The sequence below is a fragment of the Dermacentor variabilis genome, chromosome 2 (genome assembly GCF_050947875.1).
Source record: "Dermacentor variabilis isolate Ectoservices chromosome 2, ASM5094787v1, whole genome shotgun sequence".
In the NCBI taxonomy this organism is placed as follows: domain Eukaryota; kingdom Metazoa; phylum Arthropoda; class Arachnida; order Ixodida; family Ixodidae; genus Dermacentor; species Dermacentor variabilis.
This window is the reverse complement of record NC_134569.1, coordinates 124,404,218-124,476,306: the sequence shown is the minus strand read 5'-3', so window position 1 is coordinate 124,476,306 and position 72,089 is coordinate 124,404,218. Positions and strand designations below refer to the sequence as shown.

Sequence of the window (72,089 nt, the reverse complement as noted above, 5' to 3'; positions counted from 1 at the left end):
TTATTCCTCCGAAATTTGAGAATGACAAACCACAAGCAAATGTAATGATACAAAAGACCGATAGCGCATTCCTTTTATGTTAAATGTTTCATCGCTGTTGTTGCAGTGGCCACACAGTCGTCAAATAGTCGTCGTCTTAACGTCGTCGTGAAGGTTCGCGGTGGTTCCATCAACGTCACTGTAACGTCACCATCCGACTCTCGTCATGTCGTGAACGTCACGCCATCGCAATTAGACAACTGTTGTCATACCATGGTCATCATGTCGTCGTCGTCACGCTGCTTCTTTACCGCTGTCTTCACTGCAGTAACGTCATCTCACTGTTTTCATGCCGTCGTCGTTATACCACCTTCGTCGATCCATCGATGTAGTTCCTTCTTCATTATTCTATTGTAATTATGCTATCGCGAATAAATTATTATTTTTCCGCTCTTGTCAGGCCACCATCGTGACTACACCATCATCATGTGGTCATTACCATGAATTTCTTGCCGTACCGCCGTCGTCATGCCATCATGTTCGTGCCATCGTCGTCATGCCAGCTCTATCATCCGTCCGCCGTCATACGGTCGTCGTCATGCCATTGTTGTAACACAATCGTCGTCATCTCAGTGTCATCATGTCCTCCTTACGCTGTCGTTGCTAAACCATCAACATAAGATAAGAATAGTCATTGACTTGCGGTCATGTCATCGTCATCATGCCGTCCGCTTCCCTCCGTCGTAGCCATTACTTCACCATTCCGTCGTCATCACTGCGCCGGCGTCATAGAGTCGTCATCATGCCGCCATGCTCATGGGCTAACTTGGCAAGTGAGTACCATAGCAAAATGGGACTATACTGGAGTTTGTCGAATATATCGGAAACAACAGAAGTCTCAGCATGATCACTACACGTGTTAAATGAACGTAACTCCGGAAATACGGTGGTATAGTTACATTGGTTCTAATGCTAATCTCAACACCATCTATCGTCATCGTGAGATAAGTTCAACCCTAACTTTTTTATTGCGATAGCAATTATACGGACACTCCAGGCACATTTCTGTCATCGCCGTCGCCGTGATGTTCCGTATAATGTCCAAAGACGACAACATCGTCGCCGCGCTCCGTATGCTGTATATGCGACTGAAAGCTTGCTAGAGTGAGCCGGCGATGTGAACTCAATCTCGCACGCGCAAGAGAGGAAAGCGGGGAGGAAGCGCGACGTTTTTTTTTGGTGTGCAAGGCATCGGGAGGAGAGGAATTAGGGGGGGGGGGGCGTTGTACTCCAGCGGCTGCTGCGCATAGCACGGCCTGGCGGCCCCTATCTTGAATGCGATCCACGATGGGGACAGAGACTATGGGCGCGACGAGGGCGTATAGCTTCGTGTGCGCTGTGTTCTAAGCGCAAAGTTCGCGTTAAAGCGAGAGGCAGCATGAAGGTCAATTCGCTCGCTGCTGCTGCCGCGCTTCCTCACTCCAACGTTCTGACAAGGAGTTTCCGCAGTCATCGACTAAGATGTGATCCCGTTTGCTGGTGTGCGCTCGACATCATGCTTGTTAGTTTAGTCAGTAACCGAATGTTTACCAATTTATACGGCTTGTAAAACTAGTATCCATTCTTCGTATCACTGTCTACTAATTTGCTATAGCAATGGATGCTTCGCCTTTTGGGCGAAACTGCAACCTTTTTCTTACTGGTTTTGGTACCCTCCACGGTGAAGCAATGCGAAAGAAAACGTTGTGGAGTTCATTGTTCCAAATGCTCACAGCGGCCTATTAGGGACGCGGTGAGTATAGATGTCTGGATTAATTTTGACCTCGTGCGTTTCTTTAACGTGCCGCTAAACCTTACACAAGCAATTTTGCTTTTCACCCGTCGAAATGTAGCCGCTGCGGTCGGGAAACGAACCTGGAACTTAGAGTTCAGCAGCTCAGCAGGTTAAAAAAGCGGCAAGGCATCTAGAAGTTTTAATAATTATCGGGAATCTCTCATGTCTTGAGGATCGGCCTATGCCTGTAATCGACTTTCAGAGAACAGAGCGAACTGTAAAGGAATGACCGAAGACAACACAGGCTATACCATCGTTTCTCGTGTAACCATCATTTCGTCATCATTGACTCTATGTATGTTCGCTATTATAATAGTGCAAGTGTATTGTAAGTGTATTCTATATCATTATGATAATGTGAAGTGAAAAATCATTCTGGTGCACAGAATTGTCATGACTTAGCATTCGGTGCATCAAGTTCGTATGTGCCGAGTTTGGAGTAATGCTTATGTCGGTTGGGATTATGTCATATCTTACTCCGGTTTGACGGGGTTTAACAGCGAAGTTTGCTGCTCAGGAACAGTACCTTTATTCACTCACGAAGGAAAACAAAACTTTACTATGTAGCGTTTTTACAATAGAGTGGCGCCTTCTTGGAGCGTTTTGCATAGGGTGCGTTCTGTACGCTGTAAAATAGATGTTAATGTAAAGAAAATTTACATAAACGTTCTGTTACTGTTCTACGAAAGAAAGCTATTAAAAGTAAAAACAGAAATTTACTGTTATAATTAATCTCAGGAACGTATAAATCTAGTCAAAACTAAAATATAACCGTTCTGAATTATGCTAACTGCATGAAAAACTATAAAATTCTAGATTTTTTTTCATACACGCTGTTTTTTGTATATACAACGCAAAACTTGCTGTTTGCGATGCTGCTATTATGCCCCGTGCCATAACCAAATGGCTGCTCTTCGAGTGAATAATTGTCGGCGCTGCTCCGTTTCTTCTGTCGAAAACGGTAAGAGGTGAGTAGTTTTATCTTCAAGTACATTACACACAGAGCACGGCGTATTCTCTTACCCAATATTTTCCACGTGTTCATGACATTAAACAGGATTATAATGTAGACCGAAATTAACATTCAGGCGGGTAGTGCCAAAATTTAGCAACTACGTTTTGCGACATTTCAGCGTACGTTGCATTTTTGAGGCAACGTGGGGAATTTGGTAAATTTAGCTTGACGATTTTTTTATATTACACATAAGAGCTAGCCAGTAGGCTTTGTAAATGTATTATTGTGTATTTGTACTGTTCGGAATGTACTTTGTTTTTGCTGTGGCTGCTAGAAAGGAAAGAATAAAGCATGTTTGAGTTCTCAAGAAAGCTCACTCAGCCACATTAGCTCTTAGCTAAGATCATGTGATCAGTTTAGTGAAGGGACCAGAAAGTGGGACTTTCTTTCTGTTGTGCAATATTTTATTTCTCTTGGTGCTGGCATGTGAACCCACCGCATATGTAGGCCCATGGCATCAGGTATTGATTTTGTTTCTTCATTAGCTGCTGTTCGAGTGCTTTAGTGCGTTACCGTCGGGAAGTCATTTTGCCTGGCCACTGACTAAGGCCCAAACAATGAGACGTTCCTTTCCTTCGAGCGCTTCCTAACCTTACGTGAGGCCTCCTTAGAGCGAAGGACCGATGGAGGAAGCAAGCGTACTCTGAAAGCTCCCTTCACTCGTCCTCACGTAAGGAGCGGTTGCCGCATGCCTGGGTTCGAGATTATCTCTTAAAAGCTTTACGCGAACACCATTATTCAATAAAAAAAATGTTGTATCGTCGCGCAATCTTTAAATTTAAGAGCTAACATAGAGAAGCGTGGACGCTTTCTTCTAGTTTTGTTTACTAAACTTAAAGAAAGTAGCGCATTACAGTGCAAAACTTGATGTGCTCCAGCAACGCTGGCACGCCGGCGTCGTGCAACGCCTAGCAACGCCTAGCAACGCTTCCATGCCGCACGCGTGACTCAAACGAATACGCCTGGTAAGACGTACTGTGCTCGCGCTTCTCCGCAGGTGGGCGACAGCGCGCATGCGCAAGGAAACTTCACGTGGTTAAGCAGTGAGGTGAAGCGCTCGTTCAGGGCAAAGAGCGGCGTAAGGACGCATAAAGGTAGCTTTGGAGCTACCTTATGCTGAGGAAGCACCAAGGAAGCCTTCACCGAGGGCCCCTCAGTAAGGAAGCTTTCAGAGTGACATAAGGTAGCCTCACCGCAATGAAGGCTTCCTTACTGAGGTAAGGAAGATTTCATTGTTTGGCCCTAACTCATTCGGATCTGCAGACAGCTCAAACCTTCGTGCGCGCTGTGTTCTCGCCGCTCTAGCACTGAACCGATATCACGCACGAAGGCCACTTCGCTCGCTGCTGCTGCTGCGCTTGCTCACACCAGCATTTTGACAGTGAGTGTCCGCGCTCATGTGATGCGTTCACGCTTGCTCGTGTGCACTGGCACCATGCTTGTTAACTCAGTAAGTTAATTGTTTGCAAGTTTATACTGCTGATAAATCTACTATCCCTACTTCGTATAGCTGTCTGGTCAAGTGCTTTCGCCATAGATGATTCGCCTTTCGAAAGAACTGTTACTTTTTTGAGTTCTAAAAATGAAAAGGCGCATGGAGAATATAGCGCCATTCGACCAATTGATATCATTACATGAAAAAGAGGACTTTACTTGAGCGAAAGGTCGCAATGTTCAGGTTGCAAATAAAACGATTCACTGAATAACTTCACAAGTACTATATTTGAAGCATAAGTAAAAATTACGACACTGAGGCCGAAAGTGATCAAGTCATTGATTTACTTCTCCACCGATGGGCTTCAATTCCGAATTTTCAACTTGTGCCCTAAAGGGAATAGTAAGATTATTTTAGAGGAGTTCTAAAACAGGAAGCCATGACAGAATGCACATATTTCTTTTACTATTACAGTCTAACTGGCTGCGCGGTTTAAAAAAATTTTCAACCATAGTTGCACAGATGGTATGTTAATATTGGCATGAATAGGTGACACGCATCAAAAGAAAACCAAGAAAACAAGCAAGATTGTTGGAGTCTGGTAATTACGCTCGTACCTAAATCGGTGCAGCCCACCCTGGGATCTTTTTCTTGCTTTGTTTTCATTGACTGGTTCCATTAAAATGAAGCAATGGTAATTGTGATTATGTCTTCTTTTGTATGCCTAGCCGCACCTAAAAAGAAAACCACAGACGTCTCTGTTCCCCTGAGGTTCACACATCTTTTAGCTTAGTGCGTATTGGCAATAATGAAATGAAGCTTTTGATTGCAATGTTTTCTATAGGCTTCTAAATTTTCTAAGCAAGTAGCAACCACCAACATGGAGCTGCGTCTGTATGGTATGTGCATTCTGTGCATTTGTTTGTCTTGTAGGTGTTGTGTGCATGTGTGCTTTGTACCTGTTGTACACGAGTGGTGCACGTGTCTGTTGTACGCCTGTAGGCGGGGGGCATCTAAATTTTGCTCCATGGTGAGTGCTGTTGGTTTCAAAGTCTCTACTGTGCGACTGACTTGACACGTACTCATATTCTGCAGTTACCAGAAAAGAAATAGTCGTCCGGTTGGTATGAACATTATTTGGGAGTGGCCTCCTACAGGGTACTCATATACACACATACTGCAGGGCTTTGTTGACCCCTCTTCCCAAAAAAAAAACGCTTCGTGTTAAAGCGATTCACTGCGCTCTGTACAATCATGTTACTGCCATATATACAAGGTGTTTCAGCGAACACTTTCAAAATTTTTAAAGGTTGCCTGTGGCAGACAGCTCAGCTTTAGTTCATGAGACGGTCTACTGAAAGCAGCGGACAATATTTGCACAAAAAATGAAATGCAAACTCAACTAATTAACAAGAATTCACTAATTAACCTTTTAGCTAATTACCCTATACCTCTTATTGCAATTTACAAATTCTAGCAGTGGAATACGCAAGGCGAATCCACTTAAAACGAATTGAGGACGACACCAGTTTCTACATATAAATTCCCGAACTTTGCGGAGAAATGCATTGGCATTCCAGTTACTTCATGAATACTTTGTTTAGCGCAAAACGACAGACACAAGAAAGACGATCAGGACAAGGCGCTACTCACAACTGACATCATTTTATTGCGTCACTCCTTTATAGACCGCTCAAACAAGAGGAACATGCGCAGTAAGCACCATGCGGTGGAGCCACCAACATTCGATCCCAAGAGCGCACTCATGCGACAGAATCCAAAAAAAAACCAAATTCAGCACTGTACAAGGTTAAGGAAGGCACACTAATGCACTGTGACCCCAATGACTGAATGAAAAATGCTTCCGATAACTCTCGGGCGGTGGTGTCACGGCTCTTCTTCAAAATCGTGGTATCACGAAACATGGGTTTGCACTTGCATGTTTTACAATGCTGAGCCAAATGGGAACCTGTGCCTGTTGGTATGGATCGCTCATGTTCTCTATGGCGCTCGTTAACACAGCGGCCTGACTGCCCTACATACACTTCGCCACATGACAAGGGAATCTTATAAACCACACCGACGCTGCAATCTACAAACTTCACGTGGTTCTTTTCACAATCAGGTTTTTTACTGGTTTTCGAAATACGGCTGCACAACATTTACAGTTTCTGGGGAGCGGAAAACACTACCGGAATTTGGTATCTAGTGGCGAGATTCTTTAGATTGTGAGCCACTCTGTGGCAATACGGCACAACTTCAGGCCTCTTCTTTTGTGTGATGCAGTTACTTTTGTGCCGCTTCCCTTTCAGTTTTTGAAGCAAAACCTCCGAGACTGACGTCACCACCACACTTGGGTAACCAGCAGCCTGCAGCCTATTTAACTGTGCAATGAAACTCATGTTCGCAGAGTGATGACAAGATTTCTTTAAGGAAGATTCTAAACACATCAAAGCAATGGCGCGTTTCACAGTCCAACGCATGGTGCTCACTGCGCATGTTCCTCTGGTTTGAGCGGTCTATAAAGGAGTGACGCAATAAAATGACGTCAGTTGTGAGTAGCGCCTTGTCCTGGTCGTCTTTCTTCTGTCTGTAGTTTTGCGCTAAACGAATTGTTCATGGATTTGCACCAACTAGCCCGCCAACGCATTGTGCTGAACTATCCAGTTACTTGTATGCTTCAGTGCATGAAACTACGTTTTGTTAACAAATTATCTTAAATGTTAAATGTTTACTGAGCATTTACTGCATATACTACAGCTTACTCTATCACTACAAGTATTGTCCCATTTCAGGTATATATGTGGGCACTGCTGGCTTGTACAAACTTTGATTCCGCATGTACCGTTAAGAGTGTGTGCACGTGTCAACAACCCATCATATCGTAAATTAACACATCAGCAGGCTAATATAGGCACACATATTTTAACTAGTAAAAGAAGCAATAGCAAACGGTGAGCTGCCACACAATAAAGCATAACTTCATCAAGAGAAAATAATAAATACATGGCGTACTGCGACTATATGTGCAGTGGTTCAGCTCTCGAGCACACAGGAACTACAAACATGGGTGAGTGAACACATGGTATAGTTTGACAAAAAAAAAAGGCAAATGGTGAAAACTGATTAAGATCTACATCACAGCAAAAAAAAAAACTTGTATAGTGTAAACAAATTCGTAGCAAGTAGTGAGTTAAGAGAACAAAATATGATACCAACGAAAATGCCAGGACGTGGCACAACAGTATCTTACTCGAGGAGGATAACTCGACAGCAAAGACGCCCTAAATCAGATAATAAACACGAGTGGCGTAATATATTTGAGATAATTTGGCTAAATAACATGAAAATATGAAAATGATAAATGTTCCGAGGCTTTTACGTACAAAAAGAACGATATGATTATGACGCACACCGTAGCAGGGGTACTCTGGAATAAGTTTTTTACCACATGCGGTTCTTTAACGTGCACCAATACAAGGTTACGAGTTTTTTTTTTTTTTTTGCATTTCGCCCACACCCACATGTGGCCGCCGTGGCTGGGATTTGATGCCGCGCCCTCGGGCTTAGGAGCACGACACCAAAGCCACTGCGCCGCCGCGGAAGCTTATCGCAAAAAAAAGTTGTCAACTGAAAAATTCACAAACTAAGCGAAAAAGTTATTACAGGTTACACAGCTTGACATGGGGCTCAGTGCTTAGAAAATGAGACACGAGACGCCATGCAGCATATGTCTAAAATAATGGAGCCACTAATTTCCTTCTTGTAAAAAGCAATGCTTCACAAATGTTTGCACGTAGCCGTATATGCCTGAGCAAAAAGTATAAAATTCTGCTGGTACTAAGTCACTGACCTCACAGCTCTGTACTCAGTGACTGATCACGCACAAATATGTTGCTGCAACTATGCAACTTAAACTAAGGTAACGATTTATCTCTCGCCGCAGTACTTATAAGGAACACATGACAGTACGCATACAAATAGAAAAAACACACAAATGAGTCGCATTTGCTACATGACATCATTAGGACAGGTACATGGCCTTTTTGTCAATAAGGCTTCCTTTGAAAAGTTGCATGCTGAGAGGCAGGTTGAGAAATCTTGCTATCAACATCATATTTGCTACAGTGACTAACCAGTGCAGTTGGTGAACTACACAAGCCGCACCGTTTTCACAACCTGCACGGTGACCAATTTGAAAATTATGAGAGGCTCCTTGCGAACACAACTAGCTGGACTTTGCTGTCGGTTAGACATAACATCTAGCATAAGTGAATTAAGAAATATCATAATGCTAACATGGAATGTTTGTGAATTTGTATAGGTTCTAACGTGAAGAGAATCACTAGACTGCGAAAGAAGTTTTGGTCGTATAATGTGTGACAGACACTTTGGCTAAGGACACTGATAAGTGTGGGCAAAATGACAAATATCACAAATTGTCAACCGGGCATTGCTACTGTAAAATAAGTAAACGGACATGTCGCACTTTGACATGGCATATATTTCATCGGCTTGAAAACGGAGCAGTAGATCCTCACAAGCTCGCTGTGGAACCAAAATACGAGGTAAAAAATACCAACCAGCGAAGGACCCATGTATTACAATGATTGGAAGTTTAATGGCCCAATTTTTTTCGTCTTTCCTAATTACTTTTTTAATGAATACGCAGTGCCTCTAAATCCCAGAAAAAATACCGCCAAGCCTGAGAGCGCCCTAAATATTTTAATTTAATAGCTTTTCTACCGCTTGTCGCGGTTTCGTTTCTACTGCGTTGTGACATCGTGACATCCCATGTGGCCACAAAAAAGCAGGACATTGTGATATTTTGACACTCGCTTCGGCTCACTCTGCAATCCACTATGCTGTTAGACCGGTTCTCAGAACGGGTAACAGCATACGAGGTGGCCAAGCAAGCAAGAGCGACTGTCAAAACCTCACAATGTCCTGCTTTGACGTGACCCCCTACCGTGTCATGACGACAAACACAGTATACTCCCGAGAAGACAAAGAAATTGGCTAAAGAAAATCAATTATAACAAAGTAGCTAAAGCACACGGAGATTTGTCAAAATACTTTCTGGAATTTAGAGGTATACGTCCTTCACTTAGCGCAGAAGAAGGATAGCTGGCAATACTATGTCCATGTCAGTAACGCTTTAATGCCGACCCAGCAAAAAAAATTAAAAGAAACGCTTGACAAGCACTCAAGTAACGCCACCTGCTTGAGTTTACCGCAATGTATGCACATTATTTTTTTCTCTGCTAAGTCTTTAAACCTTTGTGAAGGAATGTTTTTCTTGTGTAAGATAGAAAAGTTAAATATAAAGCACTAAAGGCATTTTAGCTTTTGAGAATTTCTGTACAGACGTTATGAGCCTTTTTCAAGTCTTGCTGGGAGATGCTCAGGAGCACGTTGCAGCCATGATAATATATGTGCCACTACCCTAGCTGTTGTTCCATGCGGCAACCAACTCACTGTAGTCGATATTGAGTCGAGTGGAAAACAATGCAGTACTTCAGGTTGAAGTACCCGGAATTAAGAGGCATGTGAACACTGCCAATGAAAATAAATAAATAACGGGTCCAAACTCAATACACGGTTATGTTCCGGTTTTCATTGACTGGCAATTAGCTGCATCGCCCAAAATGTATTTTTCAGTATGTTTTTGAGTGGGCCTGTGAGCAGCGATTCATACACAAAAGATGGAATCGAGAGACCTGCACATGCCCCTACTACAAATGGTGCAATATCACCAGTCATGAACGCCGCACTGAATTGAACATAGTTGTATTTTGAAGATTTTGGTCTGTGGAATCCCATCCACGTTTACTGTGAGCAGGACGATAGGAGGAAGGTTTTCTACGTGCCTTAGCGCATGCGACCGGCCAGACACGAACCAAAGTAGATTAACTAGCCTGCTCATGGCAATACTCCAAAATATGACGCTGCAGGTTTTGGCGGAACCTCTAAGGAGGTCACCCATGTCGTTCGAATCGTACTGACGGCCCGAGAAGCCCTCTGGCTGTCTCAGTAATTTTGAGCGGCCTCCTATTAAAACAAGTGTCTTCTGCCCAGCGCCTTCAAGACTCTCTGCAACTTTGGCAAATCACTGCACCATGCTGCATACCGAGTGCGAGATGGCGTGGCGCTCGGCTCGAAAATTGGCGTGGCGCAATCTGTTATTGCATCGGCGCTGTCGCCGCTACTATCACTGACATTGCACTGTCCGCTCTCGGCACACTGCTCGCAGTAGCCGTTGTGTAATCTTTCCTCTGGGAAGTTGCCGTGGCTTCCGAAGATCAGCTTTGAGATTTTTATTAGTCATATCATAAGAATCGAACAAACACTGACACCTAGGACAGCAGAGGGGAAATTACTCGTGCTTAATAAATGAAATAAAGAAACGATAAATTAATACAAATGAAAGCGGATGAAAAAACAGCTTGCGGCAGCTGGGATCGTTCCCCTCCTGCGGCAAGTTCTTTCATCCACCTTCATTTCTAATAGTTTATTGTTTCTTTATTTATGTAACTAAGCATAAGTAATTGCCCCTATGTTGTCCTTGGTGTCAGTGTTTGTTGAATTCTTATGATGCCCAATAAAAATTGGGCCCCTCGGTTAATCCCTTTTATTCTCGTTTAGTACACATATTCACACCTGTACTTATATTTATCGGGTGACCACGTTTCGCCGCGTAACAAATCTTATCGCACAGCGCGGGACGCGCCTGCATGTATTCGAAGTTTCTGGAAAGTTATCGATGCTTCTATCTGTTGTCGCCGAACCTTGTGTTATCTGATTTCATCGAGTGACGCGAATGGTGTAGAACTTTGTGGAAGGCACGCGGGTCCCAACGGTTAGATTATAGCAGTCATCGAATCGTTGATTCGATGACTGCTGTATAAAAGCCGACGCGCTGGACCCGCTGATCAGATTTTCGCCGATCGCCGACCGTATTCGCCGCTATCGTTGTGCTATAAGTGTAGCCTGTTTTTGTCGGAACAGGTTCGCCCAATAAAAGTTAGTTTTGTCCTTCACAGAATTGCTACTGTGTTCTTCAACGTCACCACCACGTGACAATATTTGATGTAATGTGCTCCCGAATGTTACTGTCTCCCCTCATGCAAATTGGAATCACCTTGGCTAGTTGTAAGACATTTGGATAAGTAGCCGCGTAAAATGCATGATCAAAATTTCTATCCAAAGGAGCGCCCAGAAAGTCCATGCACTGTTTTAGTAGAAACAGCGCTGCTTTATCACGCCAAGAGCTATGCTTGCATGAGACATAAGCATTCACCAGATGTCATCTGCTCCCGCGTATTCGGGTGCCCTCACGCCATCATCGTCATGCCATCGTTTCGTTCCATCGCGGTCAATGCAGTGCCATCCTGCCGTCGTCCAATAGTCGACGTCATACGGCGATCGTTGTTCTGGCGTTGCCATGCATGGGATACATATGTTCGAGCACCACAATTTTATGCTGAGCTAGGCGTTTCCCGGGACATTGTGTCTCAGTTGGTGGTGTGCTCCATAAACAAGAACAACAAGAAACAAGTAAAGCTCGCTTACATCGATTCCGACGGAATGAGATGTGCAATTTTAAACAGTGAGAGCAGTTAAGCGCTCGAAATTGGGTTTGCCTTGTCCGTTGGGCTGTTCTGTTACACTAACCACGACTGTTTTCTTGATTGACGATTGACAACAAAGATTTTCCGTCGTCGTCCGGCAGCCTCGTCCTTTCTGATGTTGTCGCTGCCATAGCATGAAGAAAAATAATGCTCTTCCTCAACCGCCTCCGCTAGGATTCGAACACATGTCATTATGGCATACTGAAGTGATTTTGCGCCAAAAACAACACACACAAGAAAGACGACCACACCACGGTCTCCCTAATGCATATTGCCATTGTGGCAATTTGCATTTGTGAGACCAGCACGCTAATCACGTGCTACTGCCTTACAACAGTGCTGGGTCGTTAGGGCAAGGTTTTGTGCTCCACAGAGACAATATGGATACAGTAGAATCTGTGCATGTATTTTGGTGGACATAGTGAGCAATACTGTGCTGGACGTGGTTTACACTGTTTTTCGCACAGACATTGTTATTCAAAAGGTGGTGGTGTGTTTACGAGCGATTAGTCTTTGTCATGCTCGTGAAATCAGCGTTTGACGGCACAAAGAGGCTACATGACAGAGATGACAATAAGCTTCAAACATGGCACATAGCCACATAAAGTATGCGCCGAATGAAAAGGTTGTTAGTTGAAAGTAACGTTGAAAGTATCGACAGCATCAATGCGAAGCCTACCGTCGCAAGGAAAGCGCCACTTTGTTTATACAGTAATGCAAAGAATTCCCGTGCGCCAAGTGCCTATTAGCCGTACTGCAAATGGACGTTAAAAATGTAGAGAAAGAGAGAGAGAGAGAGAGAGAGAGAGAGAGAGAGAGAGAGAGAGAGAGAGAGAGAGAAAAGCATGAATGAATGACCGGGAAAAAAGGAATTGCTCGAACCTTGTAGGTGGCACTGCATGTTTGAGCTTGTGACATCAGTTGTAGAAGTTTGGCCTCGGAGTCAGTAAGTCTAGGTGGGACATTCGAAACAACTTGTCGTGGCTTAAAAACATGAAGCCATTAACAGAGCAACTGTATCTTCACTTGCAGCATAAATTTTGATTTATAGAAGAATTGAATACAAAACATTGATGCATGGAGACAAATTCTGGATAATGAGAAATACTTCGCTACAGTCAAAGTCAAGCATATGGGTGCTCTGAAATTGCCCTACTACACAACGTAAAGAAAGAAAGGTGACTGTTTCACATCAAGCAAATAAAGATACACAGGCTTTACTAAGGTCCTTGGAATGAAATACATTTAACTTGTAAAAGGTTCCACAGGTGCGAAACATTAAAGATTGGAATGAGCATTTGGCCAAACATATGAGAATAATTCGTTGCAAATGCTATGCGTTTTGTCTAAATAAATATAGCTTTCTTAGACAAGGGGAGCCTCACAATACTAGAATATGGCCCTGTACGTAAGTTCGATTTTCACGATATGGCATACAGAAAGAGGTTTCGTTAATTAGAAAGATGAAAACGGGAGAACCTATTTATTGCACACAACCCTTCCTCTACTATCACAATTTCTAATTACTTTTCAAACGTTACGTTAAGTAGTTTATCCGCATCCTTCCTCCATAAAACACACCCCAACCACTGGCGTCTTTTACTGTTCCGCGTATTGGGTGGACGAAATATACTAAAAAGAGAAGCAAGCAACCAAAACAAACAAGCAAATAAGATCCTTGTCTTCCCTGCTAGTGAATGCCGCTGTCGAAGTAAATGAGTTCTGAGCCGAAGAAATCCATGAAGTGCGCTCTCTTTTTTGTACTCTCTATTCTTGATTCTGTGTTTGGTTTTCTTTGTGCGCTTTTACGGATTTAGTGTGCAGGTTCGTGACTTTCGAAGTTGAAATGTGGCATTCCCGATGAACTTTACAATACCTCCACAGGAACACTTGCATTTTATGATTTGCCAAGTAAATTTCTTTTGGCCATGCGTATAAATTTCTTCATTTATTTCACTTTAATTGACAATCTTATCCTTGTGAGATTCTCATTGTTTTTTTCGCATCAAACAGCAGTAGCCTATTACACCTACGCGTCGCAATACTAATTCAGTACAGATAATAAAAAAGATTGTTAGGAAAAATTTAGTCACAAGTTATAAACAAGCTTTGATTTGTTTTTGTCTGTTGTTAAGAATCGTATTTTCTCCTTACTTCACAATATAATTTTAGCTAAGATTTTTAGGTATGTTGATGACTTTCTTGCTATGCTGAAAGGTCTGAAGGCCGAGGGGAGTGGCCTTGCTATTAAAGATGTTCTGGCTGTGTTTGAATAGTTTCCCGTAGAACCTAAGTTCACACATGAGTTGTCAGTTGATGGTCTCCTACAATTCTCACATATTCGTATCATTCTAAACGATAAGTCCCTTTCTTCGATGCACTATCCTAGGAGCAAGAAGCCCTTGATTGACTGCCGTTCGGCACACTCCAACTTTGTTAAAAGAGGCACGGCTACTAACTGCCTGGTAGCTGCTCTCCTTATATCTTGTGTGCACCACGTTTCCTGCAGTGTTCAGCAACAAGCGAGCCGGTTACGTTGGGCCGGGTATCCCGATGTGTCAGTCACTGCGAGCATCATTGAAGAGGTAAAACCTGAGCCGGCAGCCGCTCGGTGCAAGAACGCATGACCCATTGGGCGCCCTGGGGCTGCGCTCTACGTACATAGGGTGCTCCACCGCCTAATTAAGGTGGTGAACAAGTGCGGTGCAGGTGTTTCAGTTTCAATGACACTAAAGCTCGCAAGAATGTACATTTTAGTAAACAACGCCGGAAGTCATGGTGCATGCACTAAAAAGCATGTAACCCGCTTTGTTAAGTGCAACGTGGGGGTGGTACACAAAATTACACTTCCCTGTGGAATGTGTTATATGGGTCAAACAGAGCAGGATGCCTGAATTACCGGCTTAGGGATCACCGGAACGCAATACATGCTTTAGCGGGCGCTGGCCACTTCGCTGACCATTGCTGAATATGTAATCGTAAATGCGCCCCGTGTTTTCATAACACGCAAGTGCTCAGGCGGTTCACTAGGCTATTAAATCGGGAAATATTCCAGACGGTTTCCATTTGAAAAGCTGCTGATGAATGTGTAAGTGCTCCATCACTGGCACTCAATGATAAAGAAGTGTTGTACCTCGAGAAGAACCTATCGTGTGCTTCACAATGGCTTGTTGCCTGCGCTTGTCGTTTGCTTTGGGCATTTGGTTGTCACGTACGTGGCACATTCGTATATGATTCTGTCTGCGCATTTATTTGAGCATACAGAGGTCTCATTGCATGTTAAAAACTATGGAATTTTACGTGCCAAAACCATGATTTCATTATGAGGCACGCCGTAGAGGGGAACTCTGGGAATTTGGCCCTTTGCGTTCTTTAACGTGCACCTAAATGTAAGGACATGGGCTTTTTCATATTTCGCCACCATCGAAAGGTGGCTGCCGTTGTCGGGATACATATTTTTTTAATAAAGCTTGTCCGTTGAAGTCTGGCGCTCTAGTCTGTCCGACCATTTTTTTTTACATAGTCTTGTTCTAGCTAGTAACTATGTCACAGCAAACGCATCAACACGAGCTAGCCCACCTTTTTCCGTTAATTACCAGTGACAGCTGACAACTATCAAAAGAGGGCACCACCATTTTCTATCGCTGTCCAGCTGGAAACTTCGGCTATGCTTTTTCTTTATTGTGAAGCAACTGTTCCCCCTTGTGTGTATATGTTTGACCAGTAAGCTTGTTTGACCAATCAAATAAAACAGAAAGCAGCACCTATTAGACATATTGCACGAGGTTTCTTCCTGTATAACTGACGCAGCTTTCGCATACCTCTGTAGTTAGCACTTTATGGCACCCACTTTCTGCTGAATCCAATTATGGTTGGAATCTACTGAATCCAAGTGCATGTTTCCAATTTGGCAGACAGCTAATTAAACCAAATGCTGTATTTAGCGCACAGGATGAAAACAGTAAAAAGATAGGAAACGTAGAAGAAAACTATGGAATAAATGATCACTCTGACATCTAGGAGACATATTAGAAATTGAGCGCTTGCAATTTAAACTGCATCTGTTATTAAAATTATCACGAAGAAAGAAGAAAAAAGCTTCGCTGTCCAAGTATGTAAGCCCTTGCCCTCAATCGAGGGGGCTGAAATTGGTCGTTGGTTGTTCGCCAGCCAAGCGAAAGAGCTGAAGGGACGCGCGTTTTCTGTGCAAACATGCAGTCGCTGTTTTCCTATGTCTTACTGTTAATTTCAGCATTACTGCTGGAAGTACCTTTCGCTTCAGGCAAAGCAAAGCACCAACTGAAACACGATGTCACGGATGCATTTAAGGTACGTACGCAAGAAATCTGGCTGCGGTAAGACTTGCAGATATCACAGTAAACTGATCGTATGTGCTTGAATTAGTGAGCTGAATAGATTTTCTGTTTGTAGAGCCTTCCCATTATTTATAACAATCCGTATGGTCAAGCGTAAAACAGGGCAAGCATTCTGTTACCCACAGGTCCTGCTTTTCTAACGGAAATGCTTATTTATTCTATTTCCTTCCTGGAAATGTCTACAACTAAGCGTTTAACGCTTCGCCGCTATATTGATCAATTGACACGACTATACTGAACAGTGAACAAGTTGCAAGACCTCTGGCGTAATTGATCAATGATTAAAGGTAGTACGGATAGGTAATTTCACCGTAAAAATTATTGTTAGCAATAGAATTTATGCTGGAAAATACGCGCACCTAAAAATGGATGGTTTAAGGTTACGGATCCTGTGAATTCTGTCCCATCCTGAAGAACAAGCTTTACATATCAGATGACGTCCCATTAAAAGCAGAGGACTCGCAGACACCCCCGTACTTTATGCTCGGAAGTAGTGCCCAAAGAACGTAAGGATTATGAAGTGGAGAAAACATGCCGAAAATACGGGGCAATAAAGCCAATGAGTTTCTTAAAGTGCGCAGTGACTCTAAGTTATTTGGTTAGAGGTTAGACACCCGAATTATATTTGTGGCCCGTGGTCCTATGAACTGCATTAGAACATTACAATAAAGCGGATGCTGCCAATAAATATAAGTTTATGAGCAATGAAAGGTAATGAATATTGAGGTACCAGCTTTGTATACTATAAAACAAGTAGGTGTTCAACTGTTCGGTGTTCGGTTAGGTGTTCGACTGACTATTTAGCTACACCACGTACCCGAGCACATGGGGGTTGGACCCTCCCGCGTCTAACCATGCGCTGCTTAGCCGTGTCCGGGGGAAAGTGGATCCTAGGGATTGAGCCGATGCTGAGAGTCAGGACCTTTAAGGCCCCTCGGTGGAGGCAGCACATCCCTTTGGCCTCGGCTTCACGTGGACGGCACCCTTAGACTGACCCACCCGGGGGAAATCGGTAGTTGCCTCTTCCTGTCCCCTTCTCCAATCTTCGGCTTTCTCTCCCACTTTTACATCTTTCCTGTCTTCCCTTCACTTCTTATTACTTCCGTATTTCCTGGCGGCAAGGGTTAACCGTGTGTAATATATCCTCCTGTCTGCAGGTATTCTTCCAACCTTGTAGCGTCCCCTTGTTGGGCTCGGCGGTGGGTGGCCACCATCGCCGCCGAATTTTCCTGCTCTATATGGCAAATAACTTTGCTCCGATACCTGATCGCTCCCTGAAGAGGGGGCGCACCGATGAAACATTCACTTTCTTCATGCAGCCAAAACAATCTTTTCCAAAGTACCACATTGTAGATAGTCATAACGATAAGAAAACAGTCAGAATGATCTCACCGTTCGTTGTAGCGAAATCTCTCACTGAAGCAATTGGCCCAAGCTATAAGGTAACGAAGATGGGAAGTGGCGATCTTCTTCTCGAACTCCGCGACAAAGTGCAGTATGACAAACTGTCGAAAGTTGTAGCATTTGGGGGAATTCCCGTCTCAGTGGGCTCACACAGATCAATGAACACAGTGCGCGGGGTCGTCTCAGAAGATGACCTCCTCGAACTGAGTGAAAGTGAAGTGAACTGCTTGAAGGATGGCAAGACCAGAACGTAGGCAAAGTTCAAAGAATAACATTGAGGCGAGATGACAAGCGAATACCTACCAAACTCATAATCATTACTTTCGGAACCTGCAACCTACCTGAAAGAATAGAAACCGGTTAATGTAAGCTTCGCGTCAGACCGTATATCCCAAATCCGCGTCGTTGCTTCAAGTGTCAGCGCTTTGGGCATGGCTCGCAGAACTGCAGAGGACGTGGTACTTGTGCCAAGTGTAGTTCTTCTGAACACGCTTCTGACATCTATACATCAACAAACCACTGTGCCAACTGTGAAGGTGACCACCCCGCCTACTCGCGATCGTGCCCTACTTGGAAAAAAGAGAAACAAATCATAGAACTGAAAGTAAAATTCGACTATCATTTCCAGAGGCACGTAAGCGTTTCTCATTCGAAAATCAGTCCAGTCCTTCCTACACCGATGTGGCGCGCCGGGGGCAGCGCTACATCTTCAGGCGGCCGCGCAAGAGAGAGAGAGAGAAAACAAGGGTAGGAAAGGCAGGGAGGTCAACCAGAACAGCATCCGGTTTGCTACCCTACACTGGGGGTGGGGGAAAGGGGAATAGAAAGAGGAATAAAGGGAGAGAGTAAGTACTGAGTACGTGTGGGGGGGACATCACACACAATGACACTATAAACGGTCTTTAAGCCCGTGCACTTCAAGTACCGCACTAGTGCACGAATCGCTTTTCGAGCCAGTGACGGGTGTGGCCACGGTCCGAGTATCTTTGACTCGGTGAACGGTCTCGAGTCCAGTCTGCGTGAAGTTGCCCGCAGAGAGAGGCGTTGGACATCGTAGCGAGGGCAGGTACACAATAGGTGCTCGATGGTCTCCTCGCACCCACAGGAGTCGCACATCGGGCTCTCGGCCATTCCCATACCGTAGGAGTATGCGTTCGGGAAGGCCACTCCCAGCCACAAGCGACACAACAAGGTTGCTTCGCCGCGGGAAAGGCCAGATGGCAGTTGTAGCCGTAGCGTCGGGTCCAGTTTACGTAATCTGCAATTGAAGCCACTTGAAATCCAGAGATCTTGGGACTTCTTGCGCGCAAGTGGGCGAAGTTCTCTGGCAGCGTCCGACATCGACAAACGTGTTGGACGCGTCTTGGTATCTTCGTGGGCACACCGGGCAGCCTTGTCAGCTAGGTTGTTGGCGACGATGCCACAGTGAGCAGGAATCCACTGAAATATAATGTGGTGACCTCTTTCCAGAGCATGGTGGTGCAGTTCCCTGATTTCAGATGTCATTTGCTAGTAAGTTCTGTGACGTAATACGGACTTGATGCTGTGAAGGGCTGCCTTAGAGTCACAAAATACGACCCATTTCTCTGTTGGCTCTTCGGTGATGTACATCATACATCATACATCTACTTGATAGATGTAGTCGTGTGCGACAACTTGAATTTAACTGTAGCGTTTTTGGCTGGAACGACGAATGCGGCAGTTGAGCTGATAGGTGAAGTCGAACCACCGGTATATATATGAATGTGGTCATGATACCTCTGGTGCAATTATAGGAGCGTAAGTTGCTTGGACTTTATTGTAATTCCAGGAATGGTAAAATTCACTTCAGGCTGACGCAGGCACCCCAGGGGAGAGGAAGGCTTCGCCGCCGGCGTAAAAGATGCCGGTATGCACTCTTGATGAGCGCTAATTACTCGTGAAAAGGTCGCTTGAGGTCTCTCGGCTGGTAGGGAGGCCAAATGATGGTCGGGGATCCTTGACAGATGGCGAATGTGCGCTCTGAGAGAGTCGACAGCTACATATGTCTGGATTGTATGGTCTCTTGCGATGGCGATTGTTGCTGCTATTGAGGTGCACCGAGGCAGCCCTAAACACGTGCGTAGGGCTTGACCTTGTATGCTCTCAAGGCGCGAAAGTTCATCTTACATGCATTTGACAACATTGGTAGGCTGTAACGTAGGAGTCCGAGGAACAAAACCCTGTACAGCTGCAACATAGAATGGACTGGTGTACCCCAGTTTGTCCCGCATAGAAATTTGAAGACCTCAGCAATGGCGACTAGCTTCTTCTTCAGATAGACGCAGTGAGAGCTCCACGAGAGGTTGCGGTCAATGATGATGCCCAGAAAGCGATGCGTCTTAACATAGAATACAGCTCGACCATTGATGGTAACAGGATACGATGACACTTGTTTCAGCGTAAAACCAAGTAATGCGCACTTTTCAGTAGACAAACTGAGGCCTTGTTCTCGGAGATAAGAAGCCGTCATGGTTGCCACCCGCTGAAGCCTGGCTCTTAGCTGAGGGCGAGTCACCGCAGAGGCCCAGATGCAAATGTCGTCGGCGTATATTGAGACATGCACTGTCTGCGGTAGGTAATCCGCTAGTCCTACCAGGACGAGGTTGAACAAAATAGGGCTCAACACTCCACCCTGCGGCACACCACGGCAGATGTAATGGTCTGAAGTTGGGCCGTCTTCGGTCTGTAAAAAAAACGCCTCTCAGTCAAATAGTCCCGAATCCATTGATACATCCGGCCACCAACTCCAACAGCCTCAAGTGAGTTTAGTATGGCCTCATGGGCGACGTTGTCGTATGCTCCTTTTATATCCAGAAAAAGTGCCGCAGATAGGCGCTTGAGCCTTTTTTGATTTTGGACCTATGTGACGATGTCAATGACGTTGTCGATGGACGTGCGACCTCGACGAAAGCCTGTCATGGCGTCTGGATAGACGTTGAATCGTTCTAGGTACCATTCCAATCGAGCAATAATCATTCTTTCCATCACTTTGCCGACGCAGCTCGAAAGCGCAATCGGACGATATGATGAGATCTGAAGCGGAGACTTTCCAGGTTTCAGAATGGGGATCAAGGGGCTCGATTTCCATTGTTTAGGAACGGCGCCGTTCTGCCAAGACTCATTGTAGTAGCTGCGCAGCTCATCACGTGCGTCATGTCCAAGGTGGCATAGGGCAGCATACGTGATGCCATAAGTCCTGGTGACGAAGAACGCCTGCAGGTCGCCAACGCAGCATCGAGCTGTTCGAGTGAAACTAGCACGTTCATTTCTGGTACACGTGCCTCAGGGTGGTCATTCAATGCTGCGTCAGTAATGATGGCCACGGACCCAGCAATCCGTGCACAGAACTCTTCAGCCACTTGAAGTTCCTAGCGGCTGTTGGTAGAGGGCCAGAGCAGCGAAGGGCTTCCTTTGATGCGGATATGAGCGAAGACCCCTAACCGTTCTCCACATGTGCGGGAGCGATTTTCGCGGATCAAGCGACTGACAGAATGTTTTCCATCGCTTATCTTCCAATTTATCCATGCGACGCTGGACTTTCTTTTGTATGCGTCGTGAAGCCTTCTGATCCAAGACGGACTTCGTGCGCCGATACCTCCTCTCCGCCTGTCGGCGTGCCGCACGCAGCCTCTCCAGTTCCATGTCCAAGTCTGTTCGCCTTGTTGACCTTGTAAGCGAGCAGATGGATGTTTTCAATGCCTCTGCGATTGCTTCTTCGATAGTGTGTGAGAGGCCTTCCCGACATGTGTCATCCATATCCTTCTTAAATTTGGCCAATCAACTGTACGCAAGACAGTAGAAGAGCATTGCTCAACTCCTCTAATCTTTATGTATGTTGGAATATGGTCTCTTCCATATGTTTCTATGTCTGTAAACCATTGGACGCTCGAGGCAAAGCGCCGTGACACCAAAGTTAAGCCCAAGCAGCTACTGTAAGTCGTGCCTCGCAGAAATGTAGGGCTGCCGTCATTCACAAAGCACAAATCATGGTCGGCAGGAAAGGAGGCAAGGCTCCTGCCTTTGGAGTCAATTTTAGTGCTTCCCCATAGCTGGTGATCCCCGTTGAAGTCACCTGTGATAACCCAGGGGCCATTGTTCGTTAGTAATATTTTCTTAAGTCGTTCGCCGTCAAAGTGACCCGCTGGGGATATGTAGGCTCCAATTAGTGTAAATGACACATTCTTCTTTTGGACATTTAGGCAGACATATTGGTTGTCGTCATGAGGCTCTGTCGCGTTAGCGACATATGTTAAGTGTGTGCGGATGTAGATGATCACTTTCGTGCTCGCGCTGCATGTGGACGAGACGAAAGATTCATAACCGGACAGTCTGAGTGGAGTTGATGTATTTGGTTCGCAAATGACCAGTATGGGGAAGCGATTTATGAAAATGAATTGGCGAAAGTCTTATATACGGGTCCTTAGACCCCTGGCATTCCATTGAAGGATCGACGCACTTTTAAGTTCAGTGCGGAAGGGGACTATTGGTCGAGCCATGATGCTTGAACGATGCTAGCAAGCACTGGATTTAGTGCATCCAGTAATTGCAGAGCGCTTCGAGCTGCTGGTGTTTGCAGCTTGTTCAGTATATTGCGCATTGTATTAATCAGCGATTGCAGCATATCAGCCACCTGCCTGTCTTGGTTGCACAAATCGCCGACAGTAGACGTCAGGGGTTGTCCAGCGAAAGTTTGCTGTGATTCTGTTGGTGAATGTTGTCGTTTCGGTAGAACCAGCCAAGATTCGGCAGATGTGGTCTTCTCAGTGGAATTGCTCTTCGCGGTCCTTTCCACATTGTCTGGCCTAGGCGGTGGAGGAGGAGGTGGTGTTGTAGGAGGTGGCATGCGCCTTCCTTGAGGAGCGCCGGCGACGTGAACGTCGCTTCCTGATTTTTTTAGCGGCTCCGCGATGAGATGAATAATTTCTCGCCATCTCTTTCAAGATGGCCATTTCCTTCTTAATATGTGGGCATTTCTTCCATCAAGCTTCATGTCATCCTCCGCAATTTGAACACCTCACTACAGTCGCGCCACATTTATCTACAGCGTGGGGCTCTCCGCAGCGGGGGCATGCTGCCTTATTTTCGCAGACGCTGCTCACGTGTCTTAGTTTCATGCATTTGCGGCACTGAAGAGGTTTCGCAATGAAAGGCCGCACTGCATGTCTGAAGTGTCCCACCTTAACATGCGAGGGTATATATATACCCTTTAATGCTATTTTCACGCAGCCTGAACTGCCTAGCCACTTAACATCAACGATGACCTCATCTTTGGCTGGCTTGATAAGAATGCGCAAGTCCTTATTAAGGATGGCGACGTCTACGTCGTAGATAACGCCGGTGACTACGTCAGATCCCAGAGGGATGTAAGAGCGCACCTGAATGCCATCGAGGTCCGTTACTCTGCATAGAGTGGTCAAAGCAGCCGCATGCTGGACATCAACCGCCAGAAGATTTTTTCGGTTGTTCACTTGAATGTCCGATATTTAATTTGGTACCAGGGATTCCAGTGACATCGACACAGATTGCCTGTTAAGTAGCTTCATGTTGACGTTGGGAAGCAGGGGCACAGATATGATGGTATTGGCGTCCGGCCTCTGCGTCTGTCTAACTATTTGCGTGCTTGACGATGAGGACGTCCTGGTGTTCCTTCTCTTCGCTCTGCGGCTCTGCACAAGCTGGAAGTCGTCATCGGAAGTGTCCTCACTGCTGAGAGAGTAGACATGGGTGTCCTCGCTGTCGGTGTCGCTCTGCTGACCGATCCGCTTCCTGGAGGCGGCGGCCGCTGATGCCGCCGTCGCCGGCAGACGTGCGGGGTCGTCCACTTCCATTACGACTGAGCAGGGAGCGAGGACCAGCGGATGAACTTAGGTTTTCACAGAAATAAACCGGAGCTAGAAAGAACGGCGCTGTATCAAAAGACAGTTCGTCGTCGTCTCAAGTCACAAGCCGCGCAAGTCATGGCTGCCCCCTGGCGGGAGCAGCCATGGCTCTTCCGCCCCCTACCACGAAGGGCCAGCAGACCTCCGAGCCTGCCGGTCCCAGGGCCACTGCTCGTGCAGACAGGCCCGAAAAACCCCCGAGCGTGCCCGCTGAGCGGGCGTCATCCAGCGCCTCTGACGGGGCGATGGATGTAAAAAAAACTTCCCCGGCGTCTCAGACGCCGAAGGAGCGGCGTTGCTCCCTGGAGCGCGACAACAAAAAAGAAATACCCCGCATCAAGGGGCCTGGAAAGGTCCCTTGAGCCAACCTCAGTGATATCTCTTGACACACAGTACATAAACACAAACAATATGGACACACAAATATTACACTGGAACGTGAGAGGTCTGATCCACAACCTCGATGATATCAAAGAACTCTTACACATACAATTAAAAGGTGCTGCGTGTTCAGGAGACACATCTTAAATCTACGCAAACAAACTTTCTTAGGCAATACGCTATTTTCCGGAAGGACTGAGAGGATGCTGTTGCATCGTCCGGCGGGGTAGCAATAATAGTAGACAGAGGCGTTTTTTGTCGGCAACTGCAACTCCGAATCCCTCTGGAGGCAGTTGCTATCCAAGCAGTACTATTAAATAAACTAGTTACTATCGCGTCCGTATACATTCCCCCAAGTTATCAACTCTCTAGCACAACATTTCACAGCTTTATTGATGAGCTGTATCACCCTTACATAGTCGTCAGTGATCTAAACGCGCATAGCCCACTGTGGGGCGACTCTCGCTGTGATGCGAAAACATTCTGTTCTCTTCAAGTTCCTGCTTGCTGCAAAAGAAAAAGCCAACATTTTACAGCTCTACACACAAAAGATTTTCTTCGATTGATCTAAGCATAGCGTCAAGTGCAAATGTGCCATATCTTAAGTGGGATGTCATTAATAACCCTTATGGAAGTGATCACTTCCCCATCGTTCTAAACCTTGAAAAACAAAGTGAGTGTCATGCACATCTTGCTCGATGGAGAGTTGAATCAGCCGACTGGACAACGTTTCGCGAACTAACACAGCTGCCCTGGAATACTATCTCTGAACTTAGCTTAGACGACGCATTAGCCCACATAACAGCGTTCATTATTGAGGCTGCATTAGTATGTATTCCCCAAACAAATGGGTCGCCTTCGAAACGACGTATTTCATGGTGGAATGAGTAGTGTAGGGAGTCCAGGAAAAAGCAAAATAAGGCTTGGAACCTCCTCCGTAACTCCCCAACCACAGAGAATCTGATTAATTTCAAGGCGATCAAGTCGCAAGGTAGAAGAACGCGCCGTCACGCTAGACGCGAAATTTGGAAAAGCTGCATAAGCAGCATCAATTCATATACAGATGAACGAAAAGCCTGAAACAGGGTGAACAAAATAAAAGCTCGCGAAACTCATCCCTTACCTTTATTAAATACACAAGGAGACACTCTTGAGGATCAGGCAGATTGTCTAGGATCACATTTTGAGCACATTTCTAGTACAACTCATTACACAGACACATTTCTAAAATACCAGCGACTTGCAGAACAGATAAAATTGGGGCGCAACAGCTGATCCAATGAAGCATACAATCGTCCATTTGGAATGGCTGAGCTCCAAGCCTCACTGAACTGTTGCAACAAGTCGGCCCCAGGAAGTGACAGAGTAATGTACGAGATGATCACACACCTACACCCTGAAACCCAAGAAACACTACTGTCACTCTTCTATTCTATGATCTCCGCAGGCTACATTACGTTTGTCTGGAAAGAAGCAATCGTAATCCATATTCTCTAAGAGGGCAAGGACGCTTCCTCGCCCAACAGTTATAGGGCTATAGCTCTGACAAGTTGTATATGCGAATTATTTGAGAAAATGATTAACCGTCGCCTCATCCATTTTCTTAAAAGCAAGAAGATACTAGATCCCTTACAGTGCGATTTTAGAGAGAGCAGATCCACAATAGATCACCTTGTCCGCATTGAGACAAATATCCGTGATGCCTTTGTCCACAAACAGTTTTTCCTGTCCGTATTTTAGATATGGAGAAGGCATAGGACACAATCTGGCGCTTTGGAATCCTCCGTGATCTGTCTGAAATGGGAGTTCGAGGCAACTTGTTATGCGTCATTCACAGTTACCTCTCCTATCGCACGTTCCGTGTTATAGTTGGCGACGCTCTGTCTTGTCCATTTACGCATGAGCCTGGTGTTCCACAAGGAGGTGTGCTGAGCTGCACTCTTTTTATTGTCAAAATGAACTCGATCCAGACTGCCATACCACGTAGTATGTTTTATTCTGCATATGTAGATGACATCCAGATAGGTTTTAAATCATGTAATCTAAGTATCTGTGAGCGACATGTACAGCTTTGAATAAATAAATTGTCTAAGTGGGCGGACGAAAATGGTTTTAAGCTAAATCCGAAAAAAAGTACGTGCTTCCTGTTCTCTAATAAGAGTGGTATACTGGCGGAACCCGCAATCAATCTCAATGGAGAATGGTTATCTGTGAGCTGTGAACACAAATTTTTAGGGATCCTTCTAGACAGTAAGCTAACTTTTGTGCCACACCTGAAGTATCTTAAGGCAATATGCCTCAAGACTATGAATCTGCTGAAGCTGTTGTGACGCACAGCTTGGAGAAGTGACAGGAGATGCGTAATAAAGTTGTACAAAAGCCTAATATTAACACGCCTTTACTATAGCGCCATAGTCTATAATTCTGCTGGACCTAGTACTCTAAACATTTTAGATCCTGTACACCACTTAGGCATCCGCCTTGCAACAGGTGCCTTTAGAACTAGTCCTGTGCAAAGCCTTTACGTCAAATCTAATGAATGGTCCCTGTACTACCAAAGGAAATATCTAAATCTTTCGTATGCCTTGAAGGTAAAATCAGCTGTGGATCATCCATGTCATTCAATTATTCACGACTCCTTCATGGCCAGGCTGTTCCGTAACCGCCCAGGTGTCCGGCCTCCTCTGTCCCTCCTGTTGGAAGCACTCACAGAAAAAACAGGGGTCTCTCTTTAGAGAATGTCTTAATGACGCGCTCTCGGCTTCCACCGCATTGGGAGTGGCAAACTATCCAATGTGACATCTCTTTGTTAGAATTATCGAAACAAGTACCTGAGGCTCACATACAATCACATTTTATTGAACTTAAAGAGAAGTATTCTTGTGACGAATATTACACAGATGCTTCGAAGTCTCCTACTGGTGCTGCTTACGCAGCTCTCGGACCCTCATTTTCAACATCTGGGCCGCTAAACCCACACACCAGTATCTTCACGGCAGAAGCATACGGTACACTTTCGGCTATTAAACACATAAGGCGCAGAAATGTCGCTAAGGCTGTCGTCTTTACAGACTCATTAAGCGTCGTGAGAGCCCTGATTAGCTTACGAAAGCATAAGATTCCCGTTTTGAATGAGCTGTATAGCTTGTTGTGCTCTGCATATATGTGCAACCAAGCGATTATCCTATGCTGGGTACCTGGCCATAAGGGTATAAAAGGCAACGTAACTGCTGACGAAAACGCTATGTCAGTGAGGTTTAGCGACACAGATGGAAATATCCCCATTCCTGCCACAGACCTAAAGCCCTTTCTGCGCCGTAGATTGAGGAATCATTGGCAAGCAGAGTGGGATACAGAAGCATTGAATAAGTTACACATCAAACTGTGGAATTGGATAAGTGAAAAAACAGCACTGCACAAAGAAGTACTTCTTTGCCGATTAAGAATAGGACAAATTTACAATACTCACTCCTACCACTTGACTGGCGGGGATTCTCCTACTTGTAGGAGGTGCGGCGATAGCTTGACAGTGCTCCATGTTCTTATCCAGTGCCCTGCAATAGAAACAGAGAGGAAAAAGTATTTCCCTTCTGCATATCGGGAAAATATACCACTTCACCCTGCACTTTTTCTTAGTGATGAACCGCTTTTTAAACTGCCTTAGATGCCTTAGTCTTAGATTTCTTAGCCGAAACCGACATTCTGAAAATAATTTGGACAGGAAATTTTAACACTTGATTACCAGCCCTTGTATTCGAGGGCCGTCTTGATGCTCTAGTCTAACTGTTGTTTCGCTTTCGTATGTTTTCTTTATCAAAACAAAACTGCCATCGTCCACATCCATAACTCATCAGTGTCATTATTTTAACAGCTATATATTTACGCCATTTACGGCGAAAGTTTTTATGCCCTTATACAGCCATGTCACACCTACCATAATAATTTCACTGTCCACGCCATTCAGAATAAATCCTTTAAATTACAATTTGTCATGGCGCTCTTTGGCCATAACTGGCCCTTGCGCCATTAAAAACCACATATCATCATCATCATCATCATCATCATTGACTGACTTTTTAGGAAGTCTCAGTACAAGAGTAAATATTTCTATGAAAGTGAATTCTGTGACTCGTTGAAAATGACAAGTTGGTTTGCATGACGAGGAGACGAACAAACCGAAATTTTCGGGGCCAGTCATGGCAAATAAAGGAACTGAATTAGAATTTCGGGCGAAATAACACAGGACATTCACCGTCCGAACATGTACTTCTATATGGAGGCGAAAGATCCCATTCCCTGCATATACTGTTAGGAACCGCTGAGGGGAACTCATATCTTCATTCCCTGTCATGAGGTAGACGGTAATACAGGAGAACATTAGATCGATACAGATATGCACATGCTATACCACTAGGCCACACTTAAATACTTTATGAGTACTCGCAGGGAGTTTTCACGATGTATTTAGATTTCTCGACAGCAGTAAGGGACAAAAGCGCAGTTAGAGCTCTGTAAGAATAACCATTTAACCCTTTTTAAAGCTCTGATTAAAATATGGAACACAGTTTGGTACAAGGCCTCTGCATAGCTGCTCTGTCACAAAATACAGAATAATATTACTACTATAGTACTCGTACATTCGGTTCAATGGCGCATATGTCTTCGCTTGTTATTGCAGACATTCGAGGTATTCCCTTACGCCATCACCGCGTTTGATTCGGATGACGATGGAGATCTGGACTGTGCGATGGTTGTGCGGCAACAGCTCGATGAGAACCAGAAGACTGCTACCTACGTACTTGTGCTACCTCCCGTGAACGGACGCCAACCGTGAGTTCACATAGTGTGCAAATGGCAAGCACCTAGAAGGCTATGTCGTGGTAGTGCCTTTATATACGTTAGCGAATAAAACTGGGGGACAGAAGGTTTTTGTGATTCAACAAAAAATGTAGGTGAGTTCGAAAAAAATTCGAATAAAACCGAATCGCGGTACGAGAAAAGCGACTTCTGATCATCGGATGAAAAAATTAATATTTGCAACTCAAAATTGAAACATGTAGGTTCAGTGAATGCTTTTAGGCAATCAAAGGCTTATTTACTTTATCTTATACATTTATTGTATTTATCAACTACACACCACCTGCGCTGTAAAGCTTGCAAACGAGAAAGAAAGGAAAGGTACTCGTATGTTGTGCACCAGAAAATAAGAGTAATAAAACAAAAAGAATGCCAGCAACCAGATTAATGCAGTAGAGCTTAGTGCTCGGTGAAAGGACTAAGAGCAATAGTACAGGACCACATATCGTTTTAAAGGAATTCAAGCATAATCACGCTGACCAAAGGACAAATTGTTATGCCTAAATCGAGACAGACAATTTCTGTAGTGCCTAATTTCAGACATAATTACTGAACAACTGGGAAGTACTGTGCTTAAGGTATTTCCTCCGTGTGCTCAGGAACTGGTGTGCTTTCACAACAACCACCTTGCTCATGCAATAGAATCATTCGGGAGAGTTCTGACTTGCGTCAGTCTTTCTTCCTCTAGACCGCAAAGAGTTCTGTTACCTCTTATATCACTCGAACGCAGCGATTATGACACACTTGAATGGTGAATTCTGGAATAGAGAACAAAGAAAACAGCAAAAGTATTCGATTTGTATTCTAAAATTTAGATATTCACACATCACTAAAGTCAGCCAGCAATGAAGTTAATTACTTGTTAATTTTATTTAAATGTAGCAATAGCAGCTGACAGTTTCGCCGAACGCTATAAGCACTGAAAGTGGTAGCAACGTATACCTTTGTGATGAAGGCCTCTCGGAACGCTAGCCTTATGAGTGGTATTGCACTTGCTCTGCCTCGACTGTGTACGAGAGGAGGCCGAACGAAAGATCTCGGCTTTTGTTATTGCCCAAAAGAAAAGATTACATATATTTAGTTTGACGTTTACTGTCTGTTTCGCTAAGAACAGTCTGCACCCGTGAGCAAAAGTATACGGGCCGCAGGGTTGCCAAAAAGAAACAGAATTTCTTCGAAAATTTGTAATGCTAACTTTGGACTGCAGTCTTGAATTTCCAGTCGCGTTTCCAGAGAAAGAAGAAAATGAGTTTTATGGCGCAATCTCTGGTCCGTCCATGGTGCCGTATCCACACATGCTCGCAGCTTGTCAACCGCAATGCTAATGTGCGTTCGCACACTATTATGCCAGGAGCGGACGCATTTTGATCACTTTACCGGGGAGATTTGTACTCATTCCTTGGCTCCGGCAAGGCTGATTCAGTGGAGCGTGACAGTGCGTATACTAGGCTTGGTCGCTTTTGCAAATAAACGCACTCCCCATTTCGGGAGGCCTTGTAACCCTCCACACGAAATCCACGCATGCACTGTCGATAGCTGAACAGCACAACGGCGCCAACGCCAATGAGTGCGCTTCGAGCAGCCGTATTATTGCTGTTGCAATCATAAAGAAAAGGGAACTGAAAGTGGACGTAAAGACAAGTTGCAGCTAGGTTAGCAAGCTGTATATTCGTCAACATTGATTTCCATTTGCTTATTATTTTTGCCTTTTGTTATTACAACGGTTAATTTCCCATGTATATTCTTCTTGGCTTCAAAAGCCATTGAGTTGATGTTGTTGCGTATACGTGCGGATTTTGAAAACTGTCGAATCTGATAGACCGAGGGTCTGAAACCTGTGTTAGTTGATGTCAACCTTGATGACAATGAAATCATTGGCTCGCAAATGCATCTGCTTTTTATTCACTACACAAATGAAAACTAAAAAAGAACAACAGACTTGTGTTACGTTGCAAAAACAACCCAATTTTCCGCGAGGCGGGCTCTCTCGAGAAGTTGCAAATAAAGTTTCGAATATCAATAAGTAGTGCACATAATTTAAAATGTTTCCCTTATGCTACTGGTCCTTGTGAAAGCTTTCCCGTATGGGACGCTTTCAAGAATTCGTGAAGGATTTTCTGAAGGAATTCATCCACACACATTTCACATCCCCAGAACATTCGCCGATACGTCCCTGCCCATGCCTATTTTTTGTGAGTGTTTATCTCCGTCGTATGCATAGCTCTCCCATGATAGCAGTATTGCTCCTGCGTTGTTCGTAAAACACCCTTATGACTTTCCGGATCACCCGCATATATAATGCTCTGAAGAGGTCATAATTACTCCACACACTTTGAACATAGCCTGCGCACTAAGCACGACCTCTCACTAATTTTGAAAAAGAAAATGAACACTGTAGCTTGTTTAGTTCAGCGGGGATGCCGGGGAAAACTTGTTACAACACATAAAAATAGAAAAAGGACGATTTGGCAATTATCTGCGGTGATTATAATATTACCACTTACGTTAGATATGCGCCATGCGTTGCACTGATGATGAGACTAATTTCCACGAAATGTTAGCTTGGTGTCACGCATAATCTTCCCTCGACATTGGGAAACGTAGCTTATCATGGGCGCATGACACTTCGCACTCGTGATTAAGAAAATGTTTGGGAAGGCTGTATTTATACCACACTCATTTAATTAGCCCACAGTTTTGCCATAGCATTCTTTCCAGTTACACTAAATTTGAACTTAGTGGCACTTGTTCTTTCAGGGACCCGGGATAATTTCGGCGGCGGTCCTAAGAGAGAGAGGCGTAAATGAGTATTTGAGGCCCTGGCAGAGGAGCTAGCGTGGATTCCATGTGGCCGCGACGCGGTTAGACCACTCTGCCTGCATAATTTGGCATTCTTGGTACTCGTCGGAGCGTGCGATCAAGACGGTCCTTAAACACATCCATAACATTGAAATAAACAGAGCAATACCGACGATGACGAAGGGAAAGAAAAACACGACACTTTCCCTTCTTTCCTTTTGTCCTCGTCAGTATTGCGCTGCTAATTTCCGAAACATGAATCACCACCAACTCGCTCAAGTTTCTCTTCTAGCACATCCATAACACTCCGTAGTGCTTGAAAACCTAGTTTATTGCAAATCCTGTAAGTTAACCATTGACTTTGCACTTTGCCCACACATTACCTATAATGTGAGTTTGTTTTAGCCAAATATAAGCTTGGTGTAACGTAGACCTTCCTTGGAACAGTGGGAAAGGCAGCCTGAAATGGCTACATAACATTTTCAAGCACTTGCTAAAGGAGTTTCTTAAGGTGGCTGTGTTTAATGCTCACGCATTTAAATTCTTAACCAAATTTGATATGCACATTCGCAAAGTCTGCGAAATTATATCTCTATGGCGTTTTATTTAAGCCAGGGCAGCGGGTTTAATCTCACGTTACTCGTCAAACACAAACATAATGATCCAGAGCCCTCGTGCACGTAATTATTTGTAATAAACAAAGTTAACCCACACACTTCGAACTTTGTGTACGTATTACCCATAACGTCATCTTTATTTGTGTGAAATATAAATTACAAGCCTTGTTTAGTTCTCCAATTGCACCGTGGAAAACAAGTGCAAACCTGGTATACCACATGAATATAGAGAAATAACTATTCTTCTGTAGTTATGCTAACGCTTCTAATTAAGCGACAGACGTGAATGCTTCGCCACGCATTATAGTTAGCATTTAAGTTTTTCTAGCTAAGTTTTAATTGTGTCCTGTACTGTTGTTTTAGCACTGTGGGAAACATTGCGGATGTCTCCAATAACAGCATCTGGAATTCTTGAATAATTTTCCACAAAGGCTGTGAATACTTTACCCAGAATAAGCCATCATGATTCATGATTGACATGTGTCCCATTACAACGAGCAATAAGTACCGCGCCTCGTTTACTACTAGAACTGCAAAACCAACTACACTCTTCGTATAAAGCATAAAAACCTGGGGAAAACGCGTAATTAGTAGTTATCTTAGATGCCCACAATCGATCCCCGAACTCTACTTCTTCGTAAGCGTTAACCATAGAACTGCCACATTTTCTCTAACTTTGAAATTTGTGTCAATTTCGGCCCTACCATGGTAGCGGGGAAACTATAAGTATTTCAGACAATGCCTTTAAATGACCGAGAACGTGGTTTCAGCCATTTTCATTTAACCCATTCGGCCTTGGCGGTATCAACTGACCAGAGGACAGAGAACGTCCCACACAATTCTTGAAACAAACTAAATAGAAAGGGTTAAGCTTTCGATGTGAAGCCAGCAAAGTGCTCAGGCAACGCTAGATGTTTACGTCCTGTGGTGCAAGATGACCATTGTTCTGCGGAAAACTAAGAAAATCAATAGTAGCATTAACACTCTAAGTTTCACGCTAGGACTTCGTCAGTGCCAAACAACTTGGGCATCTGACTTCGTGATATTATTAGTAGAGGAGGATTGGAACGGTTTAGTGGGTTGCCCTCTCAACCTGACGGCTTTCTCACTCGGAAAGGTCTGCTCCCAGCTTTTGCGACAGTGGACATTGGACAGTGCGCCAGCACCATTTTCGTTTGCAACCCATTCCAATACCCCGTAATGCTGCTCCGAGGGGAATGTGTTTGTGTTGGCAATGTAGAATCGATTGAGGACGTGCAAGTTATGGACGTTCCAGCTGGCCGTTGCTCTACTAGTTCCAGTGCGCTCAGTGCTGTTTCTACGTGTGGCCGATCGACAGTGATGTGTTCGGTTCTTATATTGCCGATTACCTTACACCGGTGCAGCGGTCCGAGCTTTTGTCGCTCCCGAAGGCTTATACGAATTTGAGGCAGTGCCTTTTGGACTTTGTAATGCACCGCCAACTTTCTAGCGCATGATGGACAGAGTTCTATGCAGCTTGAAGTGGTAGACCTGCTTGTGTTATCTTGACGACATTGTAGTTTTTTCTCCTGACTTCACCACGCAAATTCGCCGGCTCTGGTGTGTTTTGACGCGTTTAACAAACTCTGGCCTACAACGAAACCTGGGAAAGTGCCGAGTCACAGCTCCGCAGCTGACAGTTCTATATTACTTCGTATCCAAGGATAGAATACTCCATCATCCAGCCAAACTTTGGGCCGTCGCCGAATTCCCTAAGCCAACGTATGTCAAAAAATTGCGTAGTTCCGTACGTCTCTGTTCTTACTCGGACGCTTCATCCGCAATTTCGCCGCCATCATATCGCATCTGTCGAAGCTACTTAGAAGCAATGGACGCCTTACTTCGTGGTCGTCCGAGTGCAACGAGGCCTTCACAAAGTTCAGTCGTTTGCTAACGTCTCCGCCAATTTTGCGCCATTCTGACACAACAGCCCCTACCGAGGTGCACACAGAAGCCAGCGGTGTTGGCCTCGGTGCTGCGCTTGCCCAGTGAAAACAAGGGTTTCCTGAGCATGTCGTGACTTATGCAATTCGTAAGCTTACGAAAGATGAGGCCAATTTCACTGTGATGGAAAAGAATGCCCGACAATCATCTGCGCTCTTACGAAGTTCCGGCCTTATTTGTATGTCCGTGGCCGTCCACTTGATGTAGGCACGGGCTACATCGCACATTGCGCACATTTCAAAATTCGCCTGCACATAGAATATCCCCACAACGACAACCAAGTTTCTGATGTAAGATCCTCCTACTTCTTTAGCAGATGCATCTAGGCAGCCTGTACACCATGCGTGGTGACCCGCAGCCCCTGATGATTATACGTGGTGCACACAGCCCAACGCTTCAAGTTAGAATTTAAAACATAGGTTTCGTGCAGTTCCACGCAACGTACTAGGTAGCTGGCTTCACGCGCAGCAGGTGAGAGGTTTGTATGAGAGCGATTTGCGGTAATTGTGTTTGCATGAATGTGACAGCGATGCGTCACATCGCCTTTACCGTGGGAAATTCGTGCAGCAGAGGCAGCCTCGTTTAGAACGCACATCACGCAATTGCACCATGTTGCGATAGGTTGACGTGAAGTATTCGTACAAATGACTAGAGCATAGCTTGCAAAGAGACACATGAATATAGTTACGATTGCTCTCTCACCAGCTTTCCACCAATGCCCTGAATGGAGACGGGTAGTTGGCGTCGAATACTGAAATTTAATGTCAAATGTCAAATGAATAAACTCAGTCATTTGCTTGCGTATGATGGAGAAGACGACATGTATATTGTTAGGGACAAGAAAAAGGGAAAGCGCTCTTCCGAAGCAACGTCCATGCGAGCAAAAGATAACGGATCGCAAAATGCGCTTACTCGGTCCAAGTGTCGGATCGGGAGAACCAAATTATGATTTGCAGCGTCAGATAACTTGCACAAATTATTAGCAAAGCACATTGCAGTATTTATTAAGCTTAATCAACATGAAGTTGTTTCGGATAGAAGTGTCGGCATTCGAAGCACCTGTGAACGCCGACGGCACTTTTATCATCATTTAACGTTTTCTTAGGTGGAACACCAAGTTCCTGATTGTTTTTTCATAAGTAAAAACCATCCTCGAAGGGTCTTTTTCTTAATGCCGAAGTTATGTACGGTTAAGAAAGGGGACTCTGACTTGAGTATCCTCTGTAACACCCTGTGATGCGCTAGCTTAGAAAAAATGGTGGCGACAGGTTCGCGTTTCTAGGCAGGTGCGCATGTAATTGGCACAATATGTGGCCTGTTCCAAACGCTTCGCAACTGACAGTACGTGCACGAAACATTCCTTGGGAAGATGAAAGTTTAATTAATTAATTTTTAATTACGGGGTCCTTACGTGCCAAAACCACTTTCTGATTATGAGGCACGCCGTAGTGGGGAACTCGGGAGATTTGGGCCACTTGGGATTCTTTAACGTGCACCTAAATGAAAATACACCGGTTTTTTTGCATTTCGCCCCCATCGAAATGCGACCGCCGTGGCCGGGATTCAATCCCGCGACTTCGTGCTCAGGAGCCCAACACCATAGCCACTAAGCAACCACGGCGGTTAATAATCAATGAGCGAAATGTACAACAATGAAAGTGAGACAGACATATCAGTTTACTTGAGAAGTGTGTGTGATTGCGTGCTTCGAAACAAAATAATTATATTGCACCTAGAACACATTTGGTTTCATTTTGCCGAAAAGATGCATGAGACGGAAATTTTGTGTATCTTTCAGAGAGAACCACACTTACTATTTAAAGGAAGGATCAACAACCGACAAACCTGTCTTCACGGTGGACGACGGTAAGTATGAAATGAGAAATAAAATAAGCGCAGAAACATTTTGCTCGAACTGGAGTAACCTGGAAACTGTAGCGCTAAATATCGCTAATACCCTCTTTACCATTAGTTGACGATGGAAACACATCTTAATTGATAAGAAAATTTTAATTGTCGCTGTAAAAAGTGTACTTTGCACAAATATCTATACGTCTAGGCGTTTGACTACACGGTTTGACGTGTCCTCTGTTTTCGCGCAGCTGTTCAGAGGAATTCATTTTACAGCAAAGCTGTTAAAGGGAGTGCCGCAACAGCTTTCATGCGATGGTTGTGAAGTCCGACGGCATTATGCGATGGCGTGACTCGCACCACGCGTCAATCGGAGAACAGCCAGCAACGCAGCCTACTTCGCCTCCACCCCGCCCCCCCCCCCCCCCCCCCAGATTCACTTCGGAAAGTAATTATCAAGAGTTGAAAATAAAGGAGACCTCGCGTATGCCTCACACAAATGGGCAGCAACTTTTTTGCTCAGTTTATCTTAGCCAGTAAACCATAATTTCTGTTTCGCAAGTCGTGTTTCAACGCCTCCCCGCTGCAGGTTAGTGAGGAAGAGCTCAAATCGAAAATTATTCATTTGTTGTCCGTCTCGTCCTTGTGTTTTGGCTAAGACCATTTTTAGCATGTCTCCGAACTCTAAACTCAGCCCGCCTATCCTGATGTTGAGATTTTTAAAGTGAAGCTTTATTGCCGATGCTCAGGATTTTTCGTATGCACAGCCTGCAGCACTCTTAACACGGACGCTCCGCAGCGTGGCCCAGACCGGCTTGGACCGACACCAGCGCCGCGAAGTGTTGTATTATGTTATATCGGCATGTTTGCGGCGGCTTACGATAGCTGGAGCGCAGCTCGATTTAACTGCTCGTCTTGTCTTTCGCTTGTGCCTGACCGCCGGTGAGAGTGCGCTCACTTGACTTGTCCGTTCCGCCACGTTTCGCTCGTTGCTGCGGTCTCACGCGCGTTCGGAAAACACGTTGCGGATTACTTATACAGTGAACTCTCACTTGAGTGAACTTCAAGGGACCACAGGAAATGTTCACTTAACTGAAAGTTCACTAAACTGAATGTTCACTAGACCAAGATAAGACATGACATAGAGAGTCAAAAGTATGAAGTGCAATTCATGGAGCAATAGATATGGCATCCATAGTGCTAGAAATGTGTGGAATGGAATGTGTACATATCAATGAAAAACACACCACGTGGGTCGTTTGTGTGCACACGCCGAACCGACGAGACTGGAAAGAAAGAGATGACGACCATGCCACGACTAGCCAGTCGCAAAAAACGCACACCATGTGGTTCGTGATGTGACAGATCGCCGCTTTGCTCTGGCGGCGTTGTAAGCGGCAACGATGTTACTCTGTTTATGGCCTCCGAGATTACATGCTTGCTCGTTTTGTGCGGGCTATCTTGGAGGCCATGCCTCGTTGCCGTTCGTTTTCTGCGCCGCCACTTTGCCCCAGGGGCGCTGTAGCGTCAGCGACGTTACATTGCCTCTGGAGCGGCGGTTTGATGAGGGCGGGCATCGGTTGCGCCTGCAGTGCAGTGCAGCGCAAGCCTTGGTCCTCTGAGCGAGTTCGTTAAACTGAAATATTGACTGTTCCGAAATTCATTTAAGTGAAGCATTTTTGCATAGAATCTATAAGAAAACTGCGGGGGATTTTTAAAGAGTTCGTTATTCTGAAATATTTGATAAACCGACGTTCGTACAACTGAGAGTTGACTGTAACGGCAAAGCGAAATGGCGGGCGACAGCTCGGGCGCTTTTCGGGTTTGGCCTCAAAGCTGGCGCTGTAAGGAAATGATAAATAGGAAAACGAGAGGAAATGCAGGTTTGTGGCGTTTGTAAAGGTAGGACAATAAATAAATCTGCAAATCCGGTGGCATAGTTGTTCATGTTCTTGATTTCTTATATTCTTTGACAGCGCGCATCGGAGCGCTCTCGCGGAGTGCTCTCGCAGGTGCTATTCACACCAAACTTGTGGCGCAACCGTTCGTCGTACAACGTTCCGGGTAATGTCATGCGCGCCTGTCTGTGTGTGTGCGTAGTGCCCAAAATTCGAAAAGGTAAAGACTGGCCGACTGAAAAAGCAGGCAGATCCCATGCCCTGTGGGAATCGATGTTATGCGAAGCAGTGCGCGGGGAGCCTACCAAGTTAACGAAATCACCAAGACGTAGGCGGCTAGATAGATAGATAGATAGATAGATAGATAGATAGATAGATAGATAGATAGATAGATAGATAGATAGATAGATAGATAGATAGATAGATAGATAGATAGATAGATAGATAGATAGATAGATAGATAGATAGATAGATAGATAGATACTGTCAAAGTGGCAAAGGTTCACGAAGAAATGCATCGCATTTAGTAAACTCAATTGGCAAACCGCAACCGAACATCCATGTCTTCATTAAATGACATGTTTTCGCATTCCCATACGTAAGCAATCTTGAATGTCTCTGCCGAATCCTTTTCCAGAGAAACATACACCCATTTGAAATATTAACTGCAGTTTGCCAGTTTGAAAACTAGCGTAAAAACCATATAGGTAACGCGCATTGCAAAGGGTCAAGCATGACACTGTGAATAAAATGGGGAAACCGCTGTGTAAGTCACCAAGTAGCGACGGGGTCGTCGAGTTACCTAATGTGCAATTATAAGCTATAACATGCTATATTTCGATACATTGCATCTATGCCCAGAGTCTTTCTAGTTACCTAAAAAGCCAGTTTTTTATCCGACAAGATGCCACTTACCGCTTTTCGCCAATAACTGGTCATTAAAAGTTTAGTTTGAATTGCATCCACGCGTCTTTCTTGCTCAGGACATGCGCAGCTCTTACGTCCCGAAAGTGGATCTTCAGTGCATCGTGGACTAAACAGGAAGCCAGACACTAACCTGCGAGAGCATTCCAATGCGCGCTGTCAGAGAATATAAGAAATGAAGAACATGAACAACTACGCCACAGGATTTGCACATTTATTTATTCTCCAATCTTTACAAACGCCAGAAACCTGCATTTCCTCTGCTTTTCCTAGTTATCATTTCCTTAAAGCGCCAGCTTTGAGGCCAAACCCGAAAGGCGCGCAAGCTGTCGCCCGTCATTTCGCTTTGCCGATATAAGCAACCCGCAACGTGTTTTCTGGATGCGCGTGATTCCGCAGCCACGAGCGAAACCTGGTGGAACGGACATGTGAAGTGAGCGCACTCTCGCCGCCGGTCAGACACAAGCGAAAGACAAGGTGAGCGGTCAAATCGAGCTGCGCTCCAGCTATCGTAACCCGATGCAAACATACCGAGATAACAGAGCACAACGCTTCGCGGCGCTGGTATCAATCCAAGCTGGTCCAGGCCACGCTGCGGAGCGTTCGTGTTAAGTGTGCTGACGGCTGTATCGTGATCCTAACGCTGAAGGCGTTTAACGGAATAGTGTTGCCTTTGCGGAACACTGCAGCCAAGTAATTTACCGCGTCAAGCATACAGTTTAAAACAATAAATAACAGAGGAAGCTGTGGCACATGTGTCAACGGTAGCTGCAAGCAGGGCAAATCAGCCATCATGGGAATGATGTGTAGTGCACGGATTTGGGAAAACTTCGTGGTTTTATTCCAAACGATTCTCTGACTTTGCAAGTTCATCAGTACAGCCCTATATCAGTATGGCCTTATGTTCATCAGTAAAGCCCTATATCATCAGTACGGCTGGAGCCGAAAGAGAAGAGGAGACGCGTACTTAGCTGGCCCTTTCCCTTCCCGCTTGTAGATAGCGCACATCTCCCTCCTCGCTGCTCCGTCCCGTGCGCGTGTGAGAAGGTGCTCACTGTACCCGCGTTCCTGCCTTTTGCGCGAGCGAAATGACGCCGCCGCATCAATCAAGCCACCATCCCCTTCTTCGTTCTCCCTCGCAAGCTTCTTTCCAGTGTACCTACAGCATACAATGCGTGGTTGCGATGTTATAGCAGTTGGACTTTATAGGAAACATCATGGCGACGACGACGGCAATGACGACGGCAACGGCGGAAATTCGCCTGGTGTATCCATATATTTACTAAGAGATAGACTGGTTAAGCTTTAATAACGCGTTCGCGTAACAACGCGCATGTAATCGCGATAGAGATGGGAATTCTAGAAACGCTGCTTTCATATAAATAATTGTTCATTCAAGGTCGACCGGAACGTACGCGCGCGTTTGTCTAGACATCACGGTCATCACAATCAAAATACGCCATAGCTTACGTAGAGCGTTAGCGATGCTAACTTCTGGTAAATTTTTTTTCCTGCAGGTGTCATGGGTATCTCCATTGTTTTGCTGCGGAGAAGCTCGCACAGAAATTTCTCTAATACTGTGTTAGGCATAAGCTATTCCTCACTTTTGTGCCATAAGCCCCGTTTATCACTGACCAGCACGCGTCAGTAGAATGGCTGATGTCTGTTACGTTCGGCCGCAATGTGCTAACGCGGCTGCTAGGTGGTATGGTCTGCTTTATGAATATCACAGCGTTGAATGCGAATAGTTTCCGTAAAGCAAGAAAGAATAACGGCAACTAGCTCTTCATAAGAAAGTGACTTGGTAGTACTTCTTTTTTTACCGACGTCAAAACGAAATAATTTTCTTTAATAATTTTCCGGGCGATCATACATCTCGCCCTTGGTCAGACAAGCTATAGAAATGTTCATACAAACTAGCACAAATGCAAATAAGATGCCTTGTTGCGACGCCGGTTACTCAAACCTCGACCGGCATTACTATTGAGTAGCGTTGCGTTGTCGACAGGCTGCAGGCGTCCAGCAGACCAAGGCGACCAGGCAGGGACCAGAAGATTTCTAGTGCGAAACTTGCGCAGTTTATTGAATAGTTGGTGAAGGATATAGAAGAAGGGAATTGAATGAATGAATTGAAAAAGTACATTGCGTTGCCGCTTAAATAGGCCCACTCAAGTCGTAGGCGGGATCTTGCTCACGTCAACGTCACGTGACATGCACTGAGTCTGGTCGGGGATGGGCGGCTAATCCTTTCTCCTAGGCGACCTTGCACATGCTTGCCTCCTCTGGCGCCAACCCGCGGGTGCTGTTTGGCTCGCGGAAAGGGTCTCCCCTAGAGTCAGGCACACACAAAGGGGCCTGTAATCATGGAGGGGCGCCTGCCAGACCGGCAACGGCTCGAGACAACCATAGCAAATTATAGATCCATCCTCCCTTTCGATTAGACACGGTCTTTGAGCATCCTTTTTCCCGGGGTGTTACACGTCAATCGTAACACCCTGCAAAAATATCGTTTCAAGGTGCTTGGTAGGGCCCCTTATTCACAAAACTTCGGTTACCTAAGTGGTGCCTACATAGGTGGGTGCTCGACTTGCTATAGCAGAGATTGCTGTCGTGACTGGCTGATGCTCGAATGCTGGCCAATGAGAAAAAAAGCGTAAAGCCTTGAGTTTTCCATGGCAAAACCACGATGTAAATATGAGGCACGGAGTAATGGAAGACTTCAGAATAATATTGAGCCCCTGAAGTTCTTTAGCGCTCAGGTAACGCATGACAGACAAGTCTGTTCGTGCATTCCGCTGCCATCGAAATGTGGCCACCACGGCAGGTATTGTACCTATGATCTCGTTCTTATCAGCGAACGCCATTGGAACCTAACTTCCTCCGGTTTGCTTGCCAGTGAAAGAACGCTCTTACGCAATATAGATTTTGGGAATTCGGGCACAGTTTATCCGGCAGCCGGTCACAATGTTGTGGTAATAATATTTCTACCAGTTATTTCGATGCAAGAGCTGTATTCTGCTTGATTCCCAATGGTAGACGTCTCTGATATTGGCGGCGAGGACTTACAGAGTCGCCATTTGTCGGAAGCGCCTCACTTTGTAGTATGAGGGATGAGACAGCGCACTCCTCGTATATGTTTGGCTGTTGGTGCTCAATAAAAGCACCATACTGGAGCCCTCCTGGACATTTCTGTAAGCACTCTCGAAACGAAATAAGTTCTTTCCTGTCAGCACAATTATCTTGGGCGACAGAAAGCACCAGAATGGTTCCCGGACGCCATCTTTTTTACCGAATGCGTATCCCGGCCGCGTATAAGGCAAACATATCCGCTGGTCGCCGAGAAGTCCGAGCTGCGCGCCTATTGGCTCTTGCCGCAGGCCACTTTTGCCAGCATGGAGGCACCCAGGAGCGCGGCCTCCGACGTTGCCTCCAAGATTTAAGTTCGTTTACGCTCCGACACTGGGCTGTCAACGCGGTGAACGCGATGCACCAGTGGGCACTGAAGCCCATTCGGTGAAAGGAGCACGCATTACTTGCACAGTGGTGTATCCGAGCCACGCGAGGCAACTTGAATTGCTTCAAGAAACGCCTCTGCAACGTTGCGCAAGGGTTGTGTGCAGGCCTTTGTCAACGTCACGCCTCACTTTCGAAAGCAGCGTCGCTCGGTTTTCAAAGACACTGAAAAAGTATTCAAGCGGAATGTGGACACGCGCCACATCGAAAAGGAAGACGGCTGCGGCATGGTCATGGAGCCATGACATAGCCAATTCCTCAGCACGAGCTTCTTTAACAGGTCCGGTGAAATCTGTGCTTCCGGCAACTGCGCAAATCGCTGCAGCCAGATATAGGCATCTTTCTTTGACCGAAGATAAAAAAGGTCTGATTTTGGCAGATTTCATGCATCTAAATCACTCTTGGAACCGACAATGGTTTCCTAACCGGCAATTCGGAGTATAATTTGCAAGGCTGAGTCGCCGTATTGCAAAACCTAATTCTTACTTGCACAGTTGTAGCCTGGCGGTATTCTCTTTATGCTACCTCTGCAACGAGTCGGAATCCATCGATCATTCTTTATTTTCGTGTCGGCAGTTTTGTACTCATCGAAAACAATCTCTGGAAATTCCGCTTCGAAATGTAGGACTGCCTTTAGGCAGTACTGTTATGCTCTCCCTTGGAACAACGGTATTAGGATAGAGCTCCAAGAACGTTTGCCGAGCCATTTTTAATTTCCTGTGTGACACAAAAAGACTGCCTTATTAATATTTCGTAGTTTCCATATTTGATTTACATCTACTTCCTTTTAGAAAATTGAAAATGAAAAACACAAATTCACAGTTAAATTATAAGTAATGTTACTATTCAAAATTTAACTTGCTCATGTTTAAATATATCCTTTACTTTATGTATTTGAGTAATAACTTCTTCTTGCTACTCCTATAAAGGCAAGGCCGACTATCGTATTAAGCACTACTTTATCTCATTTATTAATTGCTTATTTCTCATTTTAGATTATTCATTGATTTTCGGTTTTCTTGTGTTATTTATTTATTACGTAATTTTTTTCAATCGTATTACCACCCGATTTGCGCCCTATCCACCGTAGTGGGTTGTGCCATTAATTGAGGCTTCATCATCATCACCATGTGTTAAGGCCACAACAATAACGACGACACGGGATGTTCTTGTTGCAGTTCAAAGTGCATATTTCTGAGGGCGCTAGCAAAGACTTAAAGCCGCATACGTTACGCGGAGCACGTACTTGTCCGAAATATTTCGATACCGCGCAGAGTGACTGAGTGCATGCTATGCGGAACGATAACCACGCACATATGCAATAAGCCTTGAAAGCATGCTTCAAACCATGAACTTTCCTGCTGCCGTGCGTGTGGCTTAGCTCTGAAGCCCCATTCTTCGTGGAATATGATTTTCTTATACCCGCTATGCGTGAAGGAAAAGCGCGGGGCCAACACGTAACTGTCTCGTCTCTTATTGAAACAAATTGTAGACCAAGCGGGAAACTAATAAAACACCGAGCTTGCTACGATACTTCAGTTTAGAAAAAACAAACCGTAACTTCTATTACCTTCAGCCCCACGGTAATCTTGTAACGCGGCGAAGCATTCACTGTATTGCAGTGAAGCGAGTGAGAATTTGCGCGCATACGCAGTGTAAGCAACGCGTTATTATAGAAGCTGTACACCTCACTCGGTTACGCTCTAGCCTTTACTATAATCTCAGGTGTTCAGCTGAGGCCTCCGCGCTGAAGCATACAGCGTGTTGCACTGAACCGAAGTGGTAATTTGTTATAAAAACGGAAAACCCCACTGGGCCACGGTTGTAGTCTTTAATATTATCTCAAGTGCGCCACTGGGGCCTTCAACTGCCGGTATTATTTTTCTTTTCGCATGCTATACAATTTCACCGCAGTATATACAACTATTGTGGAGAAGCTTTTTAAAGCATATTCACTATCATGAAATGTGTTTCTTTTTGTGCCTCTTCTTATACGTCTTTTTATGTTCTAAATCATGAGGTGGGCTTGATGGCACAATAACATGCAATTCTACTGTTGCTCATGAGGACAAGGCTCAGCAACGCTATACGTTTGGATCAAAGAATTTTAATTTTAATTCAAATATGTGGAAAATAGGAGCAAATGTTGTAAGGTATGTTAAGCGGTGGTATTTATGCGCGGTAGCTTAAAACTCATGATGGTTAAGTTTAATTGACATTTATGATAAACAAATAAAGAAAGACAGGTGTAGACCAATATTGTGTATAATTGTGATTATAGTCAGGTTTACTAGATGAAGTTCGATAGACAATGATCACTGGACGCTTATACAGGTCCTGTGCTCCAGAAATTTTCTGTGAATGTAGTGCTTGAACAAAAAGCGTTTTTATCAGTCAGCGAAATAACATAGGGACATTGCCAGTGAGACGCACACTAAGTTGCAAAAAGTTTTATCCCTGCTACCTGCATGTGCCTGTGACCTGCAAGGATGAAGAAATGTTTGTTGATGGAATTTTGAGTTAATGCAAAGTAATATTACATACCAGTAAACAGCTGGCCTGGCAGATGCAATAAAAGCGCCAGAGAAACTCAACGCTTCTCAAAAATTCCGTTCCTGTTTTTTTTTTTTACAAATGCACACGTCCTAATCAGATTTGCAAATATTTGGGTCAACAGCTGAATTCTTGAAATTGAACATATAATTCATGGACCGAATTCGCAAAGTTTTTGTTTGTATCGGTTATTTAACAGTGGCTGGTCGCCTTCGCTAATAATATCCCTGGTATCATGATTGACAGGCCATTGTTCTTACCATCAAAGATAGCGTATGACCTCATTTCGAATACGACGAGCCTAGATGCGCAGTTCTTTGCGCCTTATCTTTCTTTTGTTTTTCAGGTGCCGATGGGGAGAAAACGTCGAATTTGATATATAGCAACTATGAGAATTGCGCCGTAGTGGACTTCCCGTTCAAGATGAGACAAAGTAAGAATATGTAATTAACTAGGCTAAAAGGCACACAGTGTTCATTGTTTAGCAGGGAGTACATAGAAGCGGCATACTATGGTACACAATTTCGTTATAATTGCACGAAGCCAAAGAACTATGACATCAACGAGGTCATTAGATGTACTAGTTGTTCTTATTGATTTGCAGAGTTAATTACGGGTGATGTTTAAATATTGCGATAGACTTCGTATACCTAACGAGGAAAAAGTCGCAGTTTCGATAGAGGGACGAAGCATCGATTACGATAGAGAATTATGAGACAGTTATACGAGTTTAGTAGTTTTATCAATTGTAGAAGCTGCTCTAAACAGTCGCGTATTAACTAAATTAACAAACACACTGTCACGTGCCCAGGCAAGCACGAGCACATCTCGATCAATGACAGCGGACACTCGCTGTCAGAACGCTGGCGTGCTGATGCTGACCACAGCTCTGGTGAGCGAATTCCCTTTCGTGCCGCCCCTCACTTCAGTGTTAACTAGGTGCACAAGAACTCAGCGCTCACGAAGCTATCAGCTATCTCGGGCCGCGTAACCTTCAAAGCAATCGCAGATGTTTGACAGCCGCGCTCAGCCGCCGCAACCAAAATAGAAGAGGAGATGCGCACGAACCTGTCCCCTTCCTCCCCTCTCTTGGCGCGCGCATGTCTCCCCAATCCCCGGCTCTACCACGTGAGCACGTGAGCAGACCACGCGCACTTCCCGCATTCTTCCTTATCGCGTACGGGAAGACGCTGTCGCATGAAGCCAGCATTCTTCTCGGCTGACCCTCGCAAGCACTTCCTCGCACCTACTGCATATGACGCGCGGCCCGGTTGGTATCGCACTTGGACTTTATAAAGAACCTCACGACGCCACCGACGTCGACGGTGGATGTATGCACCTCTGGAGCGGCCATATAATTGCTATCGCAAGAGTAAGCGAATAATAATAGAAGAAAATACATTTTGCCGCCGATGCAAGCAGATCCCAGAATCTACGCACGACGGTTCCAGCCCTCTGTTAATTGAGCCACGGATGTGGCTCAATCCTACGCTACGCTGGCTATCCGTACGCCAAATTATTGGGGAACCTTTCGCTACACGTATATAACACGCAGTATTAAGTTGCTCCTTCGATGACTAGACAGCGCTAATTAAAACTAAGGCAGTGGAACGGAGATCATTGGTCATGCCACACGCATCACGTAGTACGTCACATTTGTACGGGGCAACAACATGGTCTGTAAGCTATTGTGTGCTGCATTCAGGCATCGAGACTGCCACAGTGAAGATGTTTGCTGTATTGTGGAGGAGTAAGATGAAACGGTCACTAAATCCTGAACACTGGTTCTCATACAAATCCGCTGCCACCACGTACTTTTCAAGTTTACGGTCTGCGAAGTTTCCCTACTGCAACGTTACCCTTCCCAAGCTACTGAAAACTAACAGCAACGCATTCTGGAGCTTTATGAATGGAGATAGCACTAGAAAGGTTACTCAAACATCACTAAGTGGCAAACAATCGCCGACCACGCTTGCGCTGACGTGCTAAATAACTTGTTCGTACAGGCCTTTCCGCCGTCTTTGCATGCTACTCCTCCCGAAATACGACCCAAAAAATACCCCCACATGGATCCCATAGCATTTATTAGTAACGGTATTAAATTGATTAAAAATAAATTAGAATTAAAATCGTCATGTGGTGTTGATGGAATTAACATTTAATTTTTACACAGTACTAGTGCGTATTGTTCAATAATTTTACAATTACTTTTTTCTCAGTCGCTTGACAACGGGACATTGCCTTTAGATTGGAAAACGGCTAAGATCATTCCGATTCATAAACCCTTGTAATTACAGGCCCATTAGTTTGACTTCAGTGCCCTGTAAGATAATGGAGCACGTAATTTATTCTCAGGTAATCAATCATCGTGAATCCAACAACTTATTAACATCTAGCCATCATGGTTTTTGTAAAACATTCTCCTGTGATACTCAGCTTCATTGCTTTACTAACGACTTGCATTCCAACTTGGACGCAGACTTTCTTACGGACTGTATTTTTCTTGATTTCGCTAAAGCTTATGACAAAGTAGACCACACATTACTGCCATGTAAACTAAACACTAAACATTGATACTAATGTAATTAATTGGATACAATCATTTCTAATACACCGCATGCAATTCGTTAGCGCAAATGAAGTTAGTTCAACTCTAACAACCGTCAAATCTGGCTTTCCACAAGGGTCTGTGCATGGGCCGCAGTTGTTTTTGATCGACGTTAACGATTTACCTGATAACATTTCGTCTAAAATTTGTATTTTTGGAGGTGACTGCGTCATATATCGTAAAATTACTAATGACGCCAATATTTCATCTCTTCAGGACGATTTAAACACACTGCATAACTGGACTATAAAATGGCGCATGCAGCTTAACGTCAATAAATGTAAATCGATGCGAATATCTCGTATTGGTGAAGCTTGTCGCGCCTATTTACTTGATAAGATTCCTTTAGAGAGCGTAAGAAACTACACATATCTGGGCGCCAATACAACCTATAACTTATCCTGGAAGTGCCACATCGACTTTATAACAAGCAAACCGAATCGCACACTTGGATATCTTCGCAGAAACTTCTCGCTCGCACCATTATCACTCAAACATTTGTTATACACTACATACGTCCGTACACAGTCGGAATATGCATCATCAGTATGGGCCCCACATCATGCCATCTCAATGAACTGCCTTGAAATTGTCCCGAATCGCTCCGCTCGGTTTATACTAGCTAATTACCATCGTACGGCAAGCGTAACACAAATGAAGGCTACACTCAACCTACCTTCGCTGTTAAGCCACAGGAAACAATCACGCCTACGCTTATTTCATAAGATTTACTGCCAGAACGCATCGCTTCGGTCAGCATGGATTAGTCTAGCACCCTTCATATCCTGACGCAGAGGACATACGCATAAGGTGCATGTGCCTCGCTCTAACACACTAACACATTCGCAATAATTTTTACCCCAAACATGCAATGAACGGAATGGTCTGCCAGCATCCATTATTAGTATAAGTAATCCTGTTCATTTTAGAAACGCTTTAGTTAACTACATTTAAATCATGAAACTTGCATTCAATATATCATGTGTTTTTTCATTGCATAAATAACATATTTGCAACTTAACTATGTGTGTATTGACCAATCATTACCAATTTGTTTTATTAAAAACTATCAAGAGATTTCTAAGGTGAACTACCACTAGTATTTTTTGTCTATGATGTGCAAATCATTAAGCGAGCATAATTTATCATTGTTACTTATACTGTGCCTTTTCTGTACATTATTTTGCCTCCTTTATGATGCCTCTCCCCTCTATAATGCATACGTACTCTGAGGGTACTGTAAATAAATAGAGAAATAAACAAAGAAAGGCTCCATTTCAATTACCTATATTGTCTAGCAAGTAGAAAATAAACTCTGCAAAAGAACAGCGTAAATTTTCTACAAATGTGGGAATACTATATTAAAAATGTGCACTTTAGAATGGCCTAACCTCGAAAATTTCCAGTTAGGACGTGATCTAGCTTTGAAGTTTGAAGTTTTCCCATTATCTACATGCGGGAGAGAGAGGAGGGGAAATAACTGCGTAACCAGCATGATAAAGCCTTTGGCAACAATTTCATATGCTGCAGTCGACAACATATTCAAATGTTATAAGATCATTTCAGAATCCACGTACTCACATTATGCATCACAAACAGCAACAACTTAAAGAGAATGCAGTGTATACGTAACTACGTTTTGTTGTCTAATGAAATGAGCAAATCAGAAATGGCAAAAGCCCATGCAATGTGGATATAAGAGATAGAGAGAAATTAGTCATGGGAAAAAGGCAGGTAAGGGCTTGTAAGAAAATACACGGGAGTAACGTGTGATAATGCATATTTCACATATTCGTGTCGTCATGAGGTAATTGATTTAGAATTTTTTTCCTCTTACGCTCGAGCAGCATTCACAGCTGGAACAACTTTTGTTTTCTGCAGGCTGTGGTCTATGGGTCACCAAAGATGTGTTGCACAGTTTCCCGCAGGAATGCATTGACCAGTTCGAGGACAACTGCGACAACGCGGTCGCGGTGTTCGACGACGATACTTGCAAGGGTGTGTTCGACAATATTTAGAGCACTTTTCAAGTGCGTGTATTTTCACGAGCGTTCGGTCATTAGTACCGAATAATAAATTGCTCCATCACAAAAGCAAAACTCTCCCGTCGATTATTTATATCTAATCCGTTTCTCCCTTCACCACATAGTCTACGCACTCCCTCCGAAAAAAAAGAAGGTGAAACGCATATCTTATTGATGTTAGGAACGAAATGACGCGAAGCTTCTTTAAGTTAGCGACTTCGCAGCAGTAGTTGGTAACTTGACCTCCACCACTTTGCTACCTATCTGCGTTACGAGGACGAAGGCGATCTACGATGCTTGTGTGGAGAAGAATGCTGATGAGAGGTACATGGCACAGTGTAGTACGACATATATATATATATATATATACATTGTCACAGTCGGAATGTGGTCTTGGAGACGACGAAGAAGTGTTTAGCAGTATCGATGCTCTACGCTTGTTGGCTCAGTCATTAAAAGCCATCTGTAAATAGACGAAAGCTTCTTCCTTCCCGTAACTTCATTGGCGGACGTGCGGGGTAATCACTTGAGCAAGACGGAGCTCCGCAGCGGACGTAACCTGGCCGCCATGTCATCCGAAGGAGAGAGTTCAACCGCGGCCCCGTCGTCGCCACCGACGGTCATCCTGGCCCAGCCTCGCGACCCTGGCATGTTTTCCGGGATTGACAGCGTTGACGTGGATGACTGGTTACAGAATTATGAACGGGTCAGCGCACACAACAGGTGGGATAACACGCTTATGCTGGCTAATACAATATTCTACCTCAAGAAAACAGCACGGGTCTGGTTCAAAACAAATGAGGAAGAGATTACGAGTTGGGACCAGTGTAAACAGAAGCTTAGAGATTTGGTCGGCAAACCCGTCGGCCGCCAACGTGCTGCGAAGAAGGACCTTGGGACCCGTGTACACACGTCCACTGAATCTTACGTGGCGTATATCCAGGACGTCCTCGCTCTTTGCAGCAAAGTAGATAACAATTTGGCAGAGGCAAACAAAGTCAGCCACGTCTTAAAATGCATCGTGGATGACGCGTTTAACCTGCTTGTTTATAAGAACACCACAATGGTCACTGAGATCATTAACGAATGTCGCTGCTTTGAAGACGCGAAGAGTCGCCGCATAGTTCGACAGTTTACGCGTCTACCTAATACCACAGCTTCGTCGACGCGCGAAGACATTTGTCCACCGCCTGAGTCCACCTCCTGCGAGAACGTGGTACGTATCGTTCGGCGAGAAATCGAAGCAGCGTCTCCTTCCACGCCAGCCACGCAGTGCTTTGACGATTCCCGGCCGCTTGTGTCCCTCATTCAGTCGGTCATTCGCCAAGAACTTGCCAATGTAGGTCTTCCAGCCATCTGCTCCGCCAGCTGTCCTGACTGCTTCGTCTGCTGCCTCATCCCCTGTTCTCCGGAGCCAATAAAGTCCATACCCGAGCTATCGCAACCCAGCCGAATGGCGCACGCAAGACGATAGACCCATCTGCTTTTACTGTGGACGTGTGGGCCGCATCTCTCGCCACTGTCGAACTTCCTGGCCAGCCCACTCTCGACCAAGCTTTCCCGTTTACCGCCGTTCCCCACTGAATCCTCGCCCGCCATCACTCTCCCCTGAGGTTGAAGACGCACCTGACACCACTCGAGCTACCGCGACAGCCGATCGCCATCACCACATAGTGGCCGCTCCCGTTCGCCCCAGCTGCGTCGCTCTCCATCCCCAGCTTACCGTCGCCGCTCTCCGACGGGAAACTAACTGGGCAGCTCCTCGAGGTGACGCTGCTCTAGAACACCGGCCTGAAATTCCTCTGCTGACCCTGCCTACTAATCGGAACCTTCTGGACGTGGACGTGGATGGTTTGCCCGTTACAGCACTCATCGACACTGGAGCCCAGATTTCCATCATGTGTGCGGAGCTTCGAACGCGCTTGAAGAAAGTACTTACTCCTGCTCCGACTCGACTGCTCCAGGCCACCGATGGTGGAACTCCCGCTGTGCTTGGAATGTGTACTGCTTGTGTCAGCGGCGCCGGTCGCCACACGTCCGTTTTGTTTAGTGTGCTTGAACATTGCCCTCACAATGCGATCCTCGGACTCGACTTTTTGACCGCCCATCATGCTCTGATTCACTGTTCCGCCGGTGTTGTACAGCTTGACCTACCCCTACCTGTCCCCATTGACCTACCTGCTCAAGCTCCAGCTCAGCTTTGTTCCGTGGATTTTATGCGCCTGCCATCTCTTGCAGCAACCTTCATCCCTGTTTTAGCCAGCCCACCTGTACCTGACGGAGACAATGCCTTTACTGTCGTGACGTCAGTCCTGCTTTCTCACAATGTCTCCTTCCCACACACCATCGTTTCTGTTGCGGACAATCAGACATGTCTTCCCATCCTAAATTTCGGACAGTGCCCGCAAGTAGTTCTTCAAGGCATGTCTCTTGCCGTGTTGTCACCAACGCACGAGTGCCACATTTCTGCTCTATCTGTTGTGCCGTCTTCGACCACTGCTCATTCTGCGCCTTCTGCATCAGTCCCGACCGACGACTTTACAAAGATGATTGCACCGGACCTCTCAACCCAACAAGCCGCACAGCTCCGTGGCCTCCTCGAGTCCTACTCCGACATTTTCGATCTGAGCGATTGCCCTTTGCGTCATACTACGGTCGTGAAGCATCGGATAAATACCGGCGATGCAGTACCTGTTCGCAGACGCCCATACCGGTTGTCGCCCTCTGAGCGACAAGTTATCCAGAACGAGGTTGACAAGATGCTTGCCAAAGGGATTATTGAACACTCTTCCAGCCCGTGGGCCTCCCCTGTTGTTCTCGTCAAAAAGAAGGATAGCAGCTGGCGATTCTGCGTTGACTATCTTCATCTAAACACGATCACCAAGAAAGATGTATATCCACTTCCCCGCATTGACGATGCTCTGGATTGTCTCCACGGAGCCACTTATTTTTCATCTATAGAGCTTCGCTGTGGATATAATGGCAAATTGCCGTGGGTGAAATGGCCCGTGAAAAGACCGCATTGGTTACACCAGACGGCCTATATCAGTTCCGAGTAATGCCATTTGGCTTGTGCAATGCCCAGGCGACCTTTGAGCGATGATGGACATGCTCTTACGGGGTTTGAAATGGTCCATCTGTTTGTGCTACTTGGATGACGTCATCGTATTCTCTTCAACTTTTGCGACTCATCTTGAGAGACTTTCATCTGTTCTTTCTGTTTTTCGCACCGCTGGCTTGCAGCTCAACTCATCCAAGTGCCACTTCGGTCACCGCCAAATAACCATGCTCGGACACCTCGTCGATTCGTCAGGCATTCGCCCCGACCCCACTAATGCTCATGCTGTGCAGAATTTCCCCGTACCAACTTGTGCCAAAGATGCTCGCAGCTTTATGGGCCTTTTCTCTGTTACTTCCGCAGGTTTGTGGAAAATTTCGCCCATGTTGCCCGTCCCCTTACTGACCTCCTGAAGAAAGACGTTCCTTTCTGTTGGGGCTCTGAACAAGCGTCTGCTTTCTCGCAGCTCATAACGCTGCTTACCACACCTCCTGGTCTCGCCCAATTCGTGCCCTCCGCTCCAACAGAAATGGGCACTGACGCCAGTGGCTACGGCATCGGCGCAGTTTTAGCTCAACGCCAATGTGGGCACGACCGCGTTATCGCCGACGCCAGTCGCCTCCTCTCTCCCGCCCAGCGCAATTACTCGATTACTGAGCGCGAGTGCCTCGCCCTCATTTGGGCGCTGGGCAAGTTCCGACCCTACATATATGGTCGGCCATTTACAGTTACAACCGACCACCACGCCCTTTGTTGGCTTTCCTCCCTCAAGGATCCCACCGGACGCCTCGGTCGCTGGGCCCTACAGCTGAAAGAATACACATACACTGTGGTCTACAAGTCGGGTCGTCTGCATCAGGGCGCCGACTGCCTGTCTCGTCATCCCGTCGATGTATCGGACGGTTTAGTGGATGTCGCGCCGATCTGCGTTCTTTCGCTGTCAGCCTTGCAAGACATTGGCGCTGAACAACGACGCGATGAGTCATTACGCCCCATTATCGAACGCCTGCTCTCTGCTCCGTCTGACCCATCCCTTCACATGTTCGTACTACAAAATGGCATCCTGTATCGCCGCAGCATACACCCCGACGGGCCCGAGCTCCTAACCGTCATTCCGTCTCATCTGCAACAGATTGTACTGCAGCAACTGCACGACGTTTCCACCGCTGGACACCTTGGCGTAACGCGGACCTATGACCGAATTCGGCGACGGTTTTTCTGGCCCCGTCGCAACCGCTCCGTCCGGCGCTATGTTGCCGCGTGTGAGTCGTGTCAACGCCGAAAAAGACCAGCTGTGCCTCCTGCCGGACTGCTGCAGCCTTTGGATATACCGGCCGACCCTTTTTTTTCGCGTTGGCCTTGATCTCCTGGGACCATTTCCTATATCGAAGGACTGAAATAAGTGGATTGCCGTCGCTACGGACTATACAACTCGCTATGCCATTACTAGAGCCCTACCGACCAGCTGCGCTACAGACGTCGCTGATTTCTTGCTTCACGACGTTCACTTTCACCACGGTGCACCTCGTCAACTTCCCAGCGATCGCGGCAGATACTTTGTTTCCAAAGACATAGACGACCTACTTCGATCATGTGCTACTAAACACAAACTTACTACCGCTTGCCATCCTCAGACTAACGGTCCTACCGAACGCCTGAACCGCACAATAACTGACATGCTAGCAATGTATGTTTCCTCCGATCATCGCGACTGGGACATTGCTCTACGTCACGTTCGCTTACAATTCCTCGCGCCACGACACAGCTGGCTATTCACCCTTTTGTCTCCTCTTCGGCCGTGAGCCGACTTTGCCTTTCGAGACTCTCCTTTCGACCACACTCTACTCGCCGACAGAGTACACTCGGGATGCAATAGCCACATCGACCCAAGCACGCCAGATTGCCCGCATTCGTCTTTCTGCTTTACAGACACGCCAGGAGTGCCGTTACGACCAGCGCCATCACGACGTTAACTACGAACCAGGTGCTCTTGTGCTAGTTTGGTATCCAACTCGGCATGTTGGTCTTTCTGAGAAATTCCTCTCGTGATACTATGGCCCTTACCGCATTCTTCGCCAGGTGACCGCTGTCACATATGAAGTGTCTCCGCTGAATGCCCCGGTGCCTTCACCTCTCTCTGACATCATCCACGTCAGCCGTCTCAAACCTTACCTTTCTCAGACCGACGAGCCGCACCAATCAGGCGCTTTTTCCGACGGGGGTGATGTCACAGTCGGTAATGGAGAAAGAAGACGACGCTGATGGTGGTCTTGGAGACGACGAAGTGTTTAGCAGTATCGATGCTCTGCGCCTGTTGGCGCAGCCATTAAAAGCCATCTGTAAATAGACGAACGATTCTTCCTTCCCCTAACAATATTTAAGGCTTTGGGCCTTCGCGTCACTATGACACATCCATTCTGGACGTTTAGATGAAAGTAGGCACATGTGCATTGGCCAACTTTGTAGATAAGAAGATGAATAAAGAAAACTAACGAAATATTGATGTTTTTCTAGGAATAAACGAAGAGTGCGTCTGGGCGACGTTACGTCACGCATAATTGGAGTGGCATGAACATTGGAGTCTCCATGATGGCCTTATTCAGTCCAGTGTCGCGGAGACAAGGGGTCGCATGCTCGCCAAGCGTTTCGACAAGATACAGCGAGACGTAGTGCACTTTCTGCGGTCACAGGGAGTCAAAGCAGTGAGCATCCACTGTAGGCTGTTGGAGCTTCCCCTTCGTTCCTACAACGCTGATCTGGCCCCATCGAACTACCAAACCTACGGCTTTTTTGCTGAGGCACTGCATGGTCTTTGGTTTAGGTCAGAGAACGAGGTCCAGCTAAAGTGTGAACATAACTTCGTGAGCAGCCAAACACTTCCTCTCGGATACGACAAAGAACCTGGTCGCGTATTACCAAAAGTACATTGCCATGCGGAAAGCGTATATCAAAGAATTAGTTTGTGTAGCTGCTCTTCTTGTGTGTAATAAAGAAAGTTAAGCAAAAATTGCCTTCGCATTTTCGTTTACCGCTGCATATCCGCAACACATCCGCAAGTGGTGTGACGAAAAACGAAAAAGGCAGGGGAAGAGGCAAACCTTTTAATCGGTTTCCTCACTATCGAAAGTATTGGAGCTCCGCATATGGGATGCGACAATGGCTACACGGCCTTGAGGCATCTCCTACTGCTCTCACAGTTATACAAACTTTACTAAATAAACAGAGATAAATAAACCTCAGTGGACGGTTACAAACGTGTAACGAGAACGTTGTTTGCATCAGAGAACGGAACTATTCGTAGACATGTTTACTTTTGTGGCGTTTATTTTAATGTAGCGATGGTGGTCCGATCGCTGAAGTGAGTCGTTATATGTTGGGGGTACTAGATCAAATCGTTGTTTTGAAAGCGAGGTAGATGCACTTTCTTATAGATGTGTTTACGGTTATTAGCTGCGTGGCTCTGGCTCAACTCAGAGCTGTTGGCGGAAATCAGTCTCTCACCTATGCTGCTGAGATGAAGGAGGGGAGGAGGTTTTTGAGCATAGTTCTACGTATTGGTTGTGGACAAATGAGGTAGTTCGTGTTTTCGAACTGACTGCAGATACAGGAAGTACAACCGAAATAAAGACAGGTCGCTATCCAGAAACTATAACGAGTGTGTCACCTGGCGAGGCAGAGACACGGCGGAGAGATCGTTTCTTAACAGCAACCGATGGCCCACCGAGCAGTTGCAGCCAAAGGTGTTGCCCAGAAACTGTTTGGACAGTGCCAGCGTTGAAGCGTCTGTTTACAGTGGTGTAATTGTTTGCCGGCTCTGGGACCTGGCTTCTGTCTCGGCGTATCAAACCGCAGGATCTTTAGCTCTCGGTGTATGCTGCGGCCTCTGCGACGGACACTGCTGCTTAAACCGCAGGCTTATAGCGTGTATGTCACTTTTTGTGCTTGGCGGCTGGAAGCTATCAGACATCTCGCTTACGTCAATCTGCTGCTGCTTTCACGGCACGTAAGACAGGACTGTTGTGGCAGGACAAGAACCTTCCCTCCAGATCTCGAACTCACAGGAGCACTTAGTGGTATAAGGCTCCTGATTCCTCAATAAAATTTGACAATACTGTAACAACAGTTGGTTGGCTTGTGAGCGTGTATCTGTTTACGAAGTTCTAATACTCACTATGAGCAAGGTCATATGGTGGTGTTCAAGGGAACCGAGCTTTTTGTCCAGAAAATCAAACTGTCTTTTCTTCATTTATGGAAGCGCACGTGTCATAAATGAAAGCACCTGATGGCGCTCTGATAAGCTACCTTCTGGCGCGCTAGCAAAGCCTGCCTATGCCAACGGCGACATCTGCGAGCAACGTGACGCCTCGCGCACTCTTGCGCACCTCTCTCGCAGCAGATGGCGGTCTTGGCTTGTAACTGAGTAACGAGCTAAGAGAAACAAATGCTTTCATAATAAACGCCTCAACATTTGATCCCCTTTATTCTAAATGGCGCTCTCCCTACATGCGGGGTAAAGCTGAATAAGGGCATCACGTTGGCAAAAGATCCTCTGTCTGGCATACATTGGTGAGCCTTTGCCGCTCTTCAGGCCGTACGGGCCCTTAGCTGCTGAGTTGCACGGCAAAGTTTGGCTTTGATCTGTCCACGTCGACCCCGGCTCTACTACTACTACTGCTAATGGCCCTAACCCTTGCAACACGTGAAGCATATGCCTGTGAGAAAACTCATGATTCAAGTTATGCGCATGACAGCTTATCACGACTACGTTTGTGCTAAACAAATGATTTTAAACAGCCGTTACAAACTTTCTTCGAACGACAGTTCTGACAGAGAGCCACAGGGAATATCTAGCCACTGCCACGTGAAACATACGTACCACGCAAGCAGCCTCAACTGGAACACATGTGTCGAACCCACCGCGACATTCATCTAACATGAGGAGTTTACGGACATCTGCGCAGTGGCTGAACTCTTGCTAGTCTTTGTTATAATGCTAACTCAAATCGTCAGCAGGACTTGCCCTTAGTGGTAGCACTTTCCGTTACTGGTTTTATTGTACCACCAAGTGGGAGACGCTGTGAAAATCTCTTAAGTGTTTGACTATGAGCGGCTGCGTGCTTAATTCCTAGGTGTTTCACACTAGTTCGCTGCATGCAACCTTCGCTTTATCATACCAACTTTTCGCGTTCACGTGCAAGTGTCGCAAACTCGCGGCTTGACTGTGGGCCTCGCAGCTCTTGCTGGCTGTGTGCACGGCTCTTGTCAAATACGGCGCAAACAAGAAAAAAGAACAGAGAAAAATTAGGCGGAAATACTGTTCAGATTGAGACAGACTAATAACTAAGGAACTTGTAAATAAACAACTGCATTCTTTTGACTTGGGCACCACCCCAGGGACAGGAAGGAGACAAGGAAAGCGCAACTTAACTTGCTGGAACATCACAGTGTGGTATTCGTTGAAAAAGAGAAGTGTAATAATACAGCCCTACACATTGCTTTAATGTAACGCAAATATGGTAAGACTGGGCAAATAAGGAATCATAATGAATTAGCGAATGCTAGTGAATCACTAAAATTATTGAGCTAAAGTTATCCCTTTGTGCGTTCTCTAGTGCTGGAAGTGGTGCCCTCTGGGCAACATTCGCAGCTATCCTGCAGCATAATCATAACTTTTTTTTAAATATATGTATAAATAACGACACTGAGGCCAAGAAGTAATCAAGTCATTAAGTAACTTCTCCACTGATCGGCTTCAATTCCGCATTTTCAACATCTGCCCATAAGTGAATGGTAAGATTAGTTTCGAAGAGTTATAATTAATTAAAATAGGAAGACATGAGAAAATGCGCATATTCGTTTTTAATATCACATTCTAACTGGCTGCGTGGTTTAAAAAATGTTGCAACAATAGTTTCACAGACGGTATGTTAATATTGTGATGAATAGGTGATGCGCATAAAAAGAAAACCAAGAAAACAAACAAGATAATTAAAGTGTGGTAATTACACTCCTAGATGAACCACCGCTGAAGCCCAGCCTGGGATCTTATTTCTTTGTCTTCAATCACTCTTGTTCCTTTAAAATGAAGCAATGTTAATTCTGCATGTGTCTCCTTTAGTATGCTTAACAGCACCTAAAAGCTCTAGCTTGCTCCTCTAGCTTAGTGCGAATTGGTAATTATTTCTAGCGCCTCTAGGGATTTCTTGAGGGTAAATCGTTAAGATGAATCCTGAAGAGAAAAGAGGAAATATTGAATACACGATGTATTGCGACTATTTGTGCAGTGGTTCAGCTCTCGACCACACAGAAATTACAAACATGGGTGACTGAACACAGGGTGTAATTTGACAAAAAAAGATAAGTGGTGAAAATTGATTACGAACTACATCACAAAAAACAAACATGTGTAGTATAAACAAATTGGTAGCAAGTAGTGAATTAAGAGAACAAAATATGATAACAACGTAAATGGCATGACATGGCACAATAGTATCTTACTTCAGGAGGATCACTCGACAGCAAAGACGTCATAAATAAGATAATAAACATGATTGGCGTAATATATTTTAGACACCTTGGCTAAATAACATGAATATGTGATAATGACAAATATTCTCAGGTTTCTACGTGCCAAAAGCACGATATGATTAGGACGCACACCGTAGCAGGGGTACTCCGGAATAATTTTTACCATCTCGGGTTCTTTAACGTGCACCCAATGCAAGGTACGCGTTTCTTCTATTTCACCCACATCGAAATGTGGTCACCGTGGTTGGGATTTGATCCCGCGCACTCGGACTTCGTAGCACGACGCCAAAGCCACTACGCCGCCACGGCAGCTTATCAGAAAAAAATTGTCTACTGATAAATTAACAAATTAACCTTTAACGTCATTAGAGATGGCACAGATTGACATGGAGCGGAGTACGGAGAAAATGAAAGAGATACAAGAAACCATGTAGCATACGTCTAAAATAATAGAACCGATAATTTCCTTGTGGCAAAAAAAAAACACTTCACAAGCATTTGCACGTAATGCTATATGCCAGAGCAAAAAGAATACAAATTTCCCTGTTACTCTATGGCTGACGTCACAGCTAAGCACTGAAGTGCCCATCACGTAGAAATATGTTGCTGCAACTATGCAATTTAAACTAACTAAGATAACGATTTATCTCTCGTAACATTCATTATAAGGCACGCATGGCAGTACGCATACAAGTTGATAAAACACATAAATAATTCACATTTTCTACATAACATCATAAGGACAGGTTCAGACATGAACGTTTTTGTCAAAAGGCTTTCTTTCGAAAAGTTGCACGCTGCAAAACAGGTTGAGAAATCTCGCTATCGACATCATTTTTGTTACAGGGACTAGCCAGTGGAACTGGTGAACTACGTTCTGCTGGCTGCGCTATACTGCTAATACGAAGGACAAAAAAGAGACAGAGATACATGCGCGAATGACACACATGTGCGTATAAGCAGTATAGCGCAGCAAGCAGAACGATGTCACGCCAACTAGCTCCTGTCGAAGCTTTGGTGAACTACACAAGCCGCACGATTTCGCAACCTGCACGGTGCCCGATTTGAAAATTATGTGACGGCCCTAGCTGGACTTTCCTGTAGGTTACATATAATATTTAGGATAAGTGAATTAAGAAATACCATGATGCTAACATGGATGGTTTGTGAGTTTGTATATGATCTAACGTAAGAGAGAGAGAGAGAAATTTATTTACAGAAAGGCAGAGAGGTCGGCCTGAGCTATAACTTGCTCTGGCCTGCTACTCTACTCTGGGGAAAAGGGACGGGGAGGGAAAGGGCTGATGAATGATGATGGTATAAGGAAGAGATGCGTATATACAAATTCACAGAGTTGTGGTATCTCTAAAGGCGTGCGTCCAGCCCAGTGGCTTGGAGAAAAGCTACAGCGGCTCTTGTTACCAGGGCTGCGCTGGTTGCATTAGGCCAAGGACCTAAAAGAAACTCGTCCGATAGCGGTCTCTCATGGATGTTTGCTATGGAAGAGACAAGTTGCTGTCGTTCTTGCGCGTACGCGGGACACACGCAAAATATATGTTCAAGTGTTTCTGGCACCTCACAGCATTCACAGTTTGGGCTAGTATCACTGGCACCTATCATATTTCTATAACGGTTGGTGAATGCGACACCAAGGCGAATCCGGTGCACCATGCTCGTGTGGTTTCTATTGAACTTGTGAGGCATACGAAATCTCATTTCTTGGTCCCATTTGTGTAATCGCTTGTGTCGTCGATCTGGTTGGGCCCAGTGTTCCAACGTAGAGTTGCGGTTTACGCGACGAAGTAGGGCGTTTGTGTCTGTTCGTGAGAACGGAATGCGTACTTCACAAGCATTATCTAAAGCAGTTTTTGCTTCAGCGTCTGCCTGTTCGTTCCCTATCACGCCACAGTGTGATGGTATCCACTGAAAGGTGACATTGTGGCCATTTCTTGTTGCGTGGTCGAGATACTCTGTAATTTCTATAGCCATAGAATAATACGGGCCCCGTCTGAGGACACAGTCAATCGTTTGCAGAGCTGGCTTGCAATCGCAGAATATCGTCCATGCGCGAGGACGCTCCTCGGAGAGAAATCGAAGTGCTTCCCGGATAGCAACAAGTTCTGCGGCAGTTGATGTTGAGCTATGGTCTAGTTTAAACCGGCGAGCGATGATCATATGTGGAATGACGAAGGCCGCAGTGGAGGCATATGGTGTGACAGAGCCATCGGTATACACATGTACAGTATCTCCGTATTCTGTAGAAATGTGCAACAGGGTGAGTTGCCTGAGGCCAATAGATGGAACGAAAGACTTTTTAGTAATTCCAGGGATCTGCAATGTAACGACAGGTTTAGGCAGAACCCACGGGGGTGTTCTCGGAATACAGTCGGGAGAGAATCTTGTCGGCAAAACACTCTGATGCCGCGTTATAGTCGTTGAAAAGCTGGAATCTGGGTGTGTGGTAGGGAGCGATGACAGAGGATGGTGCCTGTGTCGGGTCAACACGCGGAGGTACATTCGAAGAGGCTCGCAGAGCAAGTACACCCGAATAGGACAAGCACGAGCTTCCGCTATTGTTCCATTGGTTGACGTGCATCGTGGGAGGCCCAAACATGTGCGCAATGCTTGAGCTTGAATGCTCTCCAGCGCGCGCACACAACTAAGTCCCATGCTTGAGAGCGCCGGCATGCTGTACCGTATATACCCTACGAATAGTGCTCGGTACAATTGGAGTAATGACGACTCCGAAGGGCCCCATCTTGTTGCTGCCACGACGCGAAGGACGTGAACAAAACTCTTCAGCTTTGACTTCAGTGCGGCGACGTGTCTTGACCAAGATAATCCCCGGTCTATGACTAAGCCAAGGAATCTGTGGTGTGTAACCGTAGGTATCACTACGCCGTTAACGATTATCGGATACATGCTCATTCGTTTTCGCGTGAACGTAATCACAGAACATTTTTCAGTTGAGAGTCGGAGGCCTTGACGCCGAAGATACTTAGCTGCGATTGTCACTGCACGTTGAAGCCTAGCACGCATTTGGGGACGGGTGGCTCCAGATGCCCATATGCATATGTCGTCGGCATATGTGCTAATCTTTACCGTGCTAGGAAGTTCGGATGCAAGGCCAATCAATGCAACATTGAAAAGAGTTGGACTGAGAACTCCCCCTTGTGGAACACCTCGATGTATATCTAACGTAATAAGAATCACTAGCCCTGCGAAGGAACCCAGAAGTCAGAGAAAGAATTTGAGTGGTGTAATGTGTGACAGACACATTGGCTAAAGACAATAATAAGTATGGGCAAAATGAGAAATATCAGACATTGTCAACCGGGCACTATTACTGTCACAAAGTCAACGGAAATGTTGAACTTTTACATAGCATATATCTCATCGGGTTTAAAAGTGAGCAGTAGATCCTCATTGGATCGCTGTGGAACTAAACTACGCGGTAAAACATATCAAGCAGCGTAGGTTCCATGTATTATAACGATTGAAAGTGTAATGACCCAATTTTTTAAATTCTTTCCTAATTACTTTCTTCCTTTAAAGGAAGACGCAGTACCTCTAAACCCCAGAAAAAATACTGCCAAGCCTCAGAGCTCCCTAAATTAATAGCTTTTCTGCCGCTATTCTCGGTTTGGTTTCCACTGTGTTGTAACATCGTGACTCAGCACGTGGTCACATAAAAGCAGGACATTGTGATATTTTGACACTCGCTATGGCTCACTCTGCCATCCACTGTGCTGCTACACTGGGTTTCAAAATGAGTACGAACATACGAGGTGGCCAAGCAACCAAGAGCGAGTGTCAAAACGTCGTAATCTCTTGCTTTGTCGTGACCCCATACGCTGTCATCACGTCAAACACAGTATCCTCCCGAGAAGAAAGCGGAAATCGCTAAAGAAGAGCTATTATAACAAAATAGCTAGAACACTCGGAGATTTTCACAATCATTTCTAGAGATTATGGGTATAGGTCCTTCCCTTAGTGCAAAAAAAAGATAGTTGGCAATACCATGTCAGTACCACTTCAATGCCGACGCAGCAAAACAAAGGACAATTACTTTACATACACTCAAGTAACGACACCTGCTTTAGCTTATCATAAAGTGTGTGCAATAATTTTTTCTCTCCTCTGCCTTTAGAACTTTGCGTAGGAATTTTTTTCTTGTGTAAGATGGAAAAGTTAAATACAAACCACTAAAGACATTTCAGCTTTTAAAGATTTCTGTACACACTTTATGAGGCCTTTTCAAATCTTGCTGTGAGATGCTCAGGAGCACGTTGCAGCTATCATTTGATATGTGCCACAACCCTAGCCTTTGGTCCATCCGGCAGCCAACTGACTGCAGTTGCAGTTGAATCGAGTGGAAAACAATGCAGTACTTCAGGTTGAAGTACCCGGAAGTTGGAGACATGTAGAAACCGCCAAGAAAATTAATAAATAACAGGTCTAAACTCAATACACAATTATTTATCGGTTTTCATTGACTGGCTATTAGCGGCATTGCCCCAAATGTATTCTTCAGTATGTTTCTGAATGTGCCTATGAGAAGCAAATCATTCACAAAGTTAGCTTCGAGAGACCTGCACATGCCCTTAGTACAAATGGCGCAAGATCACCAATCATGAATGTCGCACTGAACTGAATAGAGTTGTGTTTTGGAGTTTTTAGCCAGTGGAATCCCATCCACGTTTACATTGAGCAGGACAATAGGAGGAAGGATTTCTACATGCTTAAGCGCATGCAGCAGGCCAGACAAGAATTCAAAGTAGATTTACTAGCCCGCTCATGGCAATACCTGAAAACTTATAGGTGCAGGTTTTCGTGGAAGCTCTAAGGAGGTCGCCCGAGTCGTTTGCATCGTACGGTCAATCCGAGAAGCCACCTGGCTGTCTGAATAATTGTCTCAATAACGAGTGTCTTCCGCCCAGCGCCTGCAGGAGTCTCTATAACTTTGGGCAGTCACTGCACCATGCTGCAAACCGAGTGTGAGATGGCGTCTCGCTCGGCTCGAAAATTGGTGCGGTGTATTCTATTGTCGAATCGGCACTGTCGCCGCTTCACACACACACACACACACACACACACACACACACACACACACACACACACACACACACACACACACACACACACACACACACACACACACACACACACACACACACACACACACACACACACACACACACACACACACACACGCACACACGCACACACGCACACACGCACACACACGCGCACAAGCACACACACACAGACGCACACACACAGACGCACACACACACAGGCGCACACACACACAGACGCACACACACACAGACGCACACACACACACGCACGCACACGCATGTATGCATCACGCACCGACATACACGCACGCGCCCATGCGCGCACGCGCACACTGTGCGTGTCGCAATGGCTCCCAGGAACACCGCGTCATTTTTGGTCCGATTTATGCGCCTCTTTTCAGACGGATCCTCAATGTTCACACGCTGGGGTGGTAATGACCTACACTCGCCTTTGGCGTGCTGGCCTGGCATTTACAAGTTTGTCCGCAAGTACGTCTGCTGCTGCCTCGGCTGCCAGTGCCGAAAGTAGGTCCCTAATTTCACTGCCGCACCTTCACAGCCGATTCCTTGAAATAATCGACATTTATGGTCCACTTCCTTGAACCGGTGCTGGTAACAGCTGGATTATCGTTGGAGTCGATCATCTCACATGGTATGCGGAAACCGGTGTGCAGCTTGGTGAAGAGTGCAGACCACTCGCCCGTTGTCTTACCACCGCTGGTCACACGCACCTGGAAGTATAATCGTGGTGGCTTCACCCCCCCCCCCCCCCCACCCAAGCTCTGAGCCCCCAAGCTTCTGATTAACGCCGCCGCGGTCACGAAACTGTTCACGTAGATGGGCCCAAGCACTTCTACGATGCCTCTGTCTAATTATATGCTTAGATCCATAGGGTGGCGTCTTTCTCTGGGGGAGAAATGCAACGAAGAAGAACTGCCGTTTACCGAGGCGCATCTTCAGCCTAATGCAATCAAGAATTTCCGGTTACTCTGGCGCATCACCAGCGTTTTATGCACGGGGCCACTTCTAACGGCTCGGAGGGTTCTGACTGCCAAGTCGAGTTCAAGCTCTTGCTCGCTGCGTACCTTGTCAATTAACAACTTAGCAAGGGGTTTAGTAAGGGTCGCAGCTTTTCAGTTTGATATAAAACAAATCGCGTGTTTTTGCCGTACGGCCCGCGCTCTTATATAAGAATTGCATCTATCGCCCCAAAATTCTATATAATGTATTAGTTAACTATAAAATACGGCAAGACGGATCGATTTCAATGTCGCTATATAGAAGAAATGGCGACATTTCAAGAGGCATAGACGGGGGCGAGATTTTTGCAGTGAAAATGAATATGATGAGCAGTTCTGTTTTGGCGCATTGCATAGGTGATCACATGCCAATTTGTATGTACGTTGAAAGTGCACATATTGCGATACGCAGCAACGCGTCTGACATATTTTATGAGGACATTACTGAACAAACGCTGCAAGCATTTCAGGCAGAATTAAGCGAGGTAAGCTGGGATAATATTCTTCAGGAAAATAATGCCCAAGTGGCTTACACTAAGTTTATCGCAATGTTTGTTGATGTGTATTAAGGAGTGTGCGATGTGTTGATGTGTATTGATATCATTAAGGAGTGTGCAATGGAAGTCGGTGGTAACGCCGTTAGGCAGGATACCAGCAAACTATCGCAGGAGACGAAAGATCTGATCAAGAAACGCCAATGTATGAAAGCATCTAACCCTACAGCTAGAATAGAACTGGCAGAACTTTCGAAGTTAATCAACAAGCGTAAGACAGCTGACATAAGGAAGTATAATATTCATAGAATTGAACATGCTCTCAGGAACGGGGGAAGCCTAAAAACAGTGAAGAAACTAGGAATTGGCAAGAATCAGATGTATATGCGTTAAGAGACAAAGCCGGCAATATCATTACTAATATGGATGAGATAGTTCAAGTGGCTGAAGAGTTCTATAGAGATTTAAACGGTACCAGTGGCACCCACGACGATAGTGAAAGAGAAAATAGTCTAGAGGAATTCGAAATCCCAAAGGTAACGCCGGAAGAAGTAAAGAAAGCCTTGGGAGATATGCAAAGGGGGAAGGCAGCTGGGGAGGATCAGGTAACAGCAGATTTGTTAAAGGATGGTGGGCAGATTGTTCTAGAGAAACTGGCCACCCTGTATACGCAATGCCTCATCACCTCCAGCGTACCGGAATCTTGGAAGAACGCTAACATAATCCTAATCCATAAGGAAAGGGACGCCAAAGACTTGAAAAATTATAGACCGATCAGCTTACTGTCCGTTGCCTACAAAATATTTACTAAGGTAATCGCAAATAGAATCAGGAACACCTTAGACTTCTGCCAAGCAAAGGACCAGGCAGGATTCCGTAAAAGCTACTCAACAATAGATCATATTCACACTATCAATCAGGTGATAGAGAAATGTGCGGAATATAAGCAACCATTATATATATCTTCCATTGATTACGAGAAAGCGTTTCATTCTGTCGAAACCTCAGCAGTCATGGAGGAATTACGGAATGAGGGCGTAGACGAGCCGTATGTAAAAATACTGAAAGGTATCTATTGCGGCTCTACAGCCACCGTAGTCTTCCATAAAGAAAGCAACAAAATCCCAATAAAGAAACGCGTCAGGCAGGGAGATACGATCTCTCCAATGCTATCCACAGCGTGTTTACAGGAGGTATTCAGAGACCTGGATTGGGAAGAATTGGGGATAAAAGTTAATGGAGAATACCTTAGTAACTTGTCATTCGCTGATGATATTGCCTTGCTTAGTAACTCAGGGGACGAATTGAAATGCATGCTCACTGACCTGGAGAGGCAAAGCAGAAGAGTGGGTCTAAAAATTTTTCTGCCGAAAACTAAAGTAATGTTTAACAGTCTCGGAAGAGAACAGCAATATACAATAGGCAGCGAGGCACTGGAAGTCGTAAGGGAATACATCTACTTAGGGCAGGTAGTGACGGCGGATCCGGATCATGAGACGGAAATAATCAGAAGAATAAGAATGGGCTGGGGTGCATTTGGCAGGCATTCTCAGATCATGAACAGCAGGTTTCCATTATCCCTCAAGAGAAACGTGTATAATAGCTGTGTCTTACCAGTACTCACCTACGGGGCAGAAACCTGGAGGCTTACGAAAAGAGTTCTACTTAAATTGAGGACGACGCAACGAGCTATGGAAAGAAGAATGATAGGTGTAACGTTAAGGGATAAGAAAAGAGCAGATTGGGCGAGGGAACAAACGCGAGTTAATGACATCTTAGTTGAAATGAAGAAAAAGAAATGGGCATGGGCAGGACATGTAATGAGGAGGGAAGATAACCGATGGTCATTAAGGGTTACGGACTGGATCCCAAGGGAAGGGAAGCGTAGCAGGGGGCGGCAGAAAGTTAGATGGGCGGATGAGATTAAGACGTTTGCAGGGACGGCATGGCCACAATTAGTGCATGACCGGGGTTGTTGGAGAAGTATGGGAGAGGCATCGGCTCTGCAGTGGGCGTAACCAGGCTGATGATGATGATGATGATGATGACAACTTAAGCATCGCAACGGGTGTTTTTCCTGCGAAGATGAAGAGTGCGAGAGTAACAGTACTCCATAAGAAAGGCAACAAGCTAGACATAAATAATTACCGGCCCATATCTGTTCTCCCTATCTTTTCCAAAGCTTTAGAGAAAATAATATTCGTACGTTTAAACTCATTCTGTAATAAGCACAACTTAATTAGAGAATCTCAGTACGGGTTTCAAAAAGGCAAGTCTACAGAGTTAGCCCTACTGCATCATAAAGAATATATCCTTACCAATTTCGAAAACAAGCTCATAACTCTCGGTATATTTGTAGATTTTAGTAAAGCGTTCGATTATATTAGCCACAACATTCCTTTTCATAAGCACAATCGTTGTGGAGTAAGAAGACTTCCTCTTGAATTCATTAAGTCGTATCTTCAAAATAGACGCCAATATGTACAGATAAATAATTTCAGGTCCCAAGAGAGGTTTAGACTTTCTGGAGTACGTCAAGGCAGCATTATGGGTCCTTTGCTTTTTAATCTATATGTTAACGATATTATAAATATTCATTTCAATGTAAAATTTTTAATTTACGCAGACGACACCAGTATATTTCTAACACCACGTTCTTATACCGAGCTTATCACAACATAAAATGAAGTGCTCCTGAAACTTAGTACATGGTCTAAGCTAAACTGTTGATGTGTCAACCCAACCAAAACTAAAGCTATGATTTTTCGTCCAAAAGGAAGCACTTCCCCTTTACTACATGGCATACCCTATAATAATGCTCTGATTGAATTTGTAGAATGCATCAAAATTCTAGGCGTGTATTTTTCTTCATCGTTGCTATGGAATGACCATGTAAACTTTGTAAGGCAAAAACTCAATCAGATAACAGGTATAATAAGCCGTAACCGTTACCATCTTCCTACATCAGTCAAAGTACTATTACACAACGTCTTATTCGCCTCTCATCTCAATTATTGTCACCTCGTATGGGGCACTACAACTGATACAAATTTAAACAAATTATTTTTATTACTGAAAAGGATAGTACGCGTCCTAGCAAATGTTCCGTACGATTCACACACCGAGCATTTATTTGACAAGTTTAAAACTATCGCAGCGCACGAAATCTATAGGCGTCGACGTTTGCAGAAGTTTTATTACATGAACAGGAAACGCGATCTATCCCTTGCTAAATTATCATGTTTAGAAGAACGTGTCCCCTCACGTTTCACAAGAAACACAGAACCCTGGACTGTGCACTACTTTAGAACTAATTACAGCTCACAGATGCTAAAAAACAACTTACCAAGGCTTTTAAATGCTTACAACAAATCTGGCATTGATATATGTGCCCTTACCCCATCAGAATTTTCTCGACTAAATCAGCGGGACTAATATTAATGTTTATATGGACAGTTATTTCAGAAGTGCTGATTAGATGAGTTTACAGCTTTTTGTTCACATTTATATTACATACACATGTGTATATATGTTTTTTTTTCATCTGTAATATGTGAAACGTTTTGTAGCTTCATTACGCGCAACCACTCACTTTTCACTTAGCGCTTCTCATGCATTCTTGCAAAACTGTGTATTTTTGCACTGTTAAAAACAGGCGGCAGCTCCGCGCTGCCTATGTCTTGTGGTCATAGGGGGCAGGGTGTTTTTTCAAGCTGCACTTGCAGCTTTTCTTCCCTGTCTCCCCCAATCTGTTGCAAATAAAGATATATTCAATATTCAATATGCATTTGCTCGCTGCATTGAGGGTCCAATACAATGCTTACATACGTTAGGTTACTCAATCTTTCTATAGCTTTTTCTTCAGCCCGAAGCACACTGAAGTCCAATGCGTTAGCTTTTTGTAAAGAGTGAATCACAATATATTTAGTATTCTTAACATTTACGAGTACGTTACTAGCGTGAGACCACCCACAAATTAGCCTAATTCCTTCGTTACTGCAGGAAAGCTTCAGTCATAGCCTCATCTGCGCAAATAAGGGCATTGTGATCTACATACATGACAGGAGTGAAATTATGTAGCGTTAAGGGAAGGTTATTCACCTATAGTGAAAATAATACAAACCGTACACTGTTCATTGGGGGACTTTTGGTGCGACTGACAAAAAATCTGAATTAACATAGAAAAACAGGACCATTTGTATTCTGTTGTAAGGGTAGTATCGAATAAATCTGAGACTTCCTCTTCCTCCCCCCCCATCCCGGAAGAAATAGCGCTTCAATTTATTAAGTAGTAAATCCTTATGAACATTATCACAAGCTATTTTTATAACCTCAATGAAGAATCAACTATAATCATATTATGTTTAGTTAGTAATTCAACATATCTGAACAAGATAACATTGCCTTGCAGGTTGATCTCTTTCTAGGAAAATTATGCTGGCTACGGTGTTAGCACATATTTGCAATAGAGGAAATTTACTGCCTATCTCGCTCTAACATTTTCGAGTACTATTTTAATAACCTTTAGTACGCGTATTAGATGGTAGCGCTCGGGAAGGTTACTGTCTCGATTTTTGCATATTGAAATCACCTTGGCTAGCTGTAAGACATTTGGGTAAGTAGCCGTATGAAATTCGTGATTACAATTTCTAGTCAAATGAGCGCAAATGATGTCTAGGCAATATTTTCGAAAAAAAAGGAATGCTTTATCACACCAAGAGCTACGCTAGCATGAGATATAAACATTCACGAGATAACATCTCTTCCCGGTCATTCTGGGGCCGTGACCCCATCATCGTCACGCCTTCATTGTCGTGCCATCGTTTAGTTCGATAGCCGTCACTGCAGTGTCGTCACGCCTTCGTTGTCCCACAGTCGACGTCATATGGTGATCGTATTCCCAGCGTCGCCATGCACGGGGTGCATATGTTCGAGCCCCAATATATTATGCTGAGCTAGACGTTTTTCTAGACTTTGTGTCTCAGTTGGTTGTGTGTTCCATAAACAAGAGCAGTAAGAAAGAATTAAAGCTGGCTTACACCGATTCCGACAGAATGGGATTTGCAATTTTAGACAGTGAGTGGAGTGAAGAGTTCGAAATCGGGTTTGCTTCGCCTGGCTATTCTATTACACTTACCACGAACGTTGTCGCAATCCACGACAGACAACGAATATTTTTCGTTGTCGTGAGGCAACGTCGTCATTTCCAGCGTTGTCACTGCCAAAGCGCCAGGAAATATAAAGCTTTTCTCCAACTGGCTCCACTAGGATTCGAACACATGACAGTATTGCAATATGTATTCGTGAAACCAGCACGCTAATCACCTGCTATCGCTTTGCAACAGTGCTGGGCAATAGGGGTAAAGTTTGGCGCGCAACACAGACTATATGGGATCAGAGGGATCTTTCCATGTATTTCGGTGAGCTTAACCAACAATACTGTACTGGACGAGGATTACATTAGATTTCGCATAGAGATTCTTCTTGAAAAGACGGTGGGCGTCTTTACGAGGGATTCATCTTTGTTATGTTCGTGAAATCAGCGTTTGGTGGCACAAAAAGGCTACATGACAAAGATGATGATAAGCTTCAAACATGGGACATAACCACATAGAGGATGCGCCGAGAATAAGGCTGTTAGTTGAAAGTAACGTCCAAATTATCGACAACATCAATGCAACTGTACCGTCGCAAAGGAAGTCCCAGTTTCTTTTTGCAGTAATACAAAGAATTCACACGCACCAAGTGCCTAATAGTAGTACTGGAAATGCACAGATAAAAATGAAGAGAGAGAGAGAATGAGAGAAAAGAATAAATGAATGACCGGGAAAAAGTGACATTACTCAAATTGAAACTGAAATTGCTTTGTAGGCGGTACAGCAGTTAGCTTGGGACATTAGTTGCAGAAGTTTGGCCTTGGAGTCTATAAGCTGATAAGAGACATTCAAAACAAGTTATCATGCCTTAAAAGCATGTAGCGTTTGAGTGAACAACTGTTTTTTCACCTGCACTCTAAATTTTGATTTAGAGAAGAACTGAATACAAAACAAAGATGCCAGGAGACTTCAATTTCGGGGGCAATGAGAAATAGCCCGCTACATTCACACTCAAGGATGTAAGTGCTCTGAAAATGTCCTACAGCACAACAGAAAGTAAGAAATGTGACTGTTTCGCATAAAGCAAATAAAGCTAAACAGGCTTTACTAAGGTTATTCGCATGAAATACATTTGGCTTGTAGAAGGTTCCAGAGCCGTGAAAACTGAAAGATTGGAATAAGCATTGAGCTAAACAATTGAGAATAATAAATCTTAAAATCTATGCGTTTTGGCTAAATAAATATAACC

General features: G+C 45.0%; 1 protein-coding gene across 2 annotated transcripts; it reads left to right on the top strand.

The window, feature by feature from the left end:
• The first annotated feature begins 16,030 nt into the window (after positions 1-16,030).
• LOC142570966 (uncharacterized) lies at positions 16,031-49,627 on the top strand. 2 transcript variants are annotated; one of them, XM_075679262.1, is made up of 5 exons: positions 16,033-16,223; positions 28,634-28,785; positions 35,992-36,059; positions 45,279-45,365; positions 49,422-49,627. In XM_075679262.1, the coding sequence occupies exons 1-5, from the start codon at positions 16,107-16,109 to the stop codon at positions 49,556-49,558; spliced, it is 561 nt and encodes a 186-aa protein (XP_075535377.1). In that variant the 5' UTR covers positions 16,033-16,106; the 3' UTR covers positions 49,559-49,627. The 2 variants fall into 2 exon arrangements, with proteins under 2 accessions (XP_075535378.1, XP_075535377.1); XM_075679263.1 differs by lacking the exon at positions 45,279-45,365 and having other exon boundaries at positions 16,031-16,223.
• Positions 49,628-72,089: the final 22,462 nt, after the last annotated feature.

Coding starts and splice junctions, on each gene's coding strand:
- LOC142570966 (XM_075679262.1), top strand. CDS start 16,107: ATGCAGTCGCTGTTTTCCTATGTCTTACTGTTAATTTCAGCATTACTG. Junction 28,786..35,991: donor CCCGTGAACGGACGCCAACC/GTGAGTTCACAT, acceptor TGTATCTTTCAG/AGAGAACCACACTTACTATT. Junction 45,366..49,421: donor CCCGTTCAAGATGAGACAAA/GTAAGAATATGT, acceptor TGTTTTCTGCAG/GCTGTGGTCTATGGGTCACC.